The sequence below is a fragment of the Equus caballus genome, chromosome 5 (assembly GCF_041296265.1).
Source record: "Equus caballus isolate H_3958 breed thoroughbred chromosome 5, TB-T2T, whole genome shotgun sequence".
Classification (NCBI taxonomy): domain Eukaryota; kingdom Metazoa; phylum Chordata; class Mammalia; order Perissodactyla; family Equidae; genus Equus; species Equus caballus.
The window spans coordinates 81,853,836-81,925,924 of NC_091688.1; the positions used below are offsets into that span (position 1 = coordinate 81,853,836).

General features: G+C 39.4%; 1 long non-coding RNA gene and 1 pseudogene across 1 annotated transcript; both read right to left on the bottom strand.

The window, feature by feature from the left end:
* Window positions 1-11,331: 11,331 nt before the first annotated feature.
* Window positions 11,332-20,169, bottom strand: LOC138924188 (pre-mRNA-processing-splicing factor 8 pseudogene; annotated as a pseudogene).
* A 1,028-nt stretch (window positions 20,170-21,197) lies between these two features.
* On the bottom strand, window positions 21,198-51,024 carry LOC138924134 (uncharacterized). The gene is made up of 5 exons (XR_011438833.1): window positions 50,947-51,024; window positions 48,795-49,256; window positions 26,299-26,430; window positions 25,345-25,562; window positions 21,198-24,913 (listed from the first exon to the last, which is right to left on the bottom strand). It is a non-coding gene; the product is annotated as an uncharacterized lncRNA (long non-coding RNA).
* Window positions 51,025-72,089: the final 21,065 nt, after the last annotated feature.

Genomic DNA, 72,089 nt, shown 5'->3' on the forward strand with positions numbered 1-72,089 from the left:
CATGGAATGCTTGGGAAGGAGTCAGCCTGCCTTCAGGAATCGATATTCTCTCTCTATGGTGTCGAAAGCTTAGTGAGCAAATTGGGCAACAAATTTAACTCAGAGAGTGGTGATTATGTTAGCAAGTCTATATGTCCATTTCTCCAATCAGCTTTCTCAGTAATAACGTTGATGTTTTGATCTGCATCTCTCTGACCGTGCATCTATCTTTGAAATGTTCTAAACAAGAAGCAGGGAAGGGGGGTATTATTTATGGAGACTCTAAAACTCCAATGAAGGTGCTTAAGAAATGTTTCTGGATGAAAGAAATGAATGAATGTATAATAGAATGTCTGATCCTTACCCTTCGTAAGGGTACATCTTTCATAGAGAAGATGGGTTTGCCTAGTGCTCCATGGGTACTGTCCTTAATGGTCAAGAACTTGTACGTTTGAGTCTCACAAGCATATATGTGGCATGTAGCTCTGTTAAAAACCCTTAGTGGGAGAAATAGAGGAGGCTTTGACCTTTAATGGGTAAGCATTACAGGCTATTCCATACGTATCCACACCTTTACTTTTCTGTATGTGTCAACGCTTGACTTATAGGTAGTCTTAGTCTATTATTTAATTATAAAATTTTCTTTGGAATGGCCATCTAGAAAAAATAGCCCTGCTTCTCCAGGAATGTGCTCTGACTTAGTAACGTTATTTTTCAGTATATGTGTTTATGAGCAGGGAGAATGGAAAAGGAAAGAAAGAAAGAAAGAATATGCGCATGTAATCAGAAAACGTGAAAGTTTCCTGTGGATTCTTAGAGAGAGCTTAGTAGCTGACTCTGAGATAGAATTGCAGTAATTCTTGTTATCTGTCAGTTCCATTATAAAAAGGACAGTGATGGATATAAGGGGACCAAAACTCCCCTTCACCAAAAAATTTCCAGAATATGAGAGCTAAAGGATATCAGTGCCCCCCAGGAGCCAATGAGGATAGGGTACTGTAATGACAGTTTTTGGTTTACATCATCTGACCAGAAGGGAAAAGGAGGAAGGGAGATTGTGAAGGAAGCAGGGAGGGGCTACGTAAAACATACACATTACAGATAAAATCACTCTGCGCTATGAACACTTCACTCCCGGCTATTGAAATGGAATTTTAAGAATGATCGTTAAAGACTGTGACTCAAGAGTAAGGCTCCTTCCTTGCGTTGAAATGCAGGCTTCTCCTCCAGCGAGTCCCCCACTGACGGGCCTTGCCCCCCAGCACTAATGACAGCTTCCTCACCACGAGCATCGCTACAACTACAGCCGCTGCCAGAAATGTCTGGCACCAGATTCCTCTCCAACTCAGATCCTAATGCCATTACACGTTCTACAACAGCTGCACTGATACCTCAGTGAGCCATTGGAGCATTTCGGAACGGATAAAGAACTGCCATTTACTTGTACCCAACACTAATCCAAACATGGTCTTTCACAAAATGATCTAAAGAAAACAGCCAACTGGGCTGCTAACAAAAAGTTTACCAATGAAGCTTTCAAGCAGAACGTCTTCCCACCACCATGTGCAAAGATATGCTCCAGATATCACACATGGAGGGGAGAACGGAGAGCAAGATGTCCTTACAGGTTCCCCCCCAGGCACAATATAGAGGGTTTGCTTTCTTTCTCATCTATGTGGTCACCTTTAGCTCAGTTCTTTCTAGTGGATAATCTGTGATTGAATGGTCAAACACAGTCACATACTCTCATCCACGAGCCGTCAGTATAACCTCCTCACCAACTACCTGGAGGACAGAGATAAATAGTAATATGCCCCTTCCTCTTCTTTAACAGTCTAGTTGGCAGTGAGATATTTACACGAAAACATGCAAACACACACTTTAGACGCTCCGCCTGACCTCCGCTTGGGGCAAAGTGGGGTTTCAAAGGAGAAAGCAGGCATCTGCGTTTGGGAAGAGGCAGGGAAGGGAATGGTATGGATATCACCTTAAAGATGACCTGGTCCAGTGGTTCTGCAGCTGTGCTTCTCTGGGTGCTAGGGTGCCTCAGCAAAGGAGGTGCTGGGCCTCGCTCGGCAACTTCAAACAGAAAGCATCACTCTTTGGCAATTCTATATATTGAAATGCTAAATGAGGCACTGTTAAAAAGAAGTTATTGTCAACACCTGGCATACAAATTCTGCAAGATGGATATTTTATTAGGAAAAGTACAGGATTTGCTGTTTCGGAGGAAAAGTGAGACTGAAAGCTGGAGTCTGGAAGGCCGCAAAGAGAGGGCTCAATCTCTGCGTAAGAAATAGAAATCTGTGATGGTCAGAGAGGGAAAGAAGGGGCAGGGAGGGTGGAGTGCAGGGAGAAGAGGCAACATGACCAGAAGCTTAAGTGCAAGTTTTTAAAAAAGGACAAAAACCGTTTAGCAGCATGAATAGCTAATAGGACATTTATTTGTTTGTGAACACCTTCATCTTCCCAAAATCATCATGAAATCTTCTATCCACTCAAAGAGTCATGTAACTGTTGTTGCTGTTGTTTTTAGTGGAAATGAAGATGAAGAGCTAAATTTTATGCTCGAGTCAATGAAGCACAGAACAGGCAAAGCACAACCCCCCCGCCGTGGCCGTGGGGCCCACAGGAGGAGGTCCGGGATTGTACTCCCACATAGCGTGGGCTGAAGCTTGAGTCATCTTTTCTAGATCTTACAGGCCTAGGAGATCCTAACGTTGGAGCTGAATTTTTCCAAAATTTCATTGGAAAAAAAAAAAAGTATGTTAGGTTTGCAGCTAAAACAGATTTGAAATCCATTTATTTAAGCCAATCCCTGATTTAATGATGCAAGACCACAGGCTCCAGTGAGCTGAAGGGGTCTGTGTGAGGTCAAGCTCCAGGCTCTTACAAGCAGAGCCGGGACTGGAACCCAGTTCCTCTGACCCAGGGGAAGCCAGGCCTCTGTCCGCTACTGTGTTGGCTTCAAGTTCAGCAATCTGCTTGCTGTGACCTCAGTGTTTCGAGGCAGCAGAAAGGTTAAATGCCAACAAGTCCTGGGCTCAATCCAGCATCACAGCGTGGCATGGCAAAAAGAACACGGGCTTAGACTCAGAGAGGCTCCATGGATTTTGCTGTGCAATCTTGGGCGAGTGCTTTCATCTTGCTGAGCCTCCGGTTATCACCCATAAATGGAACAATAACGCTTCTCATGCAGGCGGGAGTTTTAAAAAATTTAATAAAGCTGTATATGTAAAGTATATGCCACATAGTAAGCAATGGATAAATGGAAGCAATTATTATTGCTATCAAATGGAGACCTTTACAAATGTACCACAAGATTTATTTTTAAACGCTTCTTGCTTAATTATAAGGCTAATACATTTTCATTATCAATAATTGAGAAAATATAAGGGAAATAAACTTTTTTAAAAAAAAGGCCTTTCCACATTCCTACTACCCTGTTAGCATGCTGGTGTGTTTCAACAGGAATGATTTAGAATGTGCCGTTTCTTGTGCCTTGTAACCTTCCAAGAGCACTCAATTTAGAATAAAAAATTGGCAGGAACGCAGTCTGTTCTAAAACCAATTTCTTGTTTGTTTTTTATTTTAAGGGGTAGTGGGAGGAGAGAAATTATACACAGATATAAACTATGTCAATACAAACATTATCACATTTTAAAATCATATTTTCATCCTTTTTTACAACTAGATTTGCAGAGTGCTTTATGGTCCATTAAAAAAGTGCTCATATCGCATCTTTTTTGATGCTCTTAACAGCCCAGGGCAGTAGGAACTATTATTATACACATTTTACAGATGAGGAAATTGAGGATCAGGAAAGTTAAATGATTGACTCCACGTCTTTCAGGTGGTGAGAGCTTGGACCGAAGCCGAGGATTTCTGACTCAAAGCTGGTACCTCTCTGCTAATTATCCATACCAAAGAGAACTTTCTCTAATTAGCCTTAGTCATCTGAATGGCCTCAAAGATAAACTAGGAAAGATCACAGTGAGCAAGTGAAAGCATGGAAGTGCAACTCAGGAGGTCTCCGTGAAGTGCCATTTTCATAGCGGCAAATCGCTCACCCTTTCTCATTCAAGCGTTCCTCAATGGTCCAACGAGAGGACGTGGCCTCTTGGGGGAAGGGCTGTACCTTCTAATGTTAAATTTTATCATTTTAAGGCACATGAAAAACTTACGTCTTTCTAACTTGTGAAAACATGTTTGATATGATGCTTAAAAAAATATATCCCCTCTAAAAATCTAAAAGACTACAATAAGACACCTTCCACTTAAAATATTAAGAATCTCCAATCCGGCCCAAGTAACAGGATGTACCAGTTCAAGTCCCAGGCCTGGATCGCCCATAGCCCCTGGGAGGGGAGCTCTTTTTGAGAATCTACTGGGCTGTGGGCCCCAACTGGGCAGTGAGAACTCAGCCAAATATGAGGATCTTAAGTGGAATTCCAAATGCGCATAACTTTCTCCAAGAGTGTGATGCTCGCCCCATTGAGTCCTGAAGACTGTTTGGTGATGTGCTGTCTTGTTATTAGCCATATATCAATTTGGGATTTTCAGAACATATATACTTTGGGGACCAGATTTTACGAGAGATGCTGAGATTGTCTAAATACCTTTTGTGGGGAGCTCGGGGAAGAATCACTGAATTTAGCTGGATTCTCTGGATCTTAACATGGGAGGCTGAATTCTTAATCCAAGAAACTCGTGTGTTGATGTAGTCGCCGGTATCCAGGACTGCCAGCCAGGTAAACTCAGACACCAGCCCCTGTTAAATACAGATAAACTGCCGCTCATGTCCTCCTGATCCTAAGACTTTGCTGACCTCAGGCTGTAGCAGCTTCTCCATTCCCAGAAGTCCCAGGAAGGACGTGGGCCCAGCTGTTGCATTGCAAAGGGAGGGGGATGTTGTAGCTCTCTGCTGTGCTGAAACAGCAAGGCCCTTCTTCTGACCACGTTCCATTTTCTAGAATGTTGAACACACTCAAAGAAGACGATTTTCTAAGCCACACACTAAACCAAATAACCATATTTTTCCTTTGGGTTGTATTTATATTTCTCAGGCGGCTTTCAAGGCCCCCACCTATCTAGATAACCTCTCCTACCATTCCTTTGCCCGGGATTGCCTATCCTGCCAGGTGAACTCTATTCCCCACTTCTTCACCCTCCTCACAATGGAAATAACTCGCACCTCTTTACCACCTAAAGGCCTTTACAGCCTTCAAATCTCAAAAACAGTCACATCTTCTCCAGGAAGTCTTCCCTGGTTAGCACGCTAACATCCATCAAGAGCTGCCACCTTAGACGCTTACAGCACCTATCATCTGTGCCATGCCTTAGTTCTTAATCATATGCCGTCCTTCATTACCCAGGTGTATCCTGTGTGTGCTGTGCAGCTCATCAGCTCAACCAGATTATCGTTTCCTTAAGAACAAGCACTCTGTCACTGAGTGATCCAGTGCACATTGAGAGAGGCATAAGGCTATGGAGTGGAGAGGCCAGGCTTTGTTGACAGATGCCTTGGTGAGAATCCAGCCATATCCCTTACTGGTATGCGACCTTGGTCAGGGACCTAATATCTCTGTGTACCCCTGTTTTCTCATCTACAAAATGGGGAATATGACAGTACCTGCCTCATAAGTTTGTCAGCAGGATTTTAGGAGTGTTTTCAGGTAACACGCTCAGAATAAGACCTGGCATGTCTTAAAGCATTCAGTGTTAGCCGTGGCATGTAGGAAGGGCTCAACCTACCGCCCGCTCCATGCTGTGGGCCGGGGTACACATACGCACAAATTCCATCAAGGAATGGGGAGTGGAGACGGAGGGCAGACCTGGACTCAAATAATGAGACTACAACATGATCAGCACGATCGTAGAGGAAAGTACCAGAAACTGAGCATCCCCCAGTGCCTGACCCAGGGCGTTGCTGCACTAGGTGCACAGTCCACGAGGAACGATGATTTGATTTGAGCGGTGCTGCTGGAAATCTATTAAGTTAGTAATCACATACACAGTACCTCAAAAGAGTCCTTTAGTGGCTTTACAATGCAGAAACTACAGACGGGTTCAATTTGGCAGTGTTATTAAGCAAATAAATGGATTTTTAGATATTTAACTTCTAATCATATGTGAACTTCAGGAAGCTAAATGCTCCAATGACACTGCTAAATACCTCTTTGTTACGAAGCCACGGTTTGACTTTTGAGGCAAAGTTGAGGGCCTAAATCCAGCCCCATTAGTTCATATTTTGTCCAAAATGCAGTTTATAATGAAGCCAGCAAATTAGGTCCCTTGACCATAAACCTCACAGAAGGAAAGCAAACAGAGCATGAATCAAAAAAGGCTTTAGACAGCGGTTGGCTATTAGTAACATATAAATTCAGTGTAAAATCAAAGGCGGGGCTGGGGGGAGTAAATTCAGTGGTAACAGCCGCCACGTAACAACACTGGCAAGCTGAATACAAATCATCATCATCATCATCATAATGTACTCTTTCATTATGTTTTTGACAAAATGACAAGCTCAGGAAGTTTGAGTGAGCCTCATTTTTAACTCACTGCCACTGTCCTTAACTCGTCAGCAGCAGCTTGTACCGAGTTGTTACGGACCGGGCCGTATGGTGTGGAAACATCACAAGCGCTCTGAGACCCAGTCTGTATTTCGGAACAATGGGGTGAGTCACGGTTAGCCACAAGTGCGATTCTGTTACCACTGGCGGTTTGTAAGGCCAAACTTGCACAACTCTGCCTGAATCATGTTAATTAAGTTTTGAGTGCTGCTATTTAAAGGTATTTAATTCTCCCCTGGAGTTACATCAGCGGGAACTTGGCCCATGGCTTTCAAAGGAGTTTGAAAACTCACAGGCCGGCCCAACTGTTTTCCTACATATTTTGAGAGTGTTAGAACACACTGCTGTTTCTCCACGAATGTGGAAGCTTCTTCCCGGCCTCTGCGGTCTATTGGCTAAATTCATATTGACAGATACTTCAGAGCATGGATTATTGAGCTAATAGACCACAACGACTCACTATTGTGTACGTCAGAACTGTCACGCCCGTTTATAAGGCAGATCTGTTCCATGTGACTGAAAAGAAAGAGATATAACAGAGACTTCGTTCGAAAAGCCACCTTCCAAAACACCGAGGATGTTAGTCTCAGAGAATCATCTGTCTAGAAAACCTGCAGTACTCCAAGAACACTCATGCCTCATAATGGCCTATAAATGTTTTTGTAAGAGTTCCAAAAAAGTACACAACCAGTGCATTTCTGTTTTCTATTTTGGTGCCTTAAAAAAAAGAGTAAAAATAGCCAAAGGGCTGGGGTTTTTTTTCCCCCTTTGACAATTTGTGAAAAAAAAAGAAAAAGTTCACTCTAAGGCTGAAACTTCGCATGCCAAGTTTTTGCTTGGAACTAATTTTTATGGCAAAGTTATAAAGCCCCTGAAAAGGGGGGTTTCAAATGGAAATGCTGACACAGCTTTACTCTCGGTGGCAAGAAGGGGGGGGGGCAGTAATGCCTGTTTGTACTTTGTTGACTTTGTCTCTTCAGAAGAGGAGCTGGCTGGCCCAGCTCCGGGCGTTATACACTGCTGACAAATGTATGCCTATTCACACCTTCTGACTATCTGGGTTTTGCAAAAAGTGTGCAAGGAAGCCTCCTTTGAAATGAATCTGTCACCCATTGTGGGAGAGGACAGACTTTCTCCTACTTTTAATGGATTTTATTGTCCCAGAGACACACTTTCCCTGGATTTAACAGCAGTAACCACCAACAGAAAGCGGGGAGCGGTCCAAGCTTCCTCTTTAATTCTTCTTTAAATCTTCGTTTTTGACCATTGTCTGCAGGTAAAACTAGAAAAGCTGGTGATGAGTTGGTCGTGCAGCTTCAATGACCACGTGCATTACTTGGGGACAGGGATGTAGGAGGATCCACACTACCTTTAGTCCCCATCGCTGCCAGTGTCTTAAGGTGGACGTCTAATGAACTTATTTTGATTTGAAGTAGAAAGGCTATAGCTGGGAGCTGTTGAGAGAAGCAAGATTCTTTTCATTTTTACCACCTGAGGGATGCTGTTCAAAAAAACACTCAGTTACCACTATAAAAAACAGAACTTCAGAACCCTACAACCTGCTCATATTCTAAAAGAACAGCAACAGCAAGAAATTATTCATTAATGTCAAGAAGACCCATGAAATCTGTGGCAACTGCTGTCCAATGTTCCTGTGGATTCCATGTCATCATTCAAAATTCCTAAGTGTGGGCAGTACGGCCTTGTGTTATAATGATGTTGCTAAACTAAGGCAACCCAGTGGGTTCCTTAGATCCAGGTACATTATGACTTTGCTAGGTAGGTTAAAACTACTAAACCATAGCTCACAAAAGTGTCATATTTTTTTTAAAAAAAAGGAAAAAACTTGTTTCATTTAATTTTTCCGGCAAGTCTTTATTCCATTAAATAAAAGAAGGGAAAAGGTTTCTCTGAACTTTAGTGTTTTGTAGCTTGGGCTTTATTTCCACCTTAAAATCTTTACCTGGCCATGATCTGTTGTTCCATTACTGGAGGGCAAAAATGGGAGGAATTGTCTGGGCTAAATTGCAATTAGGCAGCCCTGAGTGCGGCTGGCACCAGTTAACTTGGGATATTGGAGTGAAAAGGCCCGTAATCAGCCTTCGGTCATGTAGAACAATGCATAAAATTAAATTGACATTAATGAATAATTGTGTAATGAAAATGGAAGAGGAGAGTTAATTGCATGTTACAGTGAGTGTAATGCCTAGATAACCTTGCATTTAATGCTATTCTTAGCCCTGCTGCCAAGACTGCTACAGAACCTCTCTCAGCAGGAAGTCATTAAAGCTGTGAGTAGATAATGCAGGCTCAGTGAAACCTAAGTGGCAACAATATAACAAGAGTTTCTTTCAGACCTTAGTGTTTTCTGAAAAAAAGGGCATGTTGAGGTAATTTGTACACATCTGAATGAAAACAGGAAACTCCGAGCAATCTATTTGCAGTTTGTCCACTCCCGCAGATTTCCCAACTATCGTGGAGACCAAGGTCAGCTCCTATAATCAAAGACAAGCCTAAACCGCCAGGGCTTACAAGGCAATAAGCACCCAGCTGTCCACCAGCTACAACTTAGTTTTGATAATCACTTAGTGTGGCAGAGTCTGTGAAACGTTTGACCTCAGTCTTAAAAGACCAGGGGAATCTGTCCTCGGGACCAGTTCATGGACGCCACCTGCTCAAACAGAGAATCATTTCAGGAGCCCTAATGTTCTCAAATACCCACTCTAAAAACTTTCATTTAAAGCTATGTGTACTTTGACTGACGGTGGCAAACAGATCTTTCTGGACCTGCATCTTAGGAGAAGAAAAGATGTCTTAAAATTTGCAAGAAGTAAAGCCACAAAATTTTGCTCCCCATTGTTTCTTTTTACTCTGGTATTTTCTATCTTTTAATCATTGCAAGGTGTTTGTGGGTTTTATTTGTAGTACTTTTCTGCCTAATCTATGGACTGTCAAGAGAGAGTGTACTCTAACAAAAGGGCGCTTTTTCAGCCTGAAGGACGTGAAGTGAACAGCTTGCTGCTCTGTTGATCACTGTGGACTCACCCCTGGTCAGTGGTCCTGGGTGAAATGTACATGCGGCGAGCGGACGGTGAAAAAGACTAGGTCAGGGCAGATCCCAGGACCGTGTTAGGAGGAGCTGGAAGAGTTTAAATATCTGCCATTTTGCATTTTTACAAAATGTAGCTTTAAACCTCGTTTGAAAAACAAAACTGAGTGTTAGCAACAGTGGCCAAGATTTATTAATTGAAAGGGGACTCTCACTCTTTTTCAGTATCATATTTCTGTTTGCAAAGCCAAGTGTCAGTACATGTTTCAACCAAAGTGATTTTTGATTGAGGAATTATTTTGTCCTTAGGGCTTTGTTTAGTTATTTTTTCATTTGTGCTGAAACCTGTTTTTCTCACATCATTCAGGATAGATCTTCAGTGTAGCTTGATGGATGCCTTTTACTCCACAGTCTTCCGCTCATGTTCCCAAGTCTTGCTGGGCATGGACAGCATGTACAGCCTATGCTCTTAAGGACTCAAACAGTAAAAGATGTTTCTTCCATCAAGAAATTCTCAGAGAGGCTGGCCCCGTGGTCGAGGGGGTAAGTTCACGTGCCCTGCTTTGGCAGCCCAGGGTTCGCTGGTTCAGATCCAAGGCGTGGACAGACGCACCACTCATCAAGCCATCCTGTGGTGGCATCCCACATGGAGGAACTAGAATGACTTGCAACTAGAATATACAACTATGTACTGGGGCTTTGGGGAGAAGGAAATTAAAAAAAAGAGGAAGATTGGCAACAGATGTTAGCTCAGGGCCAATCTTCCTCACAAAAAAAGAAAGAAATTCTTAGAAATACTGAATCTCTGAGAAAAGGATAATCAGCCCAAATGGACCAGGTCCTAAGTATTGGGTAATGTTACACTATATGTAACATCAAATTCTATTGACCAAGTTAACACTCAAACACTTAACATTTTCAAATTAAAAATAATAAGAAGAAACAGGAGAATCAGAAAGGGATGGGAAAGAAGGAAAAGAACCAGAAGAATTCTGTCTTAGAATAGACTCAAGCCATTGGCATTTTTGTTTTCAGAGCTTAATCTGTCAGAGAGTTCTGTCCCTTGCTTGCTCTGTGATTTTGGTGAATTCTTATCCTCTCTAAGGCCTTACCTCTAAGATAGTAATAACAGCATTTATATTACATATACAGGCATACCTGGGAGATATCACTGGTCAGTTCCAGACTACCACAGTAAAACAAGTCACACAAACATTTTGGTCTCCCAGTGCATGTAAAAGCTATATTTACACTAGTCTGTAGTCTATTAAGTACACAATAGCATGACATCTAAAAAACAATGTACATACCTTAATTTAAAATACTTTATTGATAAAAAATACTGTCATCTGAGCCTTCAGTGAATCATGATCTTTTTGCTGGGGGAGGGTATTATTGCTTTGTTGTTGATGGCTGCTGACTGCTCAGTGTGGTGGTTGATCAAGGTGAAGGCTGGGGTGGCGGTGGCAATTTCTTAAAATAAGACAACGATGGAGTTTGCTGCATTGATTGACTCTTCCTTTCATGAATGATTTCCCTGTAGCGTGTGATGCTGTTTGATAGCATGTTACCTACAGTAGAACTTCTTTCAGAATTGGAGTCAATCCTCTCAAACCCTGCTGCTGCTTGATCAACTGAGTTTATGTCATATTCTAAATCCTTTGTTGTCATTTCAACAATCTTCACAGCATCTTCACCAGCAGTAGATTCCATCTTAAGAATCCATTTTCTTTACTCATCCATAAGAAGCAACTCCTCATCCGTTAAAGTTTTATCATGAGATTGCAGCATTTCAGTCACATCTTCAGTCTCCACTGCTAATTCTAGCTCTCTTGCTATTTCCACCACCTCTGCAGTTGCTTCCTCCACTGAAGTCTTGAACCCCTCAAAGTTATCCATGAGGGTTAGAACAAACTCCCGTTAATGTTGATATTTTGACCTCTTCCCACAAATCACGAATGTTCTTGATGGCATCTACAATGGTGAATCCTTTCCAGAAAATTTTCAGTTTACTTTGTCCAGATCCATCAGAGGAATTACTATCTATGGCAGCTATAACCTTGTGAAATATTTTTCTTAAATAATAAGATTTGAAAGTTGAAATTACTCATTATCTGTGGACTGCAGAATGAATGTTGTGTTAGCAGGCATGAAAACAACATCAATCTCATTGTGCATCTCCATCAGAGCTCTTGGGTGACCAGGTGCATTGTCAATGAGCAGTAATATTTTGAAAGGAATCTTTTTTTTCTGAGCTATAGGTCTCCACGGTGGGCTTAAAATATCCAGTAAACCACATTGTGAACAGATGTGCTGTCATCCAGGCTTTGTTGTTTAACGTATAGAGCACAGGCAGAGCAGATTTAACATAATTCTTAAGGGCCCCAGGATTTTCAGAAGGTAAATGAGCGTTGGCTTCAACTAAAAGTCACCAACTGCATTAGCTCCTAACAAGAGAGCCAGGGTGTCCTTTGAAGCATTGAAGCCAGGCATTGACTGCTCCTCTTGAGCTATGAAAGTCCTAGATGGCATCTTCTTCCAATAGAAGGCTGTTTTGTCTACACTGAAAATCTGTTGTTTGGTGTAGCCACCTTCATGAATTATCTTAGCTGGATCTTCTGGAGAACTTGCTGCAGCTTCTACATCAGCACTTGCTGCTTCATCTTGACTGTCGTGTTATGGAGACGGCTTCTTTTCTTAAACCTCGTGAACCAACCTCTGTTAGCTTCAGACTTTTCTTCTGCAGCTTCCTCACCTCTCTCAGCCTTCATAGAATTGAAGAGAGTTAGGGCCTTCCTCTGGATTAGGCTTTGGTTCAAGGGAATGTTGTGGCTGGTTTGATCTTCTGTCCAGACCACTAAAACTTTCTCCATATCAGCAATAAGGCTATTTCACTTTCTTATCATTCTTGTGTTCAGTGGAGTAGCACTTTTGACTTCCTTCGAGAACTTTTCCTTTGCATGCACAGCTTGGCTATTCAAGGCAAGAGGCTTAACTTTGGGCCTATCTTGGCTTTCAACATGCCTTCCTCACTAAGCCTAATCATTTCTATCTTTTGATTTACAGTGAGAGATGTGCAACTCTTCCTTTCACTTGAACACCTAGAGGCCATTGTAGGGTTTTTAATTGGCCTAATTTCAATATTGTTGTTTCTCAGGGAACAGGGAGGCCTGAGGAGATGGAGAGAGGTGGGGGAACGGCCAGTCGGTGGAGCAGTCAGAATACACACAAGTTTATTGCTTATGTTTGTCATCTTACGTCGGTGCAATTCATGACTCCCCAAAACAATTACAATAATAGTATCAAAGATCACTGATCACAGATCACCATAACAAATATGGTAGTAATGAAAAGTTTGAAATATTGTGAGAATTACCAAAATGTGACACAGAGACACAAAGTGAGCAAATGCTGTTGGAAAAATGGCACCAATAGATTTGATCAATGCAACAATTTGTAAAAAGTATAATATCAGCAAAGTGCAATAAAGCAAAACACAGTAAAACAAGGTATGCCTGTTATCTTTTTAATGAATTAATGTTACATAAATGTTAATATTACAAACAAGTGGTTACAGTTCAATTGTGGTCAAAAAGAAGAAGATGGGGAGAGGTGGAGAAAAAATGAGAAGGGGGAGGAAGAGAAAGAAAAAGGAGGAGGAGGAGAAAAAGAAGAAAAATGATCTGTATTCTTCAGAAGGAAGGTGAGAAGGACAGCCATCTACGTCCCTCTTTTATGATGGCATTTCAATGCAGTTGAAGCTCACACAGAGCTTAGTTTCTAAAATCTGTTACGCAAAATTATAACATTTCTAATTTCTCTTTGTACACTATACATGGTCTGGGGTTCACTAGCTCTTAATAAGTTCTAAATAGTTTCCCTCTCAGTGTTGGAAAAGATTACTGTTATTGTTGTTTCAGAAGAGCATCAAGTGAATTTTGTGGTTTTCCTTTAGGAGCCAAATTACGTGAAGTAAATATGTTTTTAATTTTGTGTTTGTTAAACACCTATAGTTGAACCCACATAAGTTAAACGCCTATGTGATGTCATTCAACCATACTTTATTGGTATAGGCAAGCTGGAATTCTAATCTAGCATACTGATAATTTCAACATTTACATGTTGTTGTTAATTGGGTGATCTGATCTTTCTCAGGAATATGAAATGTTAGTTCCAGAAGGGATTACAAACACATGGTATGTGCAATAAATATTTGCTGAGAGGAGAAAAAGATTCAGATGGGATCTTAGATATTATTAAGTCCAGTGGCTTTTGAGCATTTTTATTGCAATGCACAGTAAGAAATATATTTTATATTATATCTCACTAAACAAACACACACACACACACACAGAGTACACCACTGAAACAAAAGTTATACAAAAGAGTACTTACCCTTACTACATACAATTAACTCTGATGGTTTCTATTCTAATCTATTCTACCCTCAGTTTTAAAAATTGCTAGTTGTTACCCACTAGGTTAATCTCATGACCCTCAAAAAGGCCATAAAACATAGTTTGAGAAACACTCATCTACTCCACCCCTCAGATTTCATAATGAGGTAATTGAGCTTCGAACGGGACTAGAGAGAATTATTTTGAAACGTAGTATGTGTTCATGTGTCTAGAATAAACGAACATGAAGCTAGTTTTAAATGTACCTTGTCATTGGCATCTCCTTATATATTTTATCTTTACTCCTTCTCCTCAAACACCCACAGCCCATCATTTGTCAGGTATGTCACTCTGTCTAAAGAGATCAGATTAATCCAGTGGAATTTATTCCGAATAAGCTACATCGAGCAGTAGCTAATATCTTCTCCTTGTTTGCAAATCAATCTCTTGATGACTTTTCAAATTTTTTCTAGGTATTAAAGTTAAATCTACATAGCTATCTTTTTTTTAATGTTGTCATAAAACAACCAGCTACACAAAGCAGTCCCTGGATCTGTGAGTTTGCACATTTATTTCATTACCTAAGCTAGAATTGAAAAATGCTTTGATGTCCAAACAAAAGTTTGTGTTTGCGTTCTCTGATGAAGCCCATAACATATTGGCAAAACATCAGTTAAAAGAAAAAAAAAAACCTAAACTCCGTTTTTATATATTTATTTTTTACTTCCCACATGCATCTTTCCAGATCTGTGTCTAGATGGTTAGATTAACGGTTCACCACTCTTTCTAAAGAGTATCCAAAATACATTGCTCTATGCTTAGCTTCTGAGATGATTTTTAGTTTAAATCCATATGTGAATCGAAATAACTCACCAGTGGATTCCTTTTTTGTTACTGTTCTCATTAACATGATTATTATCAGCTATTATACTGCTATTTTTAATCAAATATGGATTAATTCTTTGCTTTCCAACTGCTTCGAAGAGTACAGAGCAAACGTGTAGTTTGTCACAGAGAAGGGAGGGAAATGTTCGCTGTTTGGAGACCTGCATGGCACGCAGGGTCCATTGATCCAGGGAAAAGGCATATCGCTGTTCCTCGACACTCTTGCACCAGAAGGAATGGCCACATCTAAAGGAAACAGTTCATGACTTGAAGAACTTTCAGTACTTGGCTCCCAAGGTAGGTCTTTTTTGAGGACAGGTACTGTTTTAGCATTTCTGTATCTTGTAAGATAACACATGCATAGTTATGTGCTTTCCACATAGTAGATGCTCAATAAATGTGTATTTAATTTTGCGACAACCTCAGAATACAGCCCAGAATTTAATATTTATTCTTTCCTAATCTCTTCGAGTCTCTTTTTCTACATCTATGTATCTCTAAACAATATTTTTTTGCTTTGAGTTGTATGGACTTTTATGAAAATGGCACTGGTATAATGCAGCCTGATTTTGTCACTCAAGTATGTTTGACAATTTATGCACGCAGCTAGAGTTCATCCATTTCGAATGCTGTATAATATTCCAGTTTATGGCTATACCACAAGTAATTTAATCATCCTCTGTGAGCTCACCCTCTACGAGCTGTATGAATGCCCTTTAAATATCTCCTGCTGCACATATGCCAGAAGTTCTCTCGGATGGTGCTTCCCAGTCTTCTCATCATGGCACTGTCAGACTGCACTGGCCTGACCTCACTTGAGACTAGTTTAAGGACTGCAGCTACTCTGGCCCCACTCAACAACCCCAACAGCACATCTGTGGCTTCTTAAGTCTACCACCACACACGGGCTAAAACCTCTACTGTAGAGTATATTTTGTCTAGGTAAAGGATCGCCAGGTCTTAGGGTATGAGAACGTTTGATTTTACAATATAGTTTTCCAAAGCTGTCATGCCAATTTTAGTCTGAATAGCAAAATATATCCATTGTGCCACATCTCACTAATGGTTGATATTATTAAAATTAAAATCACTAAAATTAAACTTCTTTAAAATATCCCTTCTATTTTAAATCCAAAAAAACAAAAATTTTGTCAAAAAAATAAATTAAAATAAGCTTATTAATTTTTGCCAGTTTAGTGTTATATCTGATCATGTTCTTAATTTGTATTACTAATGATTTTCAGCATTTTTTATATAATATTTGCCTTATGTGTTCCTTCTTTGTAATATGCCTTCAAATATTTTATCCGTTTTTAATTTGGTTGACTTTTTTCCTTGCTGACTCGTAAGAGTTCTTTATGTATTCAGGATGTTAATACTTTGTTGGTTATATGTGTCTTAGCCAGCTTGGGCTGTCATAACAAAATACCATAAACTGGCTAAAACAACAGAAAATTATTTCTCCCAGTTCTGGAGGCTGGCAGTCTGAGGTCAGGGGCCAGCACAGTCAGGTTCTGGTGAGAGCTGGCTTCCTGGGTTGCAGACAGTCACCTTCTCACCGTGTCCTCATGTGGCAGAGCAAGAGCACTTCTGCTGTGTTTTCAAGTATGGTAATTGTCTCAAGGAAAAGCACTTCTGTGGTTGTTGGAGTTGCCAGCTCAACTAGCCATTTCATCATAGAACAACATTTTAACTTTAAAAAACTAGACAAACCATGGGTACTCAGCATTGAATATTTAGCAGATCCTTTTTTCAAAGATGAATGAAATGAGCCTGAAAGTATTTATTACCAATGTTAAAATTTAAGCTTCCAAGTAAGGTTAGAATTTAGTATTGTATCTGTCACTGTGAGCTTGACAGCTTCCTGATACTTAAAGGCTGTTCTAATCAGATCAGTGGTGATATTAACAAGTATATTATTTTCATATAATATAATAAAAGATGTCAACATTTAGAAGATCTCTGTAATTCAGCGTACCCATAGTTTCCAGATTATCAATACATGATATATAAAATCATGCATGGGTAAAAGATCCATTCAAAGTGCAAGTCATGCCAATGGATCTTAATGTAACAGACCATGGAAGATTCATTGATGTGGTTTCAGATTCCACATTGCAACTAACCTTTAAAAGATTAGCACTAGTGGAGATTTGGCATAGCATCAAAGAAAAATTTTCACAATTATATAAAAAGGCTGTTAAAATGCTCTCCTTTTCTCAGTACATGTCTGTGTGAGGCCAGATAGCTTCACATACTTCAACGAAACGTATCATAGCAGATTGAATGCAGAAGCAGATATGAGATTCCAGCTCTCTTCTGTTAAGTCAGAAATTAAAGAGATTTGCAATAATGTAAAACAATTCCATGCTTCTCACTAAATTCCTTAGCTTAGGAAAATATTTTATATTAAAATGAAAGGTTAATATATAATGGGTTTATTATTATTTTTTAATTAACAAATATCTCAAAAATGTAATTTCTTATTCTGTAAATATTGGCAGTTATAACTCACATAAATAAAAACTTTTTGAGGCCCTTGGTAATTTTTAAGAGTATTACATGGTCCTACGATTTAAATGTTTGAGAATAATTGGTTCCTATTTATACAAAATTTATTATTATACTTCATTCAGGATTACAAGTCACAAGGAGGTCAACAACACAACAACAAGCACAAAATAAAGGAAAAAAGGGCCAAGTGGCTGAACGTCACCAGCCTGTCTGCAGGGGTAAAAGGCTGCAGCCCTTGGGGCATCTGAAGCAGGGGGCGGTGAGGAAAGAACGAGGCATAGAGGTCCTCTCGGTCTGCAGAGTAGATCTCACTCTCCTGCAGGAGGGCAAAGTTGAGGAAGTGGCATATGTGCAGCAGGAGGTCTGTGCACCTCGGGGTAGAAGTCTGTGGGGTTTGCCAGCTGCAGCTCATACTTCAGGCTGGGATCATGCTGGATACCCATAAAGTTGTAGTTCCATGAGAACGGGACAGGGACCGTAAAGTAGACGAGGAAATGGTCTAACAAAAGCATCCGGATCCTCTTGTAGTGTGAGAGTAGGTAGCCCTTGGGGTTATTGCCCTCACCTGTGTTCTGGTGGCCCCCTTCATAGCCACTCAGGGTCAGCTTGTAGGCTATCAATGTACAGGAGCCTAGTGTGAAGATGCAGGTGATGATAATGGTCTTCTCACCATCCCAAGATGGGTTTTCAGCCATGATCTTGGTATGAGTGGGCAGATCTTGGGGTGATAACTGGAGAGACTCATTGGGCTGAGGGTGGATCCAACTTAAGGGTTCCATCTCCTTGAGGTCCTTATGCTGGGGCAGCTGGCTAGGCAGGTGCATGGTCTGGTGAGTGCCCCACTGTGGTACCATCACATTGCAGTGAATTGCCTTCACCTGGGTGTTGCCTGGTGGGCTCACCCTGTACATGTATCTTACTATTTGGGCCCAAAGATCAGATATGCAGATGAACTTCTTAAGCACTTTCTTGGGAAGGATATAGGTATAACCAGTATCCTTGATGTCATCAGATGAAACATAGATGAGAGTCGTCCTTAGGTGTAGGTTGGCCTCTTCAGAGACAGAGTTCTCTGTTTCCTGCCCTGAGATCCAAGGACTATATGTCTGTTTCTAATGGTGCCTGAGGCATTTTCTCATCCAGTGTACCGACGGTAGGCCTAAGCAAATGATCACCTATTAGGAGCAATTATTGCTCTTTCAAAAACTACACCGCACGATTTACTCCTCAATTTACTCCACAATTTCACCCTCACAATTTACTATCATCTTTATCTGCTTTGCCTCATTTTCCAAATCACTAACAAAGTCAAATGAATAAACAAATAAGGACTTACTACTGACTTTGAAACACATCTATAAAAAGCCTTCCTTTCCCCCTCCCAGTCAGATTTTCATTTATAAACGCTGACTGACATTTTGTTATGAGACAGACTGTGTGCTGGAAGCTTTCAGATACATTGTCTTACTGAGTCTTCACATCAACTCTTTGAAGATGTTTTGTTTTTCATATGTGTAACTGGGGCTCAGAGAAATAAATAAACTACGTAAGGTCACAGAGCCAATAAATGGTAGGCTCAGGATTTGAACTCAGTTTTTCTAGCTCCAAATCTAGCTCTTATTCCATCGTACAATCTGTACATATTAATTCCTGTTGTTTATTTTTAGCTTAGCTTCTTCAAATAGCCATATCTAAATCCTAGTTGAATTTGTTTTTTATCTACAATATGCCATCTATTGTCTTAGCTATGATACATAAGAATTTTTAATCACTTATCCTATTCTAAATGGAAGCGAATGAGCTTAGTTTAGGTTGTCTGGTTTTTCATCTTTTTAATCTTTCATTATTTTTTTAACAAAGTCTATTTATTTAACACTCTGCTTATCTGGTGAGGTAGAATTTTAGAAGCGATTTCAGCTGCTTCTCTGCCCACAGATGAAAACATCGAATAATTTGGGGACAGATTTTCAGCATTGTGAGAGGCTTCACTTGAGTGGGCCCCTCTTGTTAAGAAGTGGGAGGGAGGAGTAAAGATTTATCACCACAGGGAAAAGCCCATCGTAGAACCCTAGAGTGACTTGAAAAAGATGGCACCTTCTGGGATCCTTTAGTATAAAGAGTTCTGGGAATGGAGTTGACCAATTTTTATAGGGAGATCTGGGCTCTCCGGTTCTCTAAGATTCAAGGTAATGGGTAGCTCTCATATTGGACGTAGTGCCCTGTCCAAGGTCCACTGATGGCAGAGTTCTCCAAAGACCCCCCCCAAAAAAACCTGCCATTGAGTCCAGGGGGGCCTGGCTGGTGACTTAAAGTCAACACAGACACCTAAGGGTTGGGTTGGAGAATTGGTTCCAGCGCACCCTGTCCCCTTGTCTGGAAAGCCCTCTGGATCCAGCCACCCTGGAACGCTGTTGGAGTTTGAAGAAAAAAATGGCGAAGCAAATGAAGTTGAATTAAAAAGCTGCGATTTTGATTTCCCAGGAAAGGCATGCATGCCCCACTGCAGCCCTGCAAATGCAGGACCAGTCTTCAACAGCGACCTCTTGTGGCTGAGATGTGGAATAGTTCTGTCATTCTTCAGACAGTTCAACCTCCCACAGTTCCTGGACGATTCAGCAAGGGGTGGACCTCAAAAGTAAAATACTGAACTTCCTGAAGATAAATGCACATGGGATTTCAAGCAATTGATTGAAAAGTTAAAATGGATTTGTTATTGTACCCTAAGCTTGGAAAACGGTATTTCATGCAGGCACTGACTGTATTCTTGCTTCATTTTCATAGCTGCTTCTTAATGAGTCTCTTTGCCCCTCTTCTCTCCCTCTCTTTTCCAATTCTTTCTGCACACTTCTACAGAGTTAATCTTTCTAAACATCACTTTTACCCCAAAAGTCTGCAATGGCTTCTTATTGCCTACAAAACAGAATCTGCACTCTTTACCCTGTCATTCAACGTGCTCAACAGTCTGACCTCTAAGCCCTGAAGGGATGTGGGAAGGAATAAATATTTGTTATCTATTACATGAGATACTTTATATATGTTTGTCTCATTTAATTTCCTCTTCAACTTTACTTTCCACTACCCTCCTTTTAATTGAGGCATGAATTACATACAGTAAAGTGTAGAAATCTAAGTGTATAACTTAAGTGTACAAAAAAAGCATAAATTTTTACATATGTATCTACCCAAGAAACCATTAGTGAAGTCAAGTTGCAGAACATTATCAGTCCTCCAGAAAGTTCTCTCATTCCTTTCCCAGAGTATAGTCTCCAAAGATTACCACTATCCTGACCAGTATCACCATAGATTCGTTCTGCCTGTTCTGAACTTCATATAAATGCAATCACACAGTGCATCTTTTTTGTGTCCAACTTCCTTCACTCAGCACTATTCTTTCACTCAACATAAGGAGACACCACTATAGAGCTGACTGTTGCTTTTCAATGCACATAGAATTCCATCACGTGAATATACATAATTTGCTTACTCATTATTTTATTGAAGGATAAATGATTTCCCTTTTTTCCTGGCTATTATGAATAAAACTGCAATGAACATTCTTGTGCATGTCTTTTTGTAAACATAAGCACTCATTTCTCTTGGATTTACTCCTAGGAGCAAAATTTCTGGGTTATAGGGTGTGTGAATATTCAGATGCACAGAAACTACCCAACAGTTCTCCAAAGTACTTGAAACAATTTATATTCCCACCAGTAAGTAATGTATGAGAATTCCATTTGTTCCACACATTTGCCAACACTTGGTATTGTAAGACCTTTTAATTTTAGCTGTTCTGGAAGTGTGTAGTAGGATCTCAACATGATTTTCATTTTCCTGCTGCCTAATCATATTGACCACCTTTTAGTATGTATATTAAGCATTTGGATATTATTTTTTATGAAGTGCTCATTCAGGTCTTTTGATCATTTCTTTTATTGCGCAATTGTCTTTCTCGTATGTTTTGTAAAAGCTCTTTATATATTCTGGATACAAGTTTTTTCCCAGAATTTTACATATACTTTCAGTCTGCGGCTTGTCTTTTTATTGTCTTAATAACATCTTTTTTGATTGACAGAAGTAGTTCAATTTATCAGTCTTAAATGGCTTGAACTTTTTGCATCCTATTTAAGAATTCTTTCCCTTCCGCAAGATCATGACAATATGACGATATTTTCTCATGTTTTCATTTAGAAGTTTCATTACTTTATATTTCACTTTCAGGCTTATAATCTATCTTAAATTAATATCTTCTATTTGTGAGATCTCAGTACTCAGTTTTGCATTTCTCTACTCTAGGCAGATTTATAACCTCATTGCTATCTCCTAACCCCTCCTTTAAAAAAAGTAATAATATTGCACTATCCTCCCTCTCTGCTCCTGCCTAGAATTCTCTGGTCTCCTATAACTGAGTCTTCAACTCTGGTCCCATCTGTGCTCTAGTCTCCTGAGCCTAAAGCACACTCAGCATTTACTGCTTTACACTGTTATCTATTTTTAGATATGTGTGCCCTTGCTTCCAACTAGATTGCATACTTTTGAGGGTAGGAATTGCCCACGAAGGTTAACCAACGCTCTGCACATCATGGCTGCCCCACAAATATGAGAGGGCAGATGAGAACATGTGCACCTTCTTCGAAACTGTCAGGTGGACCTGCTGAGGCCTGTCTGCCATTTCCGTGAGTGAGGCTGCTGTCATGATGACAAATGTGTTGAGTTGAATCGGACCATTTTTAATTTCATTAAGGTGGTATTGCCAGGCCTTTTGAGGAGTATTTTCCAGTTTTATCTCCATAGTCTTATAGATATTCACTATCTTGTTTCCACATTTAACATTTCTGCTTATTTGTGAAATTCCTCAGTTTTCATTAATGGCTTAACCAGTCTGTTTTATTTTATTTTGTCATTACAGTAGAAAGTACAGATAATTTTTTTATGTAATTCTTTAAAAAAAAAAAAAAGAAGAACTTAAAGGAAGAGAAAGGATCAAACAGATTCAAAGCCTTCTCCACACTCCCTTTCTCACTCCTTACAGAGAGAAAGAATCCGTGGGTCTAAATTTGCCATCTGCCTTTTTTGACAGCCATCCTGTGTCTGTCATCTCGATCTGTTGATTTCCAAATGCGTCAATGTACCTGTTCAAAATTATTTTTCCTGCTTTGTGACTTTAACAGAGGTGTCAGTATTTTCGCATGCCCCTCATTTTAAAAGAGCTTACAAACAGAGTCTTCGCTCACTGATTCAGGTTCTAACATATTAGTGGTCTCGCTTGCTTCGCTTCCCACGTGAGGTACAATGCCTCTTCTTCAACTTAGCTGCTTTATTCAGCTTATTCATTCCGGTTTTTGTCATAATTATCATTTCCTCTTAAAAAAAAAAAAGAATAGGTATTATGAGAAATTTCTCTAGGGTTCCCTCCCAATTTCCTCACTGCCGTTGTGGAGCCTCTGTCCCGTCAGTCGTGATCAGGTGGGGTGGATATTCTCACTCTTTGCGTGCTTCTTTTCTCAGAGCAATTGTAATCTGCTTTAATTATGGTGGATACTCCAGCAGCCCGCTCTTCTCCTGGGTTTTAGTATTCCCTCCTTCAATACCATACTCACTAGATTTTTTTTTTTTAATTCCCCCAAATTAGCTCTCTTGAATTCTAATGCCCTGATAGGGCTGCTTGCATTCTGGTTACGAGCACAATCCCACCAGGTTTCAGAAATGCCGACGAAGGCAAAGCTCTCTGCATTTCTGCGTACCTCTGGCTGCTTGCCTTTATTTCTCAGACTCCTTACAGGCCTCAGGCTTTGCCTTTCACTCTGCTTAAATCGCTGTGGCAGACGCTTTCCACAGAGAAGAGGAGAAATGTTGTTTTAGATGCCGGAGATATGAGATGCCCCTTGATCCTCTTGTCTTTTTAAAAATCTCTCCAGTGAAAGAGATTTTTTAAATAGCTATTTATCTTTAAATATAATTTTTTAAAAAATTTTTAATCCCACGCACTCTAGTTTTTACTTAATTCTTCAACATAACTCAGATCCCCAATTAGTTGATCTTAAACTTCTGGCCAGGGCTGTAACCTTGGAAGCTTCCTCTGTGCTGCCCATTGGAATTTCACACGGTGAGGAATGGGTGGAGGCCAATGGCACATACTCACTCCAGCTCACCATGCCCTCCTCCGCCAGTATTTGTGTACACATCCCCCCCCCCCAGTGAACAGCTCTTCTTTCCCACAAAAACATTGGCTTTAATCATCTCAATACAACAAAACAAAAAAATATTTATACTCGTTCTTATGAGGGTAGAGATTTCAGACTCCATGTTTATCTCTGAGAATAAAGCTGAGGATATCCGCCCCCGGGTGAGGGAGATACCCCAGTTAACGCCATGCTCATGGTAAATTCACGGTTGACTCCCAGTCCCCTCTCCTACTCTATGACCACTCTGCCTTCCAGCTCTTATTACTGTATCAGTTGGGATGCATTCAATTATAGTTAAAGAAAACACAACTCAAACTGATCTAAACAAAAAAGAGAGATTTATAATCCAGAAATATGGCAACTATTCAGTGAGGCTTGATCCAGTCACTCAACACTGTCACTAAGTCCCCCTTTCTTTTTCTCAGTTCTGCCTTCTGTGATGTCACTTCATCCTAAAGGTGACTTCTATTTGTGGTGCTAAAATGATACCACCAATCTGCTGGGCCTACATGCTTCCTCTTTCCGGTCCAGGAAGGAAAAGAGTGTTATTTCAGCATTTCTAGCAAGTCCTGATACTCCTCTGATTGGACCAGCTTTGGTCACATGGCCCCTCCAAGATCCCTGAGGCTGGTCAAAGGAATGCATTGACAGGCTTGGCCTGGATCGCATACTCTAACCCTAAAGTCAGCAAAGGAGTGTGTTTCCTAAGAAACACGTTTCACCGAATTGAAATTATAGCTACTCAGGAGGGAGAAGAGGAGGATACATTCTGGAGTCAATGCAGATACTTGAATTCTAAAAACATCCTACCCCAAAACGTGTTGAGTTTACCAGATCTACACTGCATCCCTGTTATAATAATGACAACAGAAAAGCCCTTCCTAATGTCTGCTCTCACCTTAAAAAGAGTCAGCACCCAAACAGGGCAAAAGATACCTCCTGGCTTCTAATACTTGGGCAAGTGGCTTAAAGTTTTTCTACTTTTATTTCTCAAAGATTGAAAAGAAGATTGTGTCAGAGACAAATCCAGGTGATACAAAAAGTTGTCCAATTGTGGCCATATTTAGGCAGGGATTGTTTTGTTTTGTTTTTTTAACTTCTACATCACAAAGAAAAGAGTTCCAAATATTTTGGTCAGATTAAGGCAATGTCTGCACATGACCGTGGAGGCAAATACTTTCCTGCTACGATGAGGAAACTTTCTTCTTTGGGATAATAAATTTATATAAATGCATAGCCTTCAAGGGGTTAAGAAGCAGGACGCAACCTGTTTGTCTTGCCTTGGATTATTAGTTCTTTGAAGTCCAGTTACAGGAGATGCATCCTCAGGAGCCCCTGCCAAACAAGAATGAGAAAGCTCAGGTGAGAACAAGGGTGGGAGAGGTGAGCTGTTCCATGGGGCACGCTTCCCTCCCCAGGAAGATGAGTGCTGGGGAAATGGATACCATGTGGAGCCCTAGGGAGTCTGTAAATAAACAATTTTCTCTTTCTCTTTCTTTCTTTTTTTCTTCCTTCCTTCCTTCCTTTCTGTCTTTCCTTCTTTCTTTCTTTCTTTCGTCTCTCTTTTTCTTTCTTTCTTTCCTCTTCTTTCTTTCTTCCTTCCTTCCTTTCTTTCCTTCTTTCTTTCTTTCATCTCTCTTTCTCTCTTTCTCTCTTTCTCTCTGCCCGCCTGCCCGCCTGCCTGCCTTCCCTCCTTCCTTCTTCTTTTATTCCTTTATCTGGAAAAGAGTTGCTTTTTCTTTCCTTTCTAAATCTCTCTATCTTACCTTAGACATTTTGAGTCCAGCCAGAAGATATGACTATCTAAGGCCCACACTAAGCCACACAGGGGCCTTGGAGACACTTTCTAGAGTCAACTGAGGCTCAAAGAAGTGGAGCGCCATGGCTGGGTCACTCAAGTAAGACGCTAGCTCGATGAACTCTGCCGTCAGGCCCCAGCTGGAGGAGCAGCACCTGTGAGTTCTCACTGACGTCACAAAGCTTGCTGAAAGTGAAGAGGCAGATGAAGTGAAACAAAAACTTCCCAGAGCTTAACAAGTGGTTTCTCTAAGAAGGACATGAATTTTCCTGAGCGCTTTTCAGAATTCTTCAGAATGTCAGCTATACCTCGCTGCTCTTTTTTTCCTGTTCGGTGTCTGAGATTGACTAGAACATTGACAAGGAGCTGTGCATATTTGCCCGACCTCCAGGGGGGAACTGCAGAAATGATCTTTGGTTTTGTGACTCCTCCAAAGTCTCTCACTGGATAGCATTAATGTCAAATTTTTACCCTTCCCCAAAAGCTTATTATGAGATTTTCCTACCTATTAGATTTTGAGCTAGGACAAAAAGAATTAACTAGCAATTTTTGAGAAGTTACCTGCATTTTCCTACGTACATTATAAATCATTCAAGATCGCTTACAGATGTCAATCTGAATGAACAGTTTACATTCTTCTAGTTCCTTCAAATGTATCCTAATACAGAAGGACTTTCCTTGGTAATCTCTAAAGAAGATATAGACATTCAGCCAAAAGTCTGGCACTCTCCAGTTCTGAATGTCCACAGGAAACTGTTTACTTTTCTATCTTGAAATTGAAAATAAAATCTATGTCCTTCTTGGTTCTTTACCACAAAGAGATTAACTAATAAAGAAATATTTGTTCTGAATATACTGTAATTTCTTATTCAGAGTGCAGTGCTTGGGATTATTATGAGTTGCAAGACCAGTTGTGACCTACCTTCTGCCAGCAATCACTAGCAAATCCTTTGTTAGGGACTCTCGTTTCCAAGGAGCTAAGTGTGGCTTTGACATTTTTTGAAGAATCTTGGGGCAGAGTCTTGTAACAGAGGTCTTGACAACACAAAGTTTTCTAGTAAAAAAAAAAAAAAAACCTCTGTAAAAAGAATCTTGTAGAATTCCTCAGGGTAACTTGAAAGGAGTGGTAAGTCATGTGACCTTGCTGCAATTAACCTTGACTCTAAGGCCAGAGGTCAGGGCTAAGTCCTCCAGATGTGGGGCTAGGAGGAAAAAGGTGACAATTTGGAGGACAATTTACAAGCCAGATATAATCATCTGAAATGTTGATTCTGTGTCATCCTAAGAATTTACGGCAGCCGGAAGGAAAGCAAATATGTTGTGCTAATTCAAGCAGTTACAGCTTCCTTCCCTGTTACCCTGTACAGGAAAACTCCTACAGAAGTTGTAAATCTCACCTTTCTGCAAAACTAATGAGATGGTGTCACTATGTGGGGGCAATGACCTGGGGGCCTTATTAACAGGAGGCAGTATTAAAAGGGGCTTCCAAAAGTCTCACCTGGAAGCAGAAGAACTAACCAGAAAACTAGAACCAACCCCACGTCAATGAGTTATCCTTCATCAATGGAGGTAATACCTGAAACCACAACTGGGAAAAGGAAAGTTGATGGATTTTCACACTACTAGTTTGTCTAATTATTTTGTAATAGATTTGGCTTGAGCCAGGAACAGATTTTTGTCTCTTTTTCTTTGTCTTTCACTGATTCATTTATTCGATAAACAATTATTGACCATCTAGACACTGTACCAGGCTCTAAAGAAACAAAACAAGTGATACACAATCCCAAGGAGTCCATAGGTTGGTAAATACAGGAGCTATAAAAACAAATAAAACCAAGGCAATGAGACAAGAGCTAGAAGAGAGAAATGATGGCCTCACGACCGGTGGCAGGGTTTGCGAAATGGCTAATTGGAGTTCAGAACTTAAACTGTGTCCATGAAGCAGAATGATGCTGAGGGCCCCAAAAGTGATTAGACTGAAGACTATGACCTCATGTCTATAAAACTCAACTAACCACAGAGAAAACAGTTTAGGTGGTAAAAGAAAACCCTTCAGACCCACGCCCCTCTGGCCTAGGCCTGCTTTTCAAGGTCGTCTTGCCTGTGGTTGAATTACATTGACAAAAACACTTGACTAGATGTAAGCTACTTACTTCACATGAAAACTGAACCCCTGGGGGCTTCCTTGAACATATTGCTAATTAATTAATTTCTTCTTTCATTAAGCAATAGATCATAGATGAGGACTTCAGGATAACCAGAGAATGACACTTTTGGATCAATTATAAATGCTCAACTTGGGATGCTGGGTCATTGGGTGTGTGCACCACGGCTGGCCCACTCCCTCATCCCCCACCTACATATACGATCTCTGATGGCAACTATGTCCCTGCCATACTCAGACTCATCCGTAAGGAATGTTTGTCTTTGGAGGAAAATCACTACAGTATTTTCATAGAGAGAAAAGCAGGTGAAACTTCACTTTAGGGGCAATGTTGAAGGTTAAAAATTGATGTGGGTGGAATTGGAGTGGGTTGTTAGCAGCACATCACCCGCCATTACCTTGACAAAGATAACAGAGTTCCTGGCACGTGGAAGGACCTATACAAATATTAGATGAATAAAGAGACAAATAATAGCAGGGGCTAGATTGGGGAAAGAGATGTCCTTTTTGATTACTTATGTTTTACCTGGAACTACAAAAGGCAAACTATAAGAATGCTTTGCAGGGGCTGGCCCTGTGGCCGAGTGGTTAAGTTCGCGCGCTCAGCTGTAGGCGGCCCAGTGTTTCGTTAGTTCGAATCCTGGGTGCGGACATGGCACTGCTCATCAGACCACGCTGAGGCAGCGTCCCACATGCCACAACTAGAAGAACCCACAACGAAGAATACACAACTATGTACCGGGGGGGCTTTGGGGAGAAAAAGGAAAAAATAAAATCTTTAAAAAAAAAAAAAAAAGAATGCTTTGCATATGTTATCTTATATAATATTGTCTATTTTGCGCAGATGTGGAAACAAGTTGAAGAAGTTTAAAACTTTCCAAAGGCTGTCCTCAAGACAACCTTGTTAGTAGCTACTGGGGCCAGACTTCAAATTCAGGTCTGAACTGATTTTTTTTCTGATATTTTTATTATGTCGTGGTAAGACCTCACCACTTACAGTTCCTGCTCAATGTGTGCAGGCTTTCTTTTGGGGATGATGAAAATGATCTGGATTTAGATGGTAGTGATGGTTGCATCACTCCGTGAACATACTGAAAACCACTGAGTTGTACTTTAAAATGGTTAAAATGGTGAGTTTTATGTTGTGTGAATTTTATCTCAAAGAAATTTGTTTTAATCCATAGAAAACTGAAAATAATTTGCCCAAAAGTTACAGTGATTGTGTTATGGCTATGAGATATTAGGGATTTTTTTCCCTCTTTTTTGCAAATTTATGCTAATGTGGCTATAGGACTTATTCAACAAAAATAATTTTTCAAATAAAAATTTTAAATACAATTAAAAGATTTCCCTTTATCGTATTGTTCTTCCCAGTGTAGATAAAATGACTTTATGTTTGAGCACCCTTTTCCACCTGATATTGATGCATGAATAAGGAAAGGGAATGGATATTAGTGCGTGAGCAAGAAAGAAGGTGTCACTCTAGCTAAATGTGGCAAATGGCCATTTCTCCCCTGTACAGCTCCCCAGAAGTGAAATGCCCCCAATCCCTGAGGGTATGCTCCTTGAGAGTAACAGTGCACTTTCCATATCCCCCCGGGTCTCTGTGGGAACACCTCAGCAGAGAGTGAGCACTGATTGCCCATTAGTGAAAGCAGTGTTGTTTAAGTTGTTGTCCTCAGATATCTTTAATTCTTAATGGAAATCTTAAGAAATCCCAGATTTTCTGGAAGCAGATTGAATATAATGCTATTGGGGGCTATTTGGGAATGGACAAAATTGTGATCTAGACTCACCTTTTCTGGGTTAGTCATGACCTTATCCTTGTCTTTGAGTTTTCCTGAGGTATTTATGCATCCTACAGAATAGTCTATCAGTTCTTCCCTTTATTGCATGGGAGTTAGTGGTTGATGTTGGAAGCCTCAGTCAGGGGTGATGTTCAAAATATTTGTCAATTATTTCTTAATATTTATTGATACACATTGGATCCAATTGGAATGGCTCACAGCTCTGGACATCCAATACCGCTGTGCCAGGACCTGCCTCCTGAACGCCAGCTCTTCCTGAACTCAGAGGCAGATCAGTGTTCCTTCATTTCTGTGGAATGGAGATTAATCACAACGTAATAAGACACACACACACACACATGCACACACACACGCTCAACAGCCTGAACAAATACCTGAATTTTGTCCTTCAAATGAAACAATCACCTCAGGAGGATAATACATTTATTTAATGTGCTGTCATTGCTTGAAACACTTTTAAAACTCCTCTTGGAATTGCCTTCAGGGTCAGTTTATGAACCACAAAAGATAATTTCTCTCTCTTTTTTATAGTCACACCTCATTTTTGACAAATTTATAATATCTACCTTCATTACCCTTAATCAGAAATGACTCGAAATAACTTCTGGCTGTTTCCAAAAATCAACGCAACTTTCAAAAGACCAAGATTTTTTCCCAATTATGTCTCAACATGCAAATAAATGTGATACAGGCTATGGAAGAAACTAAAAAAGAGAGTAAAATCATATTTTTTCGTGTAAAATTTGGTTTCTCTTTAAATATATATACATAAGTATATATATATAGCAAATGTTCCATAAAAAATGGTGGTCTTTTATTGCTCACCCTTTGAATTGATGTGCCTCCCTCACAGTCCCATCCACAGGAAAGCCTGTCCGTAGCCCATCTTACTTAGGCCACCACGTTTTGGACCATGTGACTGGACTACCCACACCCACCCCTCATGTACAGACCATTGGACCAGCGGTGTAAGCCTGATTCAAGACAACCAATCTGCAAGCTGGCCAATACATGTGGCCTGGTTCAAAAAGATGAGCTGGGCCAATCAGAATCTCAATGCTAACATATGAATTAGGAAAGATGAAATTAAATTACCAGCACTATGGAAACTGAAAGGGGAAAGTCATAATATGGATAGGTGGAAGTGGGAAGTAATCAGACAGAGGTCATGACTGCCAAGTACAAAAGTTATGAAGGAAAGTAAACGTGGTAAACAAGAGAACAGACCAGTGGAGACAGGAGAACGGAGCAGGTTGGCCAAGGAGAAGCAGATGTGCTTTGGGAGACCACAGTGAACACTCCTAGTTGTCTTCCCAGCATTGATTCTCTCCTTGGCAATGCTGATTTTGGTTTTGGCAACTACATGATTCGAGCATGTTAACATAGTAAAATAGTGACCCAAGCCAAGCCAAGAAGCATGTATACCAAACAACCACAGTGATTGGTTTAGGGTTGGGAATATGGTCCAAGCAATTATGATGCATATTAGGATGTTTGTTATGAATGCTAGAAAAGATATATTTCCCAGCTAGAAATAAGAAAGGTGTATTTCTGAGACCATTTTGGAATCACAAAGTTGGCCAACCTTAGAATAAATCTGATACCGCGGAAAGAATAGCAGAGACATAGATAAAAAGATACTGGATCTTTGGTGGTATTTAGGAGCTGCTGGATCAAGCCTCATCTGAAGCTATAGATCTGCTTCTTCTTTCTTTTTGAACTTAAACCACTCAGTCCTCTTCCTAGTTTAAGCTAGTTTGATTGTCTTTTTCTTACTTGCAAACAAAAGCATGCTGACACTGTGAGAAGACAAAAACCTGTCTCAGGAAACTCCTCAATTCCTAAAATTTCAGTTTAAATTCTAGTCTATGTTTATCTTCCAAGATAAACCCTCTTTTAAAAGCTGACCTAAGTGAATTTCTGCTTGTTTAACCCCAAGAGCAAATCTAGATGCATAATATGATTGATAAATCATTATAAAAGGATTACCTATATGGTTTCTAAGTGGGTTCTATTCTTGTATTCAAATGTCTTAGATTGCTCATTTTAATCCAGAATCTAATAATCTGAATGTCCTTTACTTTAGTAATTGGCACTTTTTTCATTATTTAAAATCTTATATCCTACGGCTAATGATATCAGAGACTTTAAAACTACAGGTTCCCATTGAATTTATTCTGTAAATCCTGAAAAATAAATATTTTTAATAGTAAGCAGCACTCATTAAACAAAATTACTCAATACGAAAGGGTATAAAGTTGGAAATGAAGTTCACTCCTCGGACCCTGCCTACCCACTTCACAGGTATTGTAACGTAAGTTTGTATTCTTCAATGCCCTTTGTCAATGCACACATGTAAATTTTAAACTAAAGTGAAAAGAGACTGTTCATGCTGTTCTTCAATTTGTTTTTTTTCACTCAGCAGTATATTTTGGGAATTTTTCCACATCATTCTCATTCATTTCCATGGCTGCCTTGTATTTCATGGCTGTGCCATACTTTATTTAACTTTTCTCCTATTGATGAACATTTGGGTTGTCTCCAATATTTTTGTCATATAAATCATAGTACAGTGAGCATTCGGCACACATTTTCTTATATACTTGTGCAAATATCTTTGGCAGAATAATTCTTAAAAGGGAGGATTGTTGGTTCAAAAATATTCATATTTTACATCTTGATAGATTCTGCCTAATTGCCCTTCCAAAAAAGTCATGGCAATTCACACTCTCACCAATGGGATATGAGAATGTCCTCTTTGCCACACTCTCACTAACATTAATATTATCGATTCATCATTAGATCTCAGTCTTAAGGTGCAATAACAAGAGCAACATCTTGAATTGTAGGGAGAATCCCATAATGAATATGATAATATTAACCAAATAATTTTTTTTCATGAAGTAAGAGAGATGTAATGGTTTTCTAGGGATTTTGGACAACATGTCAGAAACAATAATAAAAAGACAGTTATGGATACTCAAAGATGCCCTAATAAAAATCAGACAAATAATGCTAAAATAAGGTATAGCTTTATAACAGACACTTGTCGTTCCTTCTATAAATTATCAAAGCCCTGGACGCTGCTGCCAATCTAAACCCAAAAGGTATTTGTTTTAAATTCTACTTCCTTCTCTGGAAAAGTTTGGGAGTTCCAGTAGAAAAAATACTTTGCATGTAAAGTAGTTCTTTCAAAGGTGGATATTCTAATTAATGTAAAATGAAATCAGTAACACCAAATGAAGCAAATATTTATTGAAAGAATTTTAGGAGCACAAAACACTGTAATAGCTGTTCCAAATTGGGAGCATCTTGTAGTTCACCAATTCTCAAGGCAACGATGAGGATCAACAGGATATCAAAAAGACATTATTTTGCCTCTAAGCAAGGATTATACTGTACTGACTGTTTAACTCCAGTGCCTTCAGTTTGAAAATGAAATAACTAATTGTGAGTAGATTCACTCTTGAAATCTTTATAGAGTTTATTCCCCACCCCAAGGCCCCAACAGCTGGGGAATGCCGGTATTTGGTGGAGTGGGCGAATGGGACACAGAAACTTATCTAATGCCATAACTTGATAAGGTAGCCAGAAGCTACAGCACTAACATACTTCTTTCTCTTGGTACCTACTGAGTCTGTCTTTCTTAATCATCTCCCCCTGCTAGAAGGTTTAAAGCCAATCTTCAGGTCTTATGAATGTAACATGTCAGAACATCACCAATTTACTTGTCTTCCTTGATGCCTTGGCTTGAAAGACCTGAATCCCATCAAATATTGGCTGTTTATTGGAGACACCTGGGTGATATTATTTCACATAAACAAAGGAAGACAGAAGCACTAGAGTTCAGAAGCCAGACAAAACACTAAACTAGAAACTACAGGAAAAATGGTGTAAAAATCTTAGTGGAAGCAGCACTCTGGGAAATCTCTGCTTGCTTTTGACTTCAAAGGCTCATCTTAGTTCTTTTCTCACTCAGAGAATACAACATTCTGCAGAATACAACATACTAAGGTTCTTAGCCTGTATGGTATAAACGTGACTGGTATATGCTGGTGGTGACTGCTTGAGATTTTGGTAGAATGTGGCTGTCTTAAATAGAAGGCAAAAATAAAACCCCCCAAATCCTTTCAATGACCCTGATTATCCTATATTTCACCTATAGTGCATTTTATAGAGGGGCTAATCAAAAATCTAAATTCTCTATTTCATGTTTAAGTTGTAACTTTACATAGATAAGTGTAAATAAAAACAGTCTTAAAGCTCTAGTAATACTAGTTACACTCTTGTTTCTCAAAAAAATTAAATATCTGAAAGGGAACTGCCCCATTTTTATTTGAATCTCAAATATGTAACTTCATCTTTCCCTCTTTATAAAAGTACAAAAAAATCTAACAGAGAATATGATAGAACAATCCAAATTAGAATGAGGCAATCATGGCTTGGCAGTATGAAAGAAAATAAAGAAGAAAGGATTAGCATGATAAATTCGGTTTTGGAGTCCCATATCCTTTCTGATGACAGAAAGCGAGGAGTGGAGTACTATTGAAGCAAAAGCCTTGAATTAGTAATGGAGAAAATCTCTCTGGCTACTCCACTCCCATGACCCTGCCTCCAGCCCCCAGTGCACCCGCACTTCCCACCCAACACCACCCTTATCCTCTGCGCACAGCCAGACTTCAATGGGGAGAGTCACTGGATTATGAGCATTGAAACACCGTCCAATGGAGGACGTTTCACTCTGACACAAAACCAGAGTTGAAGGTGATGTGAGGGAGGAGAGGGAGATGTGTCATTCAGAAAGACATAGCTTAGATGTAAGCCCGTTTGAACCAATAGAACAATTACAATGAAAGATGAACAAGAATATATCCCTTTACTCTGTTAAATCAGTAAGTCCCAGAAATATGGACTCCGTTGATGTGCTAAACATTGTCACGTGTACTGCTAAAGAATGTCTACGTCCTAGACAAACTATACTCTTGCTATGTATTGTTTATGACAGCACAATGAAATCTTGAAATACTTGAAATTTGAGCCCTTCACAGCAAATAAGTAAAATCAAAGTCAATATGATTATTACTTTCGATAAAACACAACTTTGTTTCATTAAGGCACTTTAATGATACTTTATACCACAGTTTTCAAAAGATTGGTAGACCTTCCTCACAACTCATTTAGTCATTTGAAAAAATTTAAGAAAACAAAGTTCAATGTGTTTTTTTCTAAGGCAATTTTTTGAAAGCACCAGAATTTGAATTTGATACCTTTGGGATTTTATTTGTGGTGGAGAAACAAAAAAAAATTTAGATTTCGTATGAAACTGCATCCAAACTTAGAAGATTTCCCAAATTATCTGAACTTTGAAGGCATGGAAATGTAACAGGATCCAACTTTCTTGTAAGGTTTTCAGTATTTTCTGCTGGGCTTTGGGGGTCGCGGGGGAGGCTAGATTTATTTATTGAATGTTGACTAAGCTCAAAGAACCTTTGTACTTTAGTAGTCTTGTTTCTGTCTTTGATGAAAACAAAGTCTCTATTGTTATGTTTTTAAAAATATTATGTTTATGCAACTTGATTGTTTTTCAGAAATGCTGCAAGTGAGACCTGCGAGGAGTTTGAGTCAGGTTCCAGTGGGCCTGATTTATTTCTCTGTCCACCTGATCACACTTTGGCCAGATCTCTGAAACTCGACCACCCAGGTGACTGATGTCACTGGGCTTGGGATAATCTCTTCTTTGGCTTTATGTCCTCCAATGAAGGCATTCAGAACAAATATTTGAAGGCATTTAGAACAAATTATATTCTCCCAAACTTGCCCTCTCCTAGAAAATAAATAATAAAATGCATCCAGACCAAAGCAGGAGGGGGCAGTGAAGGAGAGTAAATGAAACACTCAATGTGGAAGTTTTATTGAAAGATCCTTGCGGTATTTTGCTTTTGAAATGTGTTTAGCACAGACTTTAAGGGTTGGCAATTTGTTTAAAGAAATGGGTAAAATATTTAAAACCACCACTTTATTTAAACTATTGTGCCTCCTTCAGTAAACATTCAGTACATGATTGAACCCTGTATGAACTTGTGCTTGTGCTGGTTAAATAGAATCTAAGCTTAAAATGAAAGGGGGCTGCTATTGAGAAAGGGACAAAAAACTTACATGTGCATTTTTTTTTTTTTTTTTTTGCCCACACACAAGCACTTACCCCCCAAAAATATCACGTGAGTGGGATCCTTTATTAAAATTCCCTAGTTTTTCCCCCCCCCCTTGGCCTCAAAGTGCTAAACTGAAAGCAAGCTGTTAACAGAAATGAGTAATTATTGAAGCTCTAACAGGCAGCTTTCATTGAAGTTGATTACAGCAGCCATATAATCACTTTTACGGATGCTGTAATCACAGTAGCAGGGAATGCTTCACTTGGTTCTTATTGTTTTCACTGAGGGTGGAGGTAGGGGGCCTGCAAGAAGCCCGTTTTACCACCTCAGTACAATTTCTGCTGTAAAAGAAATCTACACAGCCCTGAATGGAGTCGGGAATCATTTATTCTTTCTTTATTAGCATTTTCCCCTCCCTCACACAAGAGGCGGTTGGAGTCAGGAAATTGCTGTTATTCAATATGCAAGCCAGAGGTTGTAATGACCGCTTGGAAGGGTATGACCAACAATTACAGCCCCTAATGAATAGGGGTAATCTAGTTGAGACTAAACACTAGTAGCAACTCTGGGCTGTCTCTGGTTAAATTAAAAGAACAGCAATGCAAAGGAAGTTAACAAGAATTAATTAGTTAGATCGAACTGAAAACCTACTCATTAGAGATGTTATAGGCAAAGGAAAAGCCTATCTTCAGTGCAATTAGGTAGACAAATGAATTGTACAACTGACTGACTCACACCTGCTAACAGCTAAGGGCTATGGCGCTATGTACGGGATCCACTTTTTCCAGTTCATGCATACTTGCATAGTTTAATGGATCTTACATTCTCGAATTAGACTCCATTCCTTCAGATTTTTACTTGGATGTTTGATCTAAATATGGGCAGGTTCACTGTGGCAGGAATTTAACAAGCGCTGACTAAAGAGGGGAGAGGATGTGTTTTGAGCTTCCTAAAGCAGAGTTGCCTTGCTTAAAAACAGCTCAGAGCAGGGGCTTCTCCTGACCACTTATCAAAGAAAAGAACTGCATCTTAAAGGGCATCTGTTTTCAGATAGGTCTGTGAGCTAATTATTCCATCTTAAATCATTAGAAGAAAGTCTATGGTCTCTGCATGTTAGAAGCAAATAAGTATTAAAAATAGGAGAGTCACTCCAGAAAGATTTATAACCCAGTTGTCTTTTTTAATGACACACAGGGTTGGGAGTTGTCATGATTGGGGGGAGACGCCAGGGCAAAGTGGTCTGCTTTGCTTTTTGGGGGTGTACCACAGATAAGGGAAAAGAATCCCTAGAAATCTTAAGCCAAGACCTTTCTGGGAGTTGTTATCATAATTATGCACTCTGGTATTTTTTCCAGATGTTTCTCTGGTCTTTTTCTACCTATTGCGTTTTGGCTTCCTTGCTTTCTTGCACAAAGTCCCTGAAAGCTTTCACTGCCTGACATATTTGCTCCTGCACTCTAGTTTGAGATGGACATTCAGTTAAAGTAGGAGGAGTAGGCAAAGGAATTCTGGAAGTGGGGTCATCTGCTTATATTTATGTGTGGGGTGACAGGCTAGGGGTAACTTGGTTCATCCCAGTATGGCGTTGTAGATCAGGAATCAGGAGTCACAAGTTTATTTTCCAGTACTGCCCCGGTGTCTCAGGATGAACTTGGAATAACCTCTTTGTGGCCCATATTTTTGCCTTTTTAATAGAGGTGATCACCAAGGTTTCCAAAATTTATGGATCAGTCACAGGGGGAAAATTTCTACTAGTCCCCCTTTCACCACCTCTTAATCACTTCCCCACTACCAGCCAGATTGCTCTTTGCAGTGGTACCAGGAAGCTGTTTTGGCACCAGCCTCCCTTTCAATTTTCTTTCTTGTCAGTAGGGGCAGAGGACAGATCAGGCAAGCAGGAGTCCAGAACTGCTCCTCAACCCCTCTTCCCTCTCCACTTTAGTCCCTGTTAGGATGCCCCCTACTGGTGTGACAAAGAAAGAGGACTCCAGACAGGCTCTTAGAAGGCAAGAGTTAAGCAACTGCTGAAAGCAATTAGGTGAGTGGGTTTCTGAAGTCTTGGCCGTTGCTTCTAATTGCCTTCTGAGAAGGGTGGGTCCATTTAGATTCACTACTTTGAGTTTCTAGAATGGGAGGGTCATGAATGCATGAGTTGCAGCCTTCCACTTGCATTATTTTGTGTTAATAGCAGTCACAAAACCCAGTGTAACTCAAGTGCCCTCCCGAGCCACCCTAACCTTTAACCCTCCACGGTGAAAGCCATTGAGCCAAAGCTTCTTTGACATTGTAGCCACTTCTGCTCATACACAATAAGCACGCAAGTAATTAGAGACTAGTTGAGTTTATTTAACACAACTCCTCCTTGCTCTGGGCCAAAGAAAGCCCTTATGATGCTGCCCAATTATAGGTCAGAAATAAATGACTAAGGCAACAATGTGGGGGAAAGGCTACAGAAAGACAAAGAAAAGAAATGCCCTCTTCAACTGAGAGCAAAGAGAACAAACCATGAACATGCTTAGAGGGTCAGAATACAAAGCAAGCTTGGAAACGTTCCCAGTCTTATGTGAGAGCCAAGCAGCAGGGGCAAGACAGTTGAGAGCATTTAGGGTTCTCACCCACAGGCAACTTGGAGACCCGTGGGAGAATCCCCTTGGGACAGGAGTGACAGTGTTGGATGCCCCACCGACTCTTTGTCCCATCATGTCATTCCCCTTTCTACAGCAGTTGGACTTCTGACAGCTTTGGTCTTTTCTATGTGGTTCATTCTCTTCAACTTATCTAGGTCTTAAATTAACCCTCTCGTGAGTAACTTTCCATTCCTCCACAGCAGTCCCAGCAAGGATGGCTGAACACTCGACCAACTGTTCACCAGACAGCAAGGTTCCATTTCCAGATCTATCAGGCCACTCATATTTGCATATATCTAGATGGAGGGCACTCTCAGTTCTGGTTTACTGGCGGGACTTATAGTAGTTTCCTAGGGCTGCAGCAGGAACCAGTTCTGGGGGCTACAAGTCCAGAGGCTCTGGTGGAGAGTCCTCCCTTGCCTCTTCCAGCTTCTGTTGGCTCTCGCTTGCCTTGGCTCTTAGCAACATGGCTCCAACCTCTACTTCCACCTTCACAGAGCCTTCTTCTGTGTGTCTCAGTGTCTCAAATCTCCCTCTGCCTTCTCTTACAAGAGCACTAGTCATTGGATTTAGGGCCCACCCTAAGTCCAGGATGATCTCATTTTAAGATCCTTACCTTAATTGCATCTACATTTGGGTAGGTTCCAGATAAGGTCACATTCTGAAGTTCTGGGTAGACATATTTCTTGGGGACCACAGTTCAACCCACTACAGGACTATCATCAATGAAGTTGGTTCTTTAATCCAAGGTCTCACTTCACAAATGTGTTCTGTGAAAGCATTAGCCCCTTGAGATTCTTTGGACAACAACAACAAAAAAGAGGTACGATGTTCTGTGATCAAGAAAGTTTGAAAAAGCTGCATTCCCTCTTAGAGGGAGTCACAAATCACAGTGGCTCATTAAAGGTTTGAGATGTCCTGCAGTTAGGAAGCTGTTTAACTGTGTCAAAGTCATTGTTTCCCCAAACTTAATTGACCAAAAAGAGCTTCTTCTTGGCTTTTTTTTTAAGTAACACATTATTAATGGCCCATGGAATGCACTGAGAAATGCAGGACTAACAATATTTCAGTAAACAAACATGAGCCTCAGACCTCGAATCTCTATTATCTAGTCTTTCCTGGAGTTTTTCTTAGTATTCAACCGCAGTCCATGGCTAGCACCTTCCATCTCTTTTGTTTACCAAATTATAAACAAGCCCAATTATAGCACAACCTTGTATCACATGGATTCAGGGAGACTAGGACTCCTGAAGCTGAACAAGTTTCACAACAATATGACCTTCTAAAGTCTTTTCAAGTGGTTTGGTCCAGTCTGAGTTTTATGAAAGAAAATAATTTTTCCATTATTTTTTGGTTTAAGGTTTTCTCTCTTTTGGTGTTTAAGCTTTGTGACACGTGCCACCCTTTCACTTGAAATAGGATTAAGTGTCAAGGGAGTGAAGTTCTGATTTTGGTTCTACCAATAAGGACCTGAAAAGCTTTATGCAAATCACTTGATTTTACAGTGAGACCTCAGGTCCTCAATCTGAAAAATGGGTTTCATTTAGTCTAACAACCTCATAGGATTATTTTGAAGATCATATTTGAAAATAGATATGAAAACACTTTACCAGCTTTATAAAACCATCTTCTCAGGGCTGGCCCTACAGTGTGGTGCTTGAGTTCAGTGTGCTTCACTTTGACAGCTCAGGTTCGTGGGTTCGGATCCTGGGCATGGACATACACCACTTGTCAGCCATGCTGTGGCGGTAACCCACACACAAAATAGAGGAGGACTGGCACAGATCTTAGCTCAGGGATATCTTCCTCGAGCAAAAAACATAAAGAGGAGGATCGACAACAGATGTTAGCTCAGGGTGAATCTTCCTCAGCTAAAAAAAGCGAAAAACAAACTATCTTCTCTTAAGTGTTTTAATTGGTGTTATCAAATAGCTTTTAGAAGGAAAGTTGGGAATATCTATATTTTGTGAATGAATTAAGACAAAACTTCTTAAAATAACAGTGTTCATGGGTAAATTTTACTTCAGCCAGTAATACCCATGAACAGTGCTTTAGAAACAGCAAAATTCTTAGTATACCTTGAGATATACATAGAAAGAAAGAGAAAAAGAAAGAAATAGAGAAAGAGAGAGGGAGAGAGCAAGAGGAGAGAGAGAGAAGAGAAGAGAAAAGAAGAAGAAAGGAAGGAAGGAAGAAAGGAAGAAAGAACAGGCTAGCTGGGCCTGGCTTCATGGTCATGCAGCCTATGCAGTGACACAGGGCCCTTTGCTTAATGCTCTGCTGTCACCATCTTGAAGTTCTTAATTTTTGAACAAGGGGCCCTGCATTTTCGCTTTGCACTGGGCCCCTCAAATTACGTAGCCTGTCCTAGGCCCAACCCTTCTTCCCTCATAACCCTGTGAGAAAGTTATAGAGAGACACCCTCCCAGCTGAAGCTAGATGACATTCCAACTAAACTGATCCTGCAATTTCATTTCTGCAAGTAAAGCTTACCATTAAGGAACCTCATTCCAGTTCACCAAACACTAAAAACCAATCTTTGGAACTGCTCCAAGTCCTGAGTCCCTTCATATTTTAAGTTTATGCATTTTGAAAAAATCCAGGCCACAAAGCCAGCTAGAACATTTTAAATTATGGGTGTGGCCCAAGTGTTATTTTTAAGCCATTAAATGAATCCTTTCAAAGTTTGAACTCTCGCAAAGTTACTTCTGTGTCGAAAGCTTTTTAATGATCAGAAAATGGGAATTTGCAATAAAAATGTTGACACAAGCCCACTCCAGGGGCAGAGTTGCTCTGCTCTAAGCAGAGCATGTAGGCAATATGGTAATATGAGCAAGAACACAGAACTGACAAGAAGCAGAGTCTGCGAGGCACAGAGGTCAGAGTTGGTGAGTCTGTGAAGCTGGGATGGATTTTGTCACTGGACTTTGCTGAGAATTCTTGCCAATTCTCTTGGCCAGGACTGCCACATATTTATAACAACTAGGTATCTGCAAATTTTACTTATTTTATTATATTTACTTCAAGGTGTGAAAAAGAGTGTTGTTGGCTCTAACTTCTGTTTGCTCAGAGAAAGATAAAGCTTAAGAAAGAATACTGAGTGGATAGGCACTGATGTCCAGCAATCATCATTTGTTTGCATAATAGAGTTTGTTGAGTCATTTTTAGGGACCACTGAGTTCTCTCTCTTTCCTTCTCCCTCTCTCATTGTTCCTTTTAATTTTTAATATCTTGCAAATTTGGATGTGACTTTAATATTTTTTATGATTTTGTTCTTTCAGATTCGGAAAGCAAGTGCTGAGTGCTTTTCTCCCATTCCCAGCTTTGCATGGAGCTGAAATGGCATTGGTGCTTTCCTTTAATGGCAACAACAATGACTTAATTTATGTGGCACTGCATGTTGCCAAGCCATCTCAGTTTGTACCCCATCCACATCACCAATGATGGCACATCTCACAACAATACTTGTTAGCGCCTGGGACTGATTCAACAGATGGAGTCCAAAACAGTGTTTACACCAGTTCTATAAAAATAGTGGTTTTAACAACACATTGGCAATTTTATGGTAGATTGAAGAAGAAAAAAGAACCTACTTATCATTTAGATTAGTTTTCCCCATAAGATTGTGAAAATGTTAAGAGAGATTAATCTCAGACCAAAAAAGAAAAAAAAGGAAAGAAATATCTGATATGGATTAGAAAAAGTGGATATTCAAATGGAGAACTTCTCAGATAGATACAGAAGGTTGAATATGAGACCTTGGTTTAACCAAACTACACAGATTTACAGTAAAATCATAATGCTTCTTAGACACTAACTGATATCCTTGCCATCCATAAGAATTAGATAAGAACTATATCACCATTCTAATTTAAAAGGCAATTGAAAAAATTCGCTATGGTTCAGGCTCGCTGTATTTCAGAAGTTAAGCAGGTCCTGCATGTGACCACAAAAATCCTAGAATTTTAAAATTAAGGAAACTTAGAGGTCTTCTAGCCCAGTACTATTCCATTGAGCTTTCTGCAAAGCTGGATATGCTCTAAATCTGCGCTGTCTAGTACGATTGCCATTAGCCTCATGTGGCTAGTAGGCATTTGAAATGTGGCTAGTGCAACTAAGGAATTAAATTTTTAATTTCATTTAATTTAAATTAATTTAAACTTAAATGGCCGCATGTGGCTAGTGGCTACCATAGGCGCAAGCACAGCATGGATTCTAGTCCAACCCTCTAGTTTGCGAAGAGGAAGGGAGCCTGGAGAGCTTCAGGCCTTGTGCAAAGTCTCACACCAACGCAATGGAAAATAATTAGTGTCGGAGCAAGGCTGACTCCCAGGCAGCTGCTCTGTCTGCTCAACAGTGGCTCCCAGTTCCTGGTCTGTGACAGAGCAGAGTAGCTCAAAGTGAAGAGAGGAAGATCAGGGCAGCATCTTATGTTTTCCATAAAGCTCAAATGAGTCAAGTTTTAACTTTTTATAGTTTTGTTATTGAGGTTGTACTTTTCCATGCTATTCTGCACAACTTCCAAATATAGTTTTTAAACTATTGAGTAGATGAGACAAGTTAAAAATTGACAACTCTGTGTTGGTCTCCCAATTTGTTTTCTTTTTTTAATTTTACTGGTCTGTGAAGCTAGTTTCAAAGTCTTAAAACCAGGTATTAAATTCCAAGTAGGCAGCTCGGCTGGCAGGTGTACCCTCTAATTATGTCATAATTTCTCAGGAAGCAATCATTTCTTATACCTCTTTCAAAACCTCCACAATGTATACAAAATTTCTAGACACATAATAGACATTGCATAATTCCTCACTGAACAGAATTAAATTTAAAAAATGATGTCTTCTCTCATTATGCAAGCGTGCAAGTTATCTGAGAAGAGTAATATTTTAAGTGATTATCAGCCATTAACTCAAAACAGATTTTACTATAAGAAGTACTCTAAGTATATAGCATTTTCTAATCCGTGAACCCACAGACCCACGTTCTCTCATTTAATCCTAACAATATCATGAGACATAGAATAAAAAATTGCTACAGTTCTTGTGTTGCAGTCAGAAACCAGATTCAGAAAGGTGAAGTGACTTGCTCATGGGGTCACAGGTAGTAAGTGTGGGTCCAGGGCTATCACAGCGTCCTCACTCTGTGGCCATTGTCTTTCTAGTGCATCTCAGAAAGAATGAGTGAGGAGATGAAAGCTGGGGATAGGACAGCAATGCAATTTCAATCAACTCAAATTTAATAAGCACACTCATTGAGTACTTTCTGTGTCCAGGTTCCAGATAGTGTAGAGAACACAAATATAAAAAAGTCAGAAACGCAGCTGTCAAAGAAATTCACCTGAAAAGCAGGCACTGAGGAGAGAGGACTGGGACTGGCAAATTTGGGTCAGGGGTGGAAGGAGAGGCGCAATGAGTGGAGGAGTTCAGGGCATGAAGGGCTGTCCCAAGAGGAAAAGCCACAATGATGGGGAGGAAAAGCCACAATGATGGAGAGGAAAGCGGGTCTGATGTGCCCAAGGAAACAGGAAGGCATTGAATTCTGTTTTTTCCAGATATATTGAGATATAATTGACACAACATCGTGTAAGTTTAAGGTGTACAGTGTGACGATTTGACATACAGTCGTGCATCACTTAACCACAGGGATACGTTCTGAGAAATGTGTTGTTAGGTGATTTTGTCATTGTGGGAACATCAGAGTGCATTTACACAAACCTAGATGGTATAGCCTACTACGCACCTAGGCTATACAGTACTAATTTGATGGGACCACTGTCGTATATGTGGTCCATCATTGACCAAAACATTGTTTTGCAGTGCATGACTGTACATATATCACAAAAAGATCAGTTAACACATCACCTCACATATTTGCCTTTTTTTTTTGGTGAGAACGTTTAAGATGTACTCTCTTAGCAACTTGCAAGTATATAATACTGGACTTTTGACTATAGTCACCATGCTCTATATCAGATCCCCAGAACTTATTTATCTTATAACTGGAAGTTTGTACCCTTTGACCAACATTTTCCCATTTCCTCCACCCCTTCACCCCTGACAATCACCAGTCTACTCTCTGTTTCTATGAGTTCAGGTTTTTTTAGATTCTACATATAAGTGAGATTATACAGTATTAGTCCTACTCTGACTGACTTATTTCACTTAGCATAATGCCCTCAAGTTTCATCCATCTTGTCACAAATGGCAAGATCTCCTTCTTTCTAGTACTGAATAATATTCCATTGTATATATATGCCACATTTTCTTTATCCGTTCATCCATGATGGACACTTAGGTCATTTCCACATCTTGGCTATTATAAATAATGCTGCAATGAACACAGGAGTGCAGATATCTCTTCAAGATAGTGATTTCATTTCTTTCAGATATATACCCAAAAATGAGATTGCTGAATCATATGGTAGTTTCATTTTTAATTTTTTGAGGAACCTCCACAGGTTTCTCCACCATCTTCCATACTGGCTGCACCAATTTACATTCCTGGCATTGAATTCTTGAGAGTGGGGAGTGACAGCAGAAGGAGCCTAGGGGCACCAGTGGAGAATGCAAACTGAAGTCAACATCTCCTGTTGCGCAGATACTCCCTTGGTTTCCATTGCTCAACTGTGGGAACTATACTTATGCGTGCAAACAATGGAAGCAGCCCATTTCGCCTCCAGTCATTGTCTGAGTTGGTAGATGTCCCCCTCTAGGGAAGCTTCCACGTTGGATGTGGCCCTCCCTAGCTGGTTAGAGAAGGTTTCCTCCTGTGCTGCCAGCTCCTTCTGGGCTGTACCTGCCAAAGCCAAACCCAGGGTGGTACTCCAGTCCTGGGCTGAGCAGACTGCTTGAGACACTTTTCACAAGCTCCATTGGTGAGCTGAGGCTGGGGCTGGTGTCCAGGCACAATGAGCCCAATTGCTGCATTCCCCCAAACAGCTGCCAAAGAAGAAGGGTCTAGGGATACATACGAAAGAAATGGGAAGGTCAGACACATGCCAAGAGTGAGAAGGAAGAGAAAGAACAAAAATAAAGGTGAGGCTGTGGGGCAGGAAGCAAGCGACAAGAAGCCATAGATGATTCACAGAGCACTCCAAGAGGTCTTGAGAAACTCTAGATAGAGTACACCCACGTCCTGCCTCCAGGCTACAAAGATAAAAAAAATGCTTCGGAATTGATGAGACCTTTTTTCCTCTTTAAAATATTCGTAGATGGTGGGTACCATCTCCCTTAGCCAGTTGCTATGTCTTATCAAACTAATGGTTGAAGAAGTGCTTCCTTGTACTAATCAAAAGCCCTTTGTTTTAATGTTTCCTCTGGCTTAGTCACCTGGGGAACATGGGGCCACTGATGAGTGATAAAGCAGGCTCCCACCCTAAGATTAGTGGGCTCTTCCTAGTGATTTGTGACACACAGCGTTTGCCGTGGTTCATTAATTCTTTCAACAAGCACTCAATAATTGCCTATGATATTTAAGTCACTCCTACTCAAAGTCAATGTTAATACTTCTCTCTTAGGCCAGTTGTTTGTAATATAACAAAGTATGTTACAAACAGAACTGCTTCTTACAGAACCAATGTTATACAGGTGAGTAACTAACGTGAAAAGCACACACATGGACTCTGTCCTGCTAAAAGTAAGATGCCCTTTTTAGAGAATCTGTGTTCCAGATTCCTTGTGACCGTCCCTCTGGATCTAGTCTATCCCTGGACTGAGGACGTCTTTCCCCAAGTTCCTTTGTGACTCCACTAGATTATTCCTTATTCAAACAAAGTTTGCTTTCCTACAAACTCTACCAGGCACCTAAGAAAAAAAGAGGGTTTTGTTTTGTTTTGTTTTCACTGCCCATCCTTTGCCTTCTCCCACCAGGTCCCATGTTCTGCCTGAGCTGAGCCCCATTCCTTTCTGAAGTGTTCTGACATCCCAAACAAGATGCCATTTCTGGTGCCCAGCTCCTGCTAGAACTAATTCTTTTCTTGGTTTCTATACCTGGCCTTCGTCTCCCACAGAGACATCAAGGTGTCTGTTTCCTTTGCTTCACGGTTTCATCCAGACCCTGAAGCCAGCCTGTCCCCTGATGGAACCAAAGGCATCTCTTGTCTGTCCATTGCCAATGAGCTCTTAGCAGCAAGACCTAGTCAGTTTATAATTGTTCATTCATTCCTTCAAAAATATTTGTTGGGGACAGCCCCATGGCCTAGTGGTTAAGTTCCGTGTGCTCTGCTTCGGCAGCAGGATTCGGTTCCTGGGCACGGACCTACAGCACTTGGTGGCAGCCATGCTATGGCAGCAACCCCCATACAAAATAAAGGAAGACTGGCACAGATGTTAGGTCAGGGTGAATCTTCTTCAGAAAAAAAAATAAATTTGTTGATTATCTCCTCTGTATTATCAGACACTATAGATACTAGGGCAATAAAAGAAGGAAGGGAGGGAAAGAGGAGGAAAATATTGAGTCCTTGTACGCTAGGAGTTTACAGTCCAGCGGAAGACAAAGGAACAGATATTTCTAATACACCATAATTAGTACTATAATAAGAGAAAACACGGCTTGCCAAACAAGCGTGAAGACCATCCAACCCACACTCAGATCCCACCCAAGAGATAACACACAGAGGCCGATGGGGTTGAAATGTCAATATTAACAGAATCTTTTTATCCCACAGTATTTTTTTAAAATGTCCTTATTTCCTTCCTCTTGAGTTTGGGCCATAATGCACCAAAATGATCATACCTATTGGTAAATCGCCACTTCCCTGATTGCCCCATGCCTTTCCTGCTCTGCCACACTGTCCCCTTCCCAAGGCACCATCGATCCTTTACTCCCTAGGCTGGTGCCTGGCATGGCAGGGACTCCACATCCTGCTCTGTACTGGTTGTTCAACATGCTCAGTGTCACCTTTGTGCTGTCATGTTTATCGCTCTTCTCTGAATCTTTCTACACAAGTGACAGAGATCACACTGAGAATAAATTGATGGAGAGATACATGCAATATTTGCTTTAAGAGTAATTTTAAATTTGTATTACAAATTCTCTTTTTACAATACAGAAATTTCACATTGGAGTCAATGTTCTAATATTTGGGGGGTTGGTGATCTCCAACTAGTGTATAAAATCTGATTTGCTAAACCTCCCTTTGTCCAGCCAAACACGTCCAGCGAGCCTACCGTGGTATAAAAGGGATCCACTCGATGCTTGTACTGCTAGCTTCAGTACGGTTAAAAAGGGAATTGAGCAGAATTGGGGTTGAAGGATTTGCATTGATACCTTAACAAGAAAAAAGTTGCAAGAGACCCTGTTTGTTGTTTTTCTGCAGAAAAACTCTGGGAAGTTGGCTAGGGCTGTTGCTGGGCCACCACTACTTAAACCCAGAGTGTACACAGAGGAAAATTTCAAAGTGGAAAATCAAGCCCTCAAAATACAAATTTGTATTTGATGTAAAGACCTTTTCAAATTAGCATACCTGATCCTAAGACTGTGCCTGAGACCAAAGGTATGGAACTTGTACCTTGGCCCCAAGACTTAAACCTTCTGAAGAAGATCCTATTTGGTTTGGCCCTCTCATCAGGTCAGGTTACCCCAGGAGTCCTGCTTGGTTCTTATAATAGTGCTTCTTAAACTTCAGTGTGAATCAGAATCATCTGGAAGGCTTGTTAGGTTATAGCTTGCTGGGCTCCACACTCAGAGTTCCTGATTCAGTACGTCTGTGGTGGAGCCCATGGAATTCATTTTGAATATGTTCCCAGGTGCAGATACTGTTGGTCCAGGGACCACACTTTGATAACCACTGCTTTACAAAAGCCACAGTACAACTCATTGCCAGTTTGCAATGCCCATCATTTTTATTGTCATATATTGAGTTTTTCTAGACTGTGTAGAACTTAACTGAGTAAATCAAAGAGAAAATATAATTTGGCAGTGACACAATTACTAAAAGGTTTACAATTCTATATATCCTTCCAACAGCTGTGTTCTGTATCCTCTTCCTTCCCGATGGATTTGAAAAATTCCATAAACATCCTTAAAGTCTTACTGATCCCCGATGTTTGCATGGGCCTCACCACCCCATGTTTCACTGTGGTCACCCCGGCCTAAACCATCACTTCCTGTAAATGCTCTCACAATAAAGGAGTACATATGTCAGCCTCGCAGGAGTCTAACTCAGAACTTCTCCGTCAACACAGACTTTTGAAGGAGAAGAAAACTAAGAGAAGCAAAGTAGAACATCTCTTTTGGATGGATTGCCTGATTCCCTCTAAGCCCAGAAGAATTTTTTGCAGCCTGGGGCTTATGAAAATCTGCTTATTTGCATGATTTTACTGGGCAAGCTTTTGAAAGCACATCCTTTCCTGACGAAGCCATCCCTTTGTCCGCCTTCTCTCATCTTACGTACGAGTGCTTGCTCTCTCAGTGAAATTCAAAACACTTGACAAGCTTTATATGTTCACTGGCTTTAAGGGCTGAAGGCACAAATATTTGACTTCTGCATGTGCTTGTTTATTAATTATAGGTTAATTTTTATTTGAATCACGATCTATCTGCCTGCACAACAACGAGCATGTACATTCATTGTGATCACTGTTTGCATCAGAGAGCTATTAATCAATCATTAAAAGTTGCTTCATATCATGCACAGAAGATTATTAATGTCTTGGTGTTGAAAAGCTTACCTGAGCTGATGTTTTCAAAGCTGAAACAGTTCATCACATTTGGCATATTTTGGGTTTTGCTTAATACACAAGGCTATCTTGTCCAAATGAAAGTATCAGTGACAAAGATCATGCCAGGAATATACTGATGGAGAGATAGATGCACAGAGAACGCGTCTGGTTGAAAGCATCCAAATATGTTTCCATCGGAGAGAATCAGTAATGAAGACGTGTATTTAAAAGAAGCTGGGATAGTTTCATTTTCAAATTTAGTGTTTAGGCCAAGATATTTCTATTTTTAAAAATCCCTATGAATATTTTTCATTTCCTATTTTGCTGTTTGTTCATAGTTTCACAGCTTTTCAGTGTCTTGGATGGTTCCAGGTGGGAGATATTTTCCAAGTTCTAACAATATGCAGCATTCAACCTTCTAAGGAAGACTTATTAAATTTTTTTCATCCGTCTGTCTCTTCAGCAGTCTCTCTGTGCCATAAAAATAAAATAAACCATCATTTTAAAAACCGTGAGCCACGTCCACAGCCTCAGAGGAAGCCTTATCTGGTTGTTAGAGCAGGAGACTGGCTCTCCAGAGCCCTGGGTACAACGTTTTGCTCCACCACACGCTCTGAATTTGTCACTTACACTTCCTGTACCCCACTTTTCCCATCAGCAAAATGAGGACAATATTATTTCTTAAAAGTGCGACAGGAATGAATATGTGTTGGTAAAGTGTTTTGAAGTCCTCTGATGAAAACAGATAATGTGGAACCAGCTCTTTGACCAGATCCCTATTCCCTGGAGCCCAGTGGGGATTAAGGAAGTATCTGCTTTCAGAGGACTGTGAAGGGCGAGACCCTGGCCTCTTATTTTGATATTTCTCCCACAAAAGGAAACAGATCCTTAAGTCTTTGTGTTGTGTTGTTTTTCTTTGTGTTTGTTTTTACCTCACTAGCAAAAAGGAAAATTCTGGAAGATCTATGGGCTGCAATTATATACTCTCTGGTCAAGAAAGTAAAGCACACTAGCATATCATCTCTGCCACACAGTGGGAGAATTTCCAGATCTTGTCAATTTGTTAACATGGGAACATAGTCTTTTATAAAGAGTTGAGCAGCATAAGGAAGGTCTGGAAGAATTAAGTTGAAAAAAATCTTTTCCATTTCCCCATTGAGAATATTGGGGCTGCAGAAATACGCTCAAGACTGAAGGGGATTGGAGAGTACATAGCTTATTCTAGATACACACACACGCACATCTATACTCATGGAAGTAAAGAAAATAAGAATTAGGAAAAAGAGAAGCACTCTTACTGTGAAAATCTGTTTTCTATGATGTTTTTGGAAATAGGGAAGGCAAAGACCTTCAGGAAACATTTTAATGTTATACAATATCCTATCTATTGTCTAGAGGCAATTTGACAGCTGGGAATTGAAAAGACCCAAGTTCAATTCCTCACGCACTGTCCTTACTGATGACAGTCAGCGAGCGTCATGACCCAGTTTATCCTGCAAAGCTAAGATTGTAATGATTTAATGAGTAGATATCAGCAAAAGTGTTATTTTTGTTAACCTTTGTTCCACAAAAAATAGGCAGTGAGAAACTTGGAAAGAGGGTAAATCTTTAAAAGTCTTGGTATATGGAGGGAAAAAAGGCAAAAGTTTATGGAATACTCACTAAAGCCGTATAAGTTGAAAGAAAAAAATAATAGTTCTACTACAGAGCATAAGTAACGTACAAAATATTGATTTAGGATTCTCCTAATTGTCAATATATCATAATGTAGAAAAACAAAACAAAGTCAGTGAATCACAAACTGTTAGCTTTTGGATGGAACCCTAGCAATCATCTAATTTAATGCTCTAATTTTACCAATGAAAAAAATAAAGCCTAGAAAGTGACTTGCCTAAGGTCACTCAAGTAATTAGTAGCAGATGGGAGAAAACAATTCAGATTTTATGAATCTGGATCTATTGTTTTTCCCACCATACCACACCACCCCTTTGAAGATCATTCCTTCTAAGAGAGTCAGAAAACATAACTACATAGTCTTAGCTCTGAAATTCTGGTGTGCCCACGAATACAGGAATGTTCACTCTCAGATCTTCTATTAAAGTTTTTTCATTAAAGAGTTCCTGTTATTTACTTTGATGTAACAAAAAATAAGCACAGTTACCTTTAATAAAAAGGCTGTCCTTGTTCTTCAGGGCACAAAGCTCGGAGACATTTCCCATCCGTCCTTGCAGTTACACATGCCCACGTGCTTGACTTCCAGCCGACAAAATGTGACAAGTGATGCATGCCAGCTCCCAACCTGATCTGCAAAACCTCCCACTAGCTGTCCGTCATGTTCTTGCAACATTCACCACCTTGATGCAAGTGAGGATTGTGACCTTAACAATCACAAGTTGAAGGTGGTAGAGCCACAAGATACACGGAGTCTGGATCCCTGAAGCCTGACTTTGAGAGAGCCACCTCACTCATCATCAACATTCATTTTAGACTTCACATAGGAGAGCAATTAACTCCCTTCAGGATTAGCCACTTAGATATGGGGATGTGTGCACTGTATCAGCTAATGGTACCTTCACTAATATACAAACTCAAGCACAACATATTTACCCAGTTTGCAAGTGCTTGGATAGCCTTCTTCCATCTGCAGTGGGCATGTGGCATTCTTCATAAAACCGTGATAAAAGCCATATAGATTTAACATTATCTTTTAAGAGAGCTCAGCACAACATGAAAATAATTCTATTGTTGATGGCAATGAGATACATATCTAAATATAAGACATGGATGATTCAAATGAAAGGAGTAAAAGTTTTAGGATGTGTAGATAGTTTTAAATCAGCTAGAGCTGCCGTATGGTTGCCTCATGCTTTGTATTTCTAATTACATTTACAAGGAAATTTGGTTGTCGAATTAGGTTTTGATCTGACAATTCCAAAGTCAGATGAATTAGTGGACTAAGCAAGAGTTCACAGCATCTGGATGATTTGAAATGATGTGTGCTGCAAACGGAAATATGCCATTTGCCAATGCCCATTTGAATAAAAAGCTCTATATCTTCTACAATCAAAGATATTGCAAAGATAAGCCTAAATATAGAAATACAGAGACATATGTGTGACTTCAGACACAGGAGGGTGGATTTTTGTGACATGTGTGAATTGTCTGTTGGAAGCCTTTTTGTTTTCTTTTTCTTACTTTTATCTTCTGCCTTCCCTGTGGCAGCTCTGCTGTTGGGATATGAACAGTAGCCATGTTTCTCACTCTTTAGACATGTTTTCTTTGGGTCCAAGGTTCATTCTTCAGCCTTAATAACTGGGAGAATTCTTAACCTAGACCACAAAATTGTATTATTATCCTATGAGGTTAAAGTCCCCTTGTAGCTATGCACACTTAACTTCTGACCTTAAAGAGATTTTACATATGTAAAACTCTCGACAGGGGAGTCTGAAATCATCCTCAAACTAATCTATGCTGTATTAACAAATTGGAATAGATATTTAGAAAGTACAGTGGCAAAATTTCAACTCTGTGGCTATTAAACCTAATTTGTCCTAAATCCCTGCTGGTGGATTTACATCTCCTGTCTCTTTGGAATCAAAAGCTTCTCCAGAGGATAAACTAAAAGAAGCTGAATAAACATCACCAGACTGAATGGATGGCCTGTTGCAATTCTGTCCTTACTGAGGCATCAAGCAGAAGGCAAACTTTGAGAATGAAAAGTGCATCACCAAGAATTACTTCAGGGAAGCTTATAATAAATTCACTGTGGTGTCTCCTTATAGTTATTTTATGACAGTAAGAATCACATCGTACAAACATACTGTGGCGAATTAGCGTCTTCTTTAGTATTTAGTGGGATGCTTTATTTAAAGACATGAGGTGAGTTCACCTAAATAGAAAATTGGCCCTGTGTCAAATGGATGAGAATCTCAAGGACTGAGTTCTCAGTGCTTCTATTCAGTATCTCCCAGGAAGCTGTGGGACTTTATTTAGGAAACCCTGATTGCTCCTAACTTTGGTCTTCCTTCTCAAGGTAAGTACCTGATTACATTTCAGAGAAGAATGTGGCAAAAAATTCAAGCTTGTTTGGAACAGACAATTTTACTTTCTCAACCAAAGGTTTATATTCCCCCCAAAAAAGGTTTCTGAAGGTCCAAGTGTCTTTGAGGCATACACAACCTATAAACAAAGGATTCTTCTACAAGGGAGCCCCAAAATTGCCCACGATGAGAATATCAGAAATACCATGACCACAGAGTTAATTTTCCATAAAGAGTTGTTGGGCCTTTTCAGAATTTCTCCTTGTGGTTCATTGTTTATCAAATCTTCATTTAACCTATTGGAAAAATAAAAAAGCACAGCTGCATACTCTGGCTACCCAGAAACTGTATATCCGTAGCTATTTACTAGAAGTTTTAGATGATTATATTCGGTATACTTTCTGCTGCTTAAAAACTGAATCTGTCACAAAAACACACGGCACCATGATGGTATTTTTGGTCAAGGAGCTAGACCACTGGGCTGGACGGCTGCCCACATGGACAGTTACGTGTGACTGATGAAAGCACAGCTTTCCTGCTGTTCTGAGTGTCAGAAACAGGATCCCAGACAGGAGCCATCCTGAAAGGATATATCAGAGCTGATACTGGGTACTCTGGGGAAAAGGAAGAATGTCTACTTCACTGAAAGAAAGGGGTATTCATTCCTACTGTCTAGAATTTATAAGTTAAGAACTGTGTGGCTACCTCAGTCTAATTCTAAAGAGATGGATGTAAAGTCAACTGCCTTTTTTCTCATTTGCTAGATATTATCAAGTCCTTCTAAGTCAAGTTTTCATAGCCAAGTCTACCTTCAGCAATGCCCCCTTAAGAGAAGGAATATATGAAAATCCACTGTATTTATATATATTTTAGAAGCAAAAAAACTAGAAAATCAACTTTAAAATTACATTTAAAATAACATTACGACCTAAAATACTTGGGAATAAATTTAACAAAAGATCTGCAAGAACACTGTTCTGAAAATTATAAAATATTGCTGAGGGAAACTAAAGAAGACCTAAATAAATGAAGAGATATAACCTAGTAGCTAGGAACTGAATTATGTCCTCCCAAAATTCAAATGTTGAAGGCCTAACATCCAATATGACTGTATTTGGAAATGGGGCCCATAGGAGGTAATTAAGGTTAAATAAGCCATAGAGGTGGGGCCCTAATCTGGTAGGGTAGGTGCCTCAAAAGAAGAGAAAGAGACAGTGGAGTTCTCTCTCTCTGCCATGTGAGGACACAGCAACAGTAGCCTTCCCCAAACCAAGAAGACAGACTTCAGCCAACACCTTAATGTTGGACTTCCCAGCCTCCAGCACTGTGAGAAAATACATTTGTATTGTTTAAGCCACCCAGTCTGTGGTATTTTGCTGTGGCAGCTTGAGCTGACTAAGACAGTAGTCTTGAATTTAAAAATTCAATATTATTTTCAATACTATCAATATTATTATATTGAATATTAATATTACAAGATGTCAATTCTCCCCAAAATCTCTTAGAAGTTCTGTGAAATCACAGTCAAATACATTTTCATTGGCAAGAAAAGGATTTTTTTCCAGAAGTTGACAAGTTGATCTAAAATCTACCTGATGACAGAACCTAGAAAAGACCGAGTGATCTTGAAAAAGAAGAGCAAGTTGAAGGACTCCCCTTCTCTACTGATTTAAAGATTTTCTCTAAAGTTACAGCAATCAAGACAGGGTGGTATTGATGAAAGGGTGGACAAGTAGGTCAATGCTACAAAATAGAGAGCCCAGAAGTAGACCCGCAGATACCGGGTCAATTGGGTTTTGACAAAGGTGGTAAAGCAACTCAGTGGATAAAGAAAATTGGTGCTAGAACACCTGAATACCACACGAAAGCAAAAAATGGACATTGACCACTACTTCACACCACACACATTAGTGATTTGAGATGGATCATAGACCTAACCATGAAAACCAAAACCATAAATTTTCTAGAAGCAAATGTAGGAGAGTATCTTCATGACCTTCATATCTAGAAAACAACTGTTTAGAAAGGACACAAAAAGCACCAATCAGGAAAGAAAAGAATGATAAATTGGACTTCATCAAAAATAAAAACATCTGCTCATTAAAAGGCACTGTTAAAAAAATTATTCTCTCAACAGTCTCTCCTTCCCCCAATCCCACCGTATGTGTGTGTGTGTGTGTGTGTGTGTGTGTGTGTGTATCTGGCAACATTTATCCAGCATATATAAAAAATTCTTACAACTCAATAACAGGCAAACCATTCAATTAAAAAAAAAAAGAAAAAAAGATTTGACCAGATACTTCACAAAAATTCAGTAAGCACATGAAAAGGTGTTCAACATCACTCACTAGTCATCAAAGCAATGCAAGTTAAATCTCAATGAGATTCCTCTTCATACCCACTACAATGGCTAAATTAAAAAGACTGATAACACTAAATGTTGGCAAGAATGTGGTATAACTCAAATTCTCATACATTGCTGATGAGAGTATAAAATGGTACAATCATTTTGGGAAAATGTGTGGGAGTCCTTATAGAGTTAAACATAAACTTACCTAGCAATTCCATTCTTAGATATTTGCCAAAGAGAAATAAAAGCATATGCTTGCAAAGAGACTTGTACATGAATGTTTATAGCTGATTTACTCATAACAACTGAAAATTGTAAACAACCCAAATGTCATCACATAAGAGAATAGATAAACAAATTGTTGTATATTCATACAGGATAATTGTATGCAGCAATTAGAAGGAACAAACTACTGATGCATACAATAATGTGGATGAATTGCATAACCATTATGTTGACTCACAAGCAAGACACAAATGAATACATACTGGATAGTTCCATTTATATGAACTTCAGGAAGAGACCAAACTAATCTATGGTATCAGAAATCAGAACAGTGGTTGCCTATGGGGATGAGGATTGATTGGAAAAGAACACAAGGGAAATTTCTGGAATGTTAGAAACATTCTATTTCTTGATAAGGATGTTTGTTGCATGTGTGTGTATATTTGTCAAAATTCATAGAATTGTGCACTTAAGATCTGTGAATTCCAATGCACATATATTTTATCTCAAAATAAATGCAAAAGAGAAAATAGTGAAGGAAATGTACACTAGAGAAGACCTAAGCTGCTCCAAACTGTAAAATATGTCAATTCTGCCCTGTAAATATCCTCTGAGCTCACTAAATATTTCTTCTTCCCCCTCATCTCAGGGGTCTATGTAGTCTCCAAAAAGCAAGCCTATCTATGACACATTAAGGTTACAGAGAAAAAACACAAAGGCCAGGAAGAGAGGAAATATTTCGTTCTAACATTGGTCCCTCCTCCTTGCAAATATTTAACATTTTTCAGGATTAGGCGTATCTCTTACCGGGTGATGATGACTAATGATGATGATAAGTCATTAATATTTGTATAGTGATTTATAATTGACATAGTATTTGTAGCATGTGAGAGTAGGTATGCCTCAGTGCTGTACTAAAATCTACACCCTTCATTCATTCATGCTTTTCTCTAGGTGTTTTAGCCTGGTTGGACTGCTAATATTTCCAGCTAATGAGTGAACACTGAAGAATGATTTAAGAATGATTTGCTTATCCATATACTTGTACCTAAGAATCAAAAGAATTATTTCCACTTTCACTTTTACAATCACAAAAATCAATTCTTCCTCAGTCCTTGGATTCTAAACTTTAGAATTCGGTGAGTTGAATCATACCAGATGGTTCGGTACCTTAGGCTCCTTTTTGTTACTCATTTATTCATTGAACAATTATGTATCCACCAAGTACTGTGTGCTGGGCATTTTCTAGATGTTGGAGTGTCATAGTAAATAAATCCAGAGTCGTTGCTCTCAAGGACAGTCTTGTAACAGAAATTTAAATAATACAATACAAGGACAAAAGTGTAAATACGAGCATTTCAAAACGTCATGAGAGTCCAAATGAAGGAGGTGTTAACTGGCCATACCTACCTTGAATCTCTTTGGAATGAAGTAAGGCTTAAATAAACAAGGAAAATTACACATATTGAGGTAGGGCATCATAGAAAGCATCAGAGACATTATATTCAAGTCATTCTTGAAGAAAAGCATAAGTTAGCCAGGATAAGGGTTATGTAAGATAGGAAGGAGATTAGGGTAAAAAAACTACAGGCAGAAGAAGGGACATGAACAAAGGCACGGTAGCATAAAGGACCAGGGGAAGTCCATTCTCCAAAAGCACTGGGTGAATAGTGGCAAAGTGCTCAGTGTAAGAGAGTATATGCCAAGAAAAGGAATGGGGTTGAAGCATGAGGGACTTAAATGCCAGGCAAAAGAGCCTGGAAGTTATTCTGCAAGCTAAGAGGAGCTGCTGCGAGTTTAAGCAGGATACTGATGTGATCAGAGGAGCACATTAAAAAGATGCCACTGGCCTCAGCATACAGCAGTGATTCTCAGTCAAGGTGTTTCTGCACAGAAGTTGCATCAAAAACAACTTTTGTTAATTGCAGTCACATTGATGCAGTTTTGAGTGACATACTATTTTTATATATGTATTAGAATAAACTTAAGATTATCACTCATTCACTTGTTTCTCATTCATTCAGCTTTATAACATGGATGCTGAGATCCTCCATGCTCTCCACCCTTCTCCACCCTACTCTGTGCCCTGCAAGGCTGATCTTTGTGGACTGTAGACCACGTTCATGTGCTCCCTTGTTTTCTGGCTTTCAGCTGGCTTAGCACAATAGGGGCATGGGCAGGGAATTGGAGAGCAAGATGAGAACGAGGTCAGGATGTTTTTTTCCCTCCCACCCTTCCGTGCCAGGTTGGTTGCCAGCGCAGGCTGGCTGCATCCCTCTACTGAAGGCCTCAGCTCCTGTCAGGTGGTTCTCTCACACAGCTTTCCTTCCAAGTTCCAGCCACTGTTCCAGTAATTGTTCCCTCCTTTACCCACTCAGCCAAAGGGTGGTAAGTGTTCCCAATTCTTGCCAGTCTGAGATCCCATGTGACCTTTTGCTCCTTTTCCTAAATTTTACCCACACCCTAGTAAATAGTCCCTTTTTTAAATCTTCCTAACTCACTCAGTTTAAGTGTGCCTTCTATTTCTGCAAGGATGCTGACTAATACACACACATTTCACACTTAATATGAGCCAAGAAGTCTTCTCAGCCTTGAGAAACAGCAGTGAAGAAGACACAGTCTCTCATGTCTTGAAGCTTAAATAGAAAAGACATTCAGTGAAAACTAAACACATAAACATAACTTAATGCTTAGAGATTTACGTTCTGAAAAGAAAGGCAAAAAGAGTAAGCAGTTGTGAACCACAGGGGTTGGGTTTAGGGACTGGCTTGGGGTCCTTCTTTGGATGGAGACCTGAGTCAAGTTGATGTTTTTCCCTACTAATCTTAAACCCGCCCATATTCCTGGCACGCTTTCATGATTGAGGGTGGAAAATAAAGAGAAAGGAACAGACACACGATATAATTAGAATGCAAATCTCACAGAGCTTGAGACCTGCCTCTGTCGAAAGCTGACTTCTAGTCAGGATTGTTGGATGGTGGCATTGTTAATTCAGGGAGAAAGCAAATGGAAAAGTTGATTTGCTGGGAAGATGATAAGTTCAGTTTGGGATATAATTGAGTTCAAGTTTGATAGTCCAATGAATATATCCATTTGTCAGTTGAAACTATAGACATGGAGCTAAGGGGGGAAATTGGGACCAATGGTATGAATATGCATTCATCTTCAGCAATAAGTGGTAGGTGACTCTTTGAGAGGAAAGAAGACTGTACTGGGAGGGTGCTCCAAGGAGAAATGAGCCGAAACCAAAGTAACATTTAAATGTGTGAAGAAAAAGAATGAACCAGTAAAACAGAGTGAGAAAGAATGCCATGAGATGCAGGAGGAGAAAGAGGAAAGAAAAGAGTCTCTGGAAACACAGAAGAAATTTCAAAGGTGTCAAAACTGTCTGGAGTTATGGTAACGTAAAGAAAGAACAGTGTCCATCAGATTGAATATCTGGAAGAGTTCTTGTTGCACTAATCAGAGCAATTTCAACAGAAAGATGGGAACAGAAGTTGGGTTACTTTTTAACCTGAGAGTGAGAATTTGAAAGTAAAAGTTTGTCCCTGTAATTTGAAGAGCTGTGGCATTGGAGTCAGACAGCTGGCTTTGAGCTCCTATCCTATCTGTCCTCTCAGTGTGTGGTTTAAGCAAGTCACTTAATCCCCCAGGGTCTAAGCTCCTTCCTCAGCTGAAAAACAGAAGTAAGACATTTTCCCCCACCCACCTCGTGTAGTTTCAGAATCAAATGAGTTAGGTTGGTAAAAGCACATTGTTAACTGTAAATTGTGTTCTGTAATGGGAGTTGTCTCACTTTTTGCAGTGAGCGATTTCCTGAAAAGTTGTACAAGTCAAATAGTAGTCAATGTTTCAAATTAGTTTGCTATTTAAAGAAACCTATGGTGAATCTTTTGGAAAGTAACAAACCCTTTTTAATGTGAACAATCATTCTGTAATATTTTCTTTCTTTCTCTCTTTCTTCTTCTTTCCTGTCCTTTTTTCATTCTTCCTTCCTTCCTTTCTTTCTCTGTTTCCTTCTCTTTTTCTTCATTTTACCTGTATGGTTTCTTATCTTAGGAAATGCAGAACACAAATAATACAAAGAACTAGTGTCTCTTAGAAAGGAAATTGTAATAAATCGAGATGGGATGGGACAAAGAATACAGACTGAGACAAGCTTAGAAAAAGAGAGAATACCTACAACTATAAAGAGAAATAAACTGTTCTTCAATTGTCACCCCTACCAATGCCACAGTGGCACACAAGGGTAACAGCCTTTGAAGTGAGGGGCCATGAACTGGCTAAGAAACAGTCGTAGGCATCAGTAGGGGACCTCAAATATCAATAAGGGAAAAGTAGAAAAACAGAGGAAAGAGTCTGAAAAGAAAATCAGATAATAGAAACATAAATGGGAAAGAGATTGGAAGAAAAGGAGAGGAAAAGTGAAGAAAACACAGCGAATGAAATTGGAAGAGGAAGCCACAAACTTTGGAGGTCAACTGGAATGGGAATCGTGACTCTGCCACCTCCCAGATTTTTGTCCTTGAACAAATTATGCAACCATTCTGAGCTTCTTTCCTCGTCCATTAATGTAGATAGACATACACACTTTATCATGTGGTTGTGAGAATCAAACGAGAAAGTCAGTGCCTAGGAGATGGTCTGAGACACCGTACGGATGCACAAACAAGTAGATGTTAAGATTTTCTGATTAGAGGTCTTTGTTTCCCCAGTCTCACGTTGCACACTGAACACATAGACCAGAATGAAAGAAGTCTTATGGATGCAATGCAGCCAGCAGCGTGCCTTACACTACAACTCTTGGGGTATTCGCCCAGCCGTGAGAGGGACTCATTCAAATATCTAGCATTCGTTTTCTTCTAGTCCCCTTCTCTACCTTTACTAGAAATTAGCAACTCTTTCCACTGCATCTGGTTTAGAGACTGAATACTGTATGCACTGAAAGCTACAGTCATAAACCGCTAAAAATTACCACATTATTTATTCAGAATCGTCAGCTTCCCTGCCTCTGATGACCCCACATTATCACACTCTGAAATTAGAAACCTGCATTTGCAATTTGACTGTGTTGGATCTGGGTTTTCACAACATGTAGTTTGCACTGTAATAATACTTATAGATCTTTCATTTTTCTACAGAAATTAATTGCCTAAACCACAATGATTTATAGTCACACTGAACATGATTATTAATTTTCCTGATGATTATACCTGTGGGCGGCAACAAATCTACTTGTGATAGACCTGCCTTTGAATTGCTGCTAAAACTAAAATGTCCATAAGGTAATAACAACTAATTTTTACCTTAATCAACTTACACTTAAAAGAATTTAATATAGGGCACTTGTGCCTTGTGGGGAAACTTGTTTGAAATATAAGGTGCTGAGTTATTTATGAGAATAATTATATATTTGTTACTCTAGTTTGTACTGGGAAATCAGGATCTGAAATGAGTCTGAGATACATTAAAAAATATAATGAACTCAGAGGAGTTGTACACGGTAAAGAGCTTTTGCACTAAGGTAAATCTATAACCTGGCATAGCTACTCTGGTTATGAAGAAAAAGATTATTAAAGTTCTCGGAACTATGCTGTCTTTTTTTTCTTCTCTTATCCTACTAGTATCTTGAAGTGCTATCACTGTTAACAAGAAAAGCAAGACATTTTATACCTAAGAAAACAGTCTTGTTCTTCCTTCCTCATTATTCATCCTAAAATTATTTTCAAAAGGCCTTGCTCTTGTATTCCAATGAGCACAGGTTCCCATCAATTACTCACAATGCAGGAAAAGAGCATTGGTTTGAGGAAATTGAACCCAGATCATGCAGCCTTGTGTCTTACAAGCACACCCCGCTTCATTTCACAGTACTGGGGTGGTTCATTCATTTCTGTAGATTTGTTTCTCTCTATTGGGATACAAGTTACAAAAAAGAGAAGGCGCTGATTATTGGTTGATATGCATACCCTATATACTTCTGCATGTTCAGATCCCAGAAATATTTAAGGCATTTTTCCTGATTGGTGGCATTATGCAGTTATGCAAATAATCTGTTATATCTAGGCACATTATGCCGTTATGTAAATGATCTATTTCATTTATATTTCTCACAGAGTAATGGGGTAAAGAAGAAGTGCTCTCCTGCATTTCCCCTGGTTTTTAATGAGTTGTTCAGCTATATTCAGCTGGTGAGCAGTCTTGGGATTTCTGGGCCGGTGTGGTTAGCCTTTCTGTCAGATCACCACGACCTGTCTCAAACTTTCCTATTCAATTCAGCAAATATTTCTTGAACGCTTGTTGTGTGCAAGGTAGTTTGTGTAGGTAAGGATGACCCACAGGGGCTCAGGTCTTGCTCAGGTAGACTCTGGGAGTGATATTCCCTCTCTGACCACCAGGACACATGATGATGGTCAGTTTAGCTCCATCTATTCAGAACTTCTTATCCATATCGGAAAAGATTTTTAAAATTCAAAAAATATTTTTTAATAAAAAGGAACAATTTAGAATGGCTAATTTCTTGTTGTGCAATGAAATATGCAGAGTAAGCTAAATAATTTAAATATATATATGACCAGACACAACAGGCCACAAATAAGATACTAATTTAACTACAATATCATACATAGTAGTCTACTACAGTCCACAGGAGCTTAGACCAGGTTGATCATTTCCTTTTATCAGGACTGATATGCTAATTGTAAAGAATTTTCAGCTTCTCTGTCAGCAACCGTTCAACATTTATTGATTCATTTTCTTTTCTTTTTTTTCTCCCCAAAGCCCCAGTGTATAGTTGTATATCCTAGTTGTCTGTCCTTCTAGTCCTTCTACGTGGGACACTGCTGCAGCATGGCTTGATGAGCAGAGCACTCAAATTTAACCGCTACTCCAGCGGGCTGGCCCCTATTGAATCATTTAACAAAACGTCTTGAGCACCTACCCTGCACTGGGGTGCCGGCCTTCATGGAGAAGAAAGATTAATCCCAAAACACATGTGCAAACTGTCCTAGGAGCCAGGAAAGAGAAGGATCTGGGCTATAGAGTGTCCTTGTTAGGGAAGTCAGACAAGTTCCAGACTTTGAGGTTCCAAGTCTTTTTCAACGACGTTTAGCTGTAACAATATGCTTTGATATCTGCCACACCTATCTGTGCAAAGACTGGCCTCTATCTCTCAGGATAGACAATCTTTAAAATCATCCTGTTTCTTCCCTCCGTGGTGGTTGGAGTGAATGGGATTTTTAAAAACTCCTCTGGCTGTGGGCAGAAGTAGAGCAATTTCTTGTGTGAGTACTCCACCAAAAATCTTTCCTGTTCTTAAAAAAATAATAACTCTAGCGTTTCTTCTTATGTAATATTATCTTTGTTGTTTAACCATTTCATGAGCACTCATATCTGTTGAATCAATTCTAAATACTCAATTTGATGATGTTACTCAACTCCCCTTGTAAGTGGAGGATCGTACCTAGGAAGATAAACAAAGAAAAGATAATTCTTAAACTTCTCTTGAGTCTACACATTCTCAGTAGAATACATTGGTCATTAACTGCTTCTGACTATAATTCAATTCAATAGCATTTGTTATGTATGGAAATTGTATTATTGTTCCCAGCTGTTCACTCCCCCGTCCTTGTAAGAATATTCTACGTCCAATCTATTGCCATAAACTTACAATGCCTTCCTTGAGAGAAGTAAACTCCTCCCACCTAGTATCAGGCTTGGTCACGTGACTTGCTTTGGCCAATGAAATGAGAGTAAATGTCAGCTATACCCATTCTGAGAAAAAGTTTTGGGATCTTACTGTTTTCTTCATCTCTCTTTTGTTCTTTTTCCTCTACCAGAAGAATGGCGTAGCCCAGAGGAGGCTTGCTACTTCTGATTCTGGATTCTGAAATGCAAAAGTCATAGGAAGCAGAGCAGAGCCACAGCCAAGTGAGAAACAAGCTTGTGTGGTGATAGCCTAAGCGAGTGAAAGCTGATTGATATATTAAATACTCAAGGTATGGCCCAGACTCTAAGCTAAGAACTAGAGAAAGGACCGCAGTCCCTGCCCTGGAGGGGTTCACCATCAGACCACTCACTAGTCCTTGTGCAGAGGTTTAGGGACAAGGGAGATGTCAGAGGCCACAGTGAGTTTGAGTCATTAAACTCACACACACAGATTTTAAATGTTTGTAGGAAAGGAAGACACACTTCCTAACTCCTTTCTCTCTAATGCAAAATGCAAATTTTAAAAAGAGTCGATACGATAGACAAAACTAAATTTAGAAAAACAAGATTAAAAAGTAGTAATTCCCTTTTGATTATGCAATTTCTGTGTTCCCTACTACTTCTTTAATTCTAAAATTTAGCAATTAGGATTAGTAGCTCCTTGATTGTTTTCATCTCTGCACCCCAGATAAAGAGAGCAATTTGCTCAATTCCTCTGTGAATGCTTTGAGTGGGGCCTGATTTTAGATCCCAGAGTTGACATCTAGTATTCCCAAGGTCCACTCTTTGGATCTGAGCTAACTTTACAACCCTAGCCTATGGCTGCCTTCAATACGTGCCTATGACGTCTTAAGAACGGAAGGCCATCAGCAGCCCAAGCAGAAAACCTACCAATTCCCAGAACACAACATTCTGCAAGTATAGGTAAACATGGCGAATTTACAATAGTTGGTGAATTCTAATAGCATTCTTAGATATTTATAGATTGGGATAAAATGGCCTATTTACAAGCCAAGGGATCCTGGAAGAGCTGCAGTACTGTGGTCCTATCCAGGCACTACAGAAGGTTCTGATCAAACCAGTTCCAAGGCTTGTTCTAATATTGCAGAGCATACTTGTTTCTGATATATTATTTTCATGAATTATCTCCTTATACTTTTCTTTTGTTCTCAGCATTTCAAAGAAAAATCACAAGTTATATTTGTAGTATTTCCAGGTTAACCTCTACAATGGAGGACATTTTAAGGGAAAGAAACAGAGGTGTAGAGAAAACACTAAAGGTAATGGCAAAAAAAATATGGAAAATTGAGCGAGCATTTAAAAATGAGAAAGTAATCATTTTAAAGCGTGTTATAAATATGAAAACAAGAGGAAATGTTTGCAGAGTTAGGGACCTAGAAGAATACAATGACAAGGGGAAAAATGGAAGTGAAGGTAAAAAGAGAAAGGGTTTAAAGCAAACAACTGATACCTGCTAGAGGAAATGTTAGAGAATGGAAAGTCAGAAATGAGAAACTAGAAAAGCATTGATTTTTTTGTTTACTATTATCATTACATTTTGCCTTTTTAACTTTTTATTAGTGTAAATGGATAGTACAACAATACCAGTATTGCATACTGTACATCATTCTCCAGGTTATATTACATATATAAATCTGGAACAGTATTGGATGAAAATGCACCCAAAAGGGAAAACACACATAAAAGTCAAAGATAAACTATAACTTGACAACGTGAACAAAAAAATCATCTGTTCCAAATTATACACCCTTAGCTTTCTAATGCCAACTTTAAATTATGTCTGCCGTTCTCATGCATTTTCAGACTTGTTAAACAGAGTCACAAACTAATATTTGTTTTGATATTTATTTGAAGGAAAATCATCTCTTGTTGCAGTTGAGTCAGTGAAGGTGGTGGAGTCATACAACCCCACACTTTGACAGATGGAGATGGTCCTTTCTACACACGGACTAGCTCTTTTGGACTTCTCCATGCAGACTTTCCCTACATCATCTGTGGAAGTGTTCTCTGCACATTATTTCCTCTTGTCTCAGGGAATTAAATTCTTTCCTTTGGGAATAGGTTTTGTTTTATCTAAGAAAAGGATTGAGGCATCAGTACCCTTCATGCAAGAAAGAAAAATAAAAGATTCTTTTGCCATATCTGTGCTTGGTCTTTCCCTGGCCAGGCTGAAGTTTGCTGTCTTCAAAAGTAGGAAGTCTTTTGCAGAATAGGCTGCTTGCCAGATTTAGTCTGGGCCTCATGGGCCTGAGATTTACTGTTTTTAATCTTTTTTCTGATGGGCATTCTAAATACCTGTTTCATGCAATGTTTAATTTCAGCACAGCAGGTATTAGTGTATCCAAAACTGGGAATAAGCTGCCTGTTTCCTTGTATGATGAAATGCCTAAAACACAGCTAGGTTTTTATAGCATCTGGTCCTCTATGCCCTTAACAGCCAGTGCCTGTTCCTTTAAAAATGTTACTTTCTATGGATTCCCCTGACCATTTCTAAGATAATTTTCCATAGCCCATCTTCCCCACAAAGAACGTGAAACTCGATATCTGTCTTCATTTGGACAGGTTTTGAACTGAGACTAACACACAGAAGAAGGATTTGGGGCTGCTTCCCTTTAACAAGATGGCAGCCTGAGGACATCAGAGAAAAACAATCTCTCTAAATGCTTCTGTGCAGATGTTGATGACACAAAGAAAAATTATCTCCAAAATCGTCAGCAACACCATTAACGATACCTGGTTAACATTTACATAATCTAAAGAAATGTCCAATCCTTAGTGTTCAAACAAGAATTTACCTCCATGGGATATGACTTGTGAAGTTAATGCAACAAATAGTAAACTAATATGCTCAGTAAAATATTTAAAAGAGAAGATCAGTGCCTTTTTAATTGCTCCAGTAAGGTAGGCCAAAGTTTTGACCATGCAATAATGTAAACTTACCAAATCACACATACTTCACACACATCACACATGCATACTGCAAAGGAAAGGGGAAAAAATCCAAACATTTTCATACAGAAGAAGAGTAAGTCATCCACACTTTCAAGAGTGAGAAGGTTCCTCAAGTTAACAGAAAAACTATGTCCGTCAACAAGTATTTATTAGGTATGTGTACCTACTTGGCCCAGTGTGAAATGCTTTCCCCATGAGATAGAAGATTCTCCATGAGGAAAGCTCTTCAATAACACTTCTCTGAGTCTTATCCATCTCTTTGTCCCCCAGGATCACTTCTTACCTCTTCTCACTTAGTCCATTTCAGTAATAAATAAATTCATAGGTGAAATTAAAATTTTATCAAAGATTCCTTAAGAGGGAAAGCATAGAACTAAGTGGGCTGGGCGTACCTCAGAAGGAAAGAGTAGAAATTATTCAAAACAAAGAGCTCAGAGAAAATGTCTTGTCCCCTTCAATCTGCTCTCCAAACCGCAACTAAAAGAATGACTCCTCAGATCAAAGCTGATAATAATAGTGATAACAAATCAAATTTGACAATGATATTGATATTGATAATGGTGTTCATCAGAGCTGCCGCTTATTGAGTACTTAGCAAGTGCCAGGCATCAGAGCAAATGCTTTCTGTACTTGACTGCCTCTAATGATATCTGTCCCCTGTTGAAATGGCTTGCTTTTGCCCTCAGGATAAAGTTCAAACTTTAATAGCAGAATAGATAAGACCTTGCTGAATCTAAACTCTCTTTTAACCTTTTCAGTCTCATTTCCCACCACCTTACATTCTATACACGAGCCTTCAAGGAATTCCTTCCGTTCTTCTAAGACGTCTTAGTTAGGACGTCTTTCACCTTAGGACCACTCCTACTTATTTTAAAGATCTCAGCTCCCATATCACCTCCTCTAGGAAGCTTTTCCTGACCTCACACATCCTGGTGAGCTGTCCCTTCTGGTGCACAGAGCACCTGTGCTTGCTGCCGTTAGTGCACTTACTCTGATGTGTTACAATTTCCTGCCGCCATATTCTCCATTAGACCATAAATTCCATATGGACAGAGACACTGAAAGCCAGACTTACAGATTGTTCCCAGTAAATATTTATAGAATTAATGAATGAATAAATAAATTTCTATCCCTATGTATCACTTAAGGGGAGAGGAAGCAGAAGTGGCTCCCTTTGTCCATAATATGAGCCTACCTTCTCCTAAATGGAACTATGGAATTCAATCTCTATGGGTTCAGATGAAGTCAGCCGAGAGGACAGTTAGGTATTTTCCCATAGTCTAGCATGGTATTCTCTAAAATGGGCTGTGCAGGATGATCTTTTGGCATGCAGGAAGAAATATTGGAGTGTTCACTTATATTTATATAAAAAATAAGCTTTACAAGTATTTGCTATAAGAATTGACACTCATGCCCACCCTAATGCATACATCAGACTGCCTTGAATGGTGTAGTCACCACTGGATTGATTCTGAGGGCAGAATCCCTGAGAACATGCAATTACTGCAGCTTACGTGTACTGATTAAATGGATTTATGGAATCTGCTGTCTAACTTTAACTACAGTAACCTCACAACGTAGACATCTTACGTTTTAAAACTGCTGCACAAACTATAGATTGAAATTAATACAGATTACAAAAACTATACATCAAAGGTGATACCAGTAACACAAGCACAAGCTGACACATCTTCTCTTCCTGGCATGAGCTCTTCAACAGTCACATTACTGATTAAAATAAGGGCAATATAATTTTACATGAAAATAAGTCAACCAGAAAGAATCAAAATTATTTTTTTAAAGGCAGCTATATTCATTTTCATAAATGATAAATTTTGCCCTGGGTGTTGGGCCTTGAGATGTTAACTGATGACAGTGGCACATGTACATAATTTATAAACAAACATGGATAGAGGAATGCTCAAAGGATTTTTTTATAGAGGGATGCTCAATCAAAAGAGCTTGCAGAACACTGGTCCAGGAAAGAGAAAGTCCCTTCCTTCTTCCCCATTTTACTTTTTACCCTGTTTCCCTCCACTCTCTTAAAGCCTGAAGCCTGCTACTCCTTTAAAGGCAACTTTGTGCCCCCCTCTTTTCTTGTATCTTTCATCCAAGCCAACCCTCCGCTGTTGTAGAAGTCAAGCCACTGAATCAATGGCAAGCTGTGGCTTTTATGTCAAAACTGCAAGACTCTGAAGAAATATCTCCATTGGATATTCCTTCAATATCTTTGTCAGTGGAAAAAAATACACTCGCAACTCCTGAATACAACGAAATATAAACTATGGTCCCTGCCCTTGAGGAATTGGTTAAAAGAGATAGCAAGCAAACAAGTGAATGATTATAAAAGATCGACTAGTGTCACTTCTGTCCCAATCTTCCTTCTTTCTCTCGATTTCAAAACTAGAGAGCAGGCTCCCTTCCATAATCTCATGTCTGGAAGTAAGTATGGGCCACAAAGAGAACCCTGCTATTGTCCACTCTGATATTCATTAGTGCCGTTGCAAGGGCGTTCACCTCATCACACAAAATACGTCGTAAAATTTCATGAAGGCCAAAACTGTCAATAAGTAATGATTTACATTTTATTGGATCTGGATTAAAACTGCAGGACCTATCAATAAACAAAGTTTTGATGATTTCACTGGAAATCCAAGAAATGAAACAGTTGTCTTGAAGGATGGAGGCATTCTTCGAGAGCCATCCTAGAGGAGATTTTTAAGATCCTCCTTAAAATCTGACATATTAATGATCTACTATTCAACCCGACATTCCTTGCTATGAAAAAGTCTAAAGGAATTCACTCACCATTGTCCTTGTTAGCTGGAAATGAATGCTTATTGATCACCAGTATTGACCTACTACTTTAGATAAAAACAATACTTTTCAAAGTATATTCAAAAGAGTTTAAGGACTAAAGTAAAAATGTAACTTACGCTGGTTACTAGGTGATGGATCACAACTGATTTTGCTGCCATAGAACATAACTTACTGTGACACTGCTTATCTGGGCTCCGGAGTCGGCCCTCACTGAACTGTGCATTATGTATGAATGATTGATGTGGGTTTGAATATTTTGTTAGATTCACCTTTCAATCCATTTTACATAGCTGACTTACATAAAAGATGAGTCCTACTGAAAAATTCTTCAGGAGGAATGTAACAATTATGACTTTAAGTGATCTCTGATGATTTGGTTCACCTGATAAAGCTAATTCCTGCTTTGTTTAGAATCAGAAAGCTGAAGTTAAGCATTGGCTCATTTGGGGAGTATTTTTCCAAATAAAATATCTTTTCTGTCCATGTCATAAATTAAAAAAATAAAAACTGGTTAAAACCCTACGAAGGTCAGGGAAACAGAGAGCAGTCAAGTGTATGTGTGTGGAGAGAAATGGCAAAAGATATGTCTCCTGGGAACTGTAACATTTGAACTTTAGATCCTGACCTGCCTTAATTCGACCTTATTTATTCATATCATTGTAACTAACTGAAATATATATTTTTAACATTTACAAGGGATTAGATTAAAGCCCACACAAATGGCAGTGGACATACAGTGATATAAGGCCTTCTCCATCAGATTATGGGATGTGAATTCATGATCTCTTTGTCCACATAAGAACATGGTTTGACGATGTAAATGACAGCTGTTTTCATCTAGCTTTTCTTCCCAGTCAGTCTATTTCACACAACAGTCCATCATTAGAGATCATTACTGTATTACTATTGTTAACAAGGAAGAATAAAGCGTATGCCTTCGTCTTTCTTAGATATAATAAGTCTTATGGAACAAGAGTACCCTAAAGGCCCTTCGCTTCTAAAAATGATTAAACTTCATTCAAATCACAGCCTGTAACCCACTTCTGGGCATAGTATCAAAGTCAGCTCCATAGGTGTGATCTAAGGCGGAATACTATTCCTGCCTCAGGTTTTGCACAAGAGTAGTTTGCATGCATTATCCTCAAAGAACAGATTGCCTTTTACCAAAATCCTATGCGTTTTGGCACTTGGTGAGTGTCTTAGATGGCATTAACTGTAAAACATTTCTTTTTACATAATTATGGCTTTGTTTTGAGTGTGTGCTAAGATGGTTGTAAAAGTTTTAAATGTGAAGGGCTTGGGGAATAAGAGAAAAATCTTTGAGCAAAAATGAAAGCCTGTTGTTAACAATTAAAGTTAAAAATTTTCTGACAGTCTTTCTAAACTTAACAAAAATCTCTACATGGTTATTTTAATAATTGTTCCCCAAATTACACCATTATCGGAAATGTATAGAAAATACAAGTTGTGATGATTGCAAAACACCTGGAGAATTAGAGCTATTGTTTTCCGGGCATATTTATGTAGCAATAAGAACATCTTTGTCAATAACTGATAAAAATAAATGCAGAGAAACCTGGTGTTCATTCTAATAATGAGAAATCCTTCTCAGTGCTGAGGAAAGGTCTCTGCTTCAGGCGTTACACAGATCCCCGAATCCACCAACCTCGCCATGAATGTGTTAATTGACATGCTTGTATAAATTTTAGTAAAGCCATAATATTTTTGCATGGCAACTATTAAAAATATTTTTTCTCTTAATTTCACCAGGGAGGCTGAGACTCTGAATTTTTCCCCCTTGCAGGAGGGAATAATTTAGATTTTCTTCCATCCCTGTCAGAAGTTGAACAGACGAACAAAACAGATTCTTCAGAGACAATTTTACACAGAGTTACATCCATCCAATTCAATTATAAATTAAATTGACTAACGAACCATAGCTCATTATGGGAATCAATTACTCAGAACTGTCTTTGGACCAAAAATGTGGAAAATAAAAAATAATGGTCATACTTCAATATACCAGATTGTCAACGTTTGAAAGCTCTGTTTTTCTCTAGCTTGGCATAGTCCAACGCCAAAAAGAAATGATAATCATTTGTTTTACTGCTCCTAGAGATGTTCTCGTTTTATGAAGACTAGTTAATTCTTGAGTTTTGATCTCTTTGGGACGAGTACCTCAGGCTTTTCTGAGATGACAGCCCAACCCTGGAGTCATGTAATCGCATGGGGATCTTTCAGATCAACTTATGCAAATGTGTTATTAAAAGGAGCCTCATTTTAGCCTCTAGTGCCACCCAAGCAATAAGAGTCAAAAATCTTGGGAGGCCATGTTAAAAGCATTTTATTAATAAAACGATTCTAGTAACAGGACGGGGGTGGTGCACAACTCTCTGGAGCATTTTCAGTCCAATTGTTTGGTAAAATTAAACCTTTGGAGAATCCAATGGCTGCCTTATTTACCGAGCAGTAGGGTCTGATGAAGGAACGGTATTAAGGCAATAATACACTCTAAAAGCTTTCTCCTTTTGTGGTCCACAGCCCAGAAATTCTCCATCTGTTAGAATGAATTAAAAGACTGTTCTGTTTTGAACATGCATAGGTAAAGGTGATATGCATGAGCCCATACATATATCAACAGAGGGGACATGTTGTAACATAGAGCAGGGGTCTGTTGCCCACGTAACATATCACGATAAGATGGTCAAAGACTTATGATAAGAATTTTTGGGGGGGAACTGAACTCCTGCAGATGCCTGAGCTCTCTTTTTCCTCATATACTTACTCACTCACACTTGGAGAGTAGCAAGAGTAAATATTTCAAACTCAAGTGTTCACCTAACTAAGATCTCCAGAAAAACCACTCCTATGTATATTTCTCTCATCCAGTGAAACCAAAAGGAAATTGTTCACCCAGGAAAAGCTGTACTATACATGAAAACAAATACTATACATTTAATCCTCATAAATATATAATTTAGCATCATTTTGCTTAGAACCTCATATTTTTAAAACATCCATTTATTAAAATGGATGGAGTCTGAGTTTGTTTCACTAAAACATTATTTTGTTAAAACATCAGACATAAAAGAGAAGTGGCTGGAAAATTTCAAATGTGTTTTTGGCTGATACAATGAGGAAGGGACTGCTCCTTCCTTAGTTATTTACTTTTTTATCATTAGAAAAAGGGAA